Here is a 72,089-nt window from a genome sequence, read left to right as displayed (position 1 = left end):
ATGGAATATTTCCAGCACTGATTCAAAATGGAGAAGCGGTGTTGGTTCCATCACTAATTGAGATATTCAAGGCTATAGACTGTTTCAGAAATTATAAATACACTAACGATTAACTGCCATTTCAATTTGTAAAAGTTAAAAAATGGGACTCTGTAATCTAGATGATTAATATTTGAAGTTGCACAAAGTGGTAAAAAAAATGTAGCATAGTAGAAAAGAAAAAAAAAAATCGCAGATAAAATATTTAATTTCCAAACACAATAAAAATTGCTGTATCGATAATAAAAGATATTTCTCGATTGGTAAGAGTAATTTTTACTGGAATATTTGATCAAGATCCACCATTACGGACCTACTCAATACAAAGTTTTTTGTTTCAAATTTCCCAACAGCACCAATAGCAACAAACGTTAAGCAAAAGAATGTCTTAATTACTGCTTACTGCATTCGTTTTAATGGTATGACAAGCTTTGGCATCTGAAGGATCGAATGAGCTTAAAAAATTAGTTTGTTTAGATTAAATGCGTTCAGGAAAGCTATGAAACTGTGGGGTAGTTTTTATGTTCCGTAGAAAAACTTAAAAAATAAGAAACTTGATCTCCGAAAAAAATGTTGTGGAAATGCCTTTATCGATTTTTCCCAAATTTTGATCAAGGCTTTCCTTAGTTGTCTAAGTTGAGAAAGCGAATGTGATAAAAAATTTAGATAATTTTTATAATTTCTGAAACAGTCTATAGTTTAAGATTGAATTACGTTCCATAAAAATGGAGACTTGTAAAAGATATCTTTATAACAAAAAAGGGGAAGCGAGACAAGACGCATCCCAAAGCATACAGGCCAATTAGTCTTTCTTCAGTTTTGTTGAAGACTATGGAAAAGGTTTTGAAGGATTTTATCAATTCTTCTTACATAAAAGAGCATCCCCTATCTGACTTCCAGTTTGCTTATCAATCTGGTAAGTCAACGATTACGGCACCTCATCCGCTAGTAACAAAGGTGGAAAAAACGTTTTCAGCGAAAGAAACAGCTCTATGCGCCTTTTTAGACATAGAAGGAGCATTTGATAATGCTTCCTATTTATCTATGAAGCGTGCCATGGAGAACAAAAACTTCGACCAATGTACAGAGCCGTAGCGTGGTTCCACGGCGCCCTTGGCAAGCATCCTGATTTGCGCCCCATAGTAATGTCTATTGTTTTCAGTTTTATAAAATTTCTTCAAAAGTTGTTTTGTTCTGATATTTTGGTGACATTTTTTGAGAAAAAATATTTTTTTCTCGAGAATTTCATATTTGTTTCGAATTTCCATTAAAAACTGTTTTGAAAGCATTGTATTTAATTTGTTGTTTTTTCAACGTTATATTTTTTGAGATATTTAGACATTCATCTGTTTATTTCTACCAAACTGTTTCACATGTTTTATTAGGAATTCATTCAGTTTTTTATATCACTTTTCAGCACAACTTCAATAGCTTTTTAAACAGCATACTTCCTAAAGTTTATTACTATCCTGGAGTCCTCTAAGAAGCCTCACATGATCCATTCTTATATTTCCGTGAAAAGTTCTTTCAGTTTTGTGCGTACCACAGGTGCTTTATGAAATTTCAAGATATTAAATCGAAATATTTCATAAGTAGATCTGTAGTAGTTAATTGCAAAAGCAATTGAGATTGGTAGGGGCTGTTTTTGGAATTAGTTGCTCTAATAACAAAATCTATCTTATCAACCTTAACCTTCATCAACTTATGTTGATTCGGGGGTACGGACTATGGAAAGAACGCTTGGAATAGCCAATAAATTATTTAAAAAACATAACTAAGACAAACAACTTGTAGCCATACAGCTAGATTTTCACAGGAACCATATTTATTGATGAGATCAAGTTTTAAAATGCAATGCTCAAGATTTTTGAAATGGTTGATTTGGTTGAAAATATATTTGGAAAATAACTTGAGGGAAAAACTATTGTAAACATTCAAAAGAAAGTCTGAACAAATCTGTATATGGAAAAATGCTACAACAGCAAAAACATGATAACTATGGGGTGTGAAAATATGTGTGTTTCTGAGATACAGTGCATTAGTTTGAATCTTGTTAAAAACACCATACCATTCCTTCCAGCCTTTGGCCAATTTGGCGCCCCTCTGAGGCTGGCGCCATTGGCGGGGGCCAACCTGGCCAACCCCACGCTACGGCTCTGCCAATGTATCATACATTGGATTTACAGTATGCGGCAGGAAAAAATGCGAAAGTGTTTTTCAACTTCAAACCTCATTTTCGTCCATTTGACATTAACCAGTCTATGTTTCAACGTTCCATGATCTATAATAGGCTGGTTTTCTGAAAAGTTAATGAAAAAATTTCCCATTTTGGTCACTAACCTTTACAGGGCGGCGCCTGAAAATGAAGACAACCAGAATTTTCAAACCGCAGAAAATCGCATAGGTCGCTAAATTTCGCATCTGATAAAACACAATTTTTGATTTTCTCTACAATATCATCAAATATATGTACTTATTTCATCTGCTATGTGAAACTACATGGCTCTGGATCGGTGTGGTCTGGTTGTTCATCGAATTTGAGCTAATTTTGTTACTGTTATAGTCATTTTGTTTAATGACCATTGGGCGTGCAGTTTATTTATATCCGCTTACATTATCACATGTTAAACATCAAATGTGTTCATTTTTATTTTTCAGTGCTAGAATATAGACATTGACTGATACACTGTCATGAAAAAATAGTTATATATATCCCATATTTAGCGTGTAATAGTGCCTTGAACTTTTCGCATTTTTTCCTGCCGCACCCTGTATACTGTGCTTGCAAAAAGAGAAATCACCTCTGAGCTAGGAAGTTCTTCTATAACAGTAAGGGCAACGAAAGGTTGCCCTCAAGGAGGAGTCCTCTCACCGCTAATGTGGTCCTTAGTTGTAGACGATCTTCTAAGAAGCTTGAAGGAAAAAAGTTTCGAAGTTGTGGGCTTTGCAGACGATATAGTCATAATAGTGAGAGGAAAGTATGACGAAACTGTTTCGGAGAGAATGCAAAGGGCCCTAAACTATACACATTCATGGTGTATTAAGGAGGGCCTTAGCATCAACCTGTCAAAAGTCGTAATTGTCTCTTTCACTAGGAGAAGGAAGATGAACCTAAAAGCTTTTCGGCTTGGAGGGATACAAATTCATCTTAGTGATCGAGTCAAATACTTAGGTTTGATACTGGATGCTAAACTGAACTGGAATGCTCAAATTGAGTCCGTGATCGGCAAGGCAACAAGTGCGTTCTGGTTATGCTCCAAAACTATTGGCAGGAAGTGGGGCTTGAAACCAAAAATGATAATGTGGATTTATACTGCCATAATCCGCCCAAAAGTGACGTATGCTTTGTTTGTCTGGTGGCCAAAAACAAAAGAGAATACCAAGCAATCAAAGCTTGCGAAAATTCAACGTCTTGCGTCCATTGCTGTTACAGGAGCAATGCGAAGCACTCCATCAAAAGCTTTAGATGCAATTCTCAATCTGCTACCTTTGCACGAGTACGTGCAATTAGAAGCAGAAAAGGAATTGCTGAGACTTGAACGAGTTGAAAAGTTTATGCCAGGTGATCTTGTAGGTCACCTGAGCATTTCACAATACTTCCAAAATAGTGATGGAATAACGACCGTTTGGATGGTAATTAGCAATTACAGGCGCGTTTTCGGTCATCGGGTTACTTATAAAACAACGGTTTTAATTATAGCCGACGTTTTGAGCGTTTATTCACTCATCTTCAGGGCAAACTACAATTTACATACAAAGTTTGAGTAGTCAAGTCATTTGTTACATAAAACATAAAATTACTCACATTAAAGGTTGTTTTTAGGTCAAGTGGGTTTGAACATGGACAATTTGAACGGTTGACAACATTACACTGAAATTATAATCACACAGATAAATTTCGGACCTAATGACTTGATTCATTTTTAATTAACAAAACTTTGAACGGAGCACAAACTTACACAGCTTTCACCAAGGCACATCTAAACAGGTTTGAATCAAAATGTCTGTGAGTGGAGACGTCAAAACGAAACGATGGAACAGAAAAGACATTAACAGAAACAGAGCATCACAGCGTGCTTTGACGATGTTCTGCTATCTCTCTCCGTGCGTTATTGAGTGCAGAAGACCCGAGTAAACAACACTCAGATTGCTTGTGTCGGTTCTATAGTTAACCGTTTTGTTGTCACAAAAAATGTGACATATTTCAAGGATCTGAAGTGAGTTCAAACGATTGTCCTGGTCAAGAATTTTTGTTCCAGGTAAATCGAATTGGTGCTCGCACTCAATCACGTGGACCATCAGCGCCGTCTTTTTGAATTCTTCCTCCCTCTCCGTCGCTCTATTCGGGTCGGAAGATTTCAAATCTGTGTATCGGTTCATGAGAAAACGATGCCCAGAGAGACGGTTTTTCAACTGCTGCGTCGTCAGCCCAATGTATGCACAGTCGCAGTCGGAGCAAGGAATGCGATAAATACCCTTTCTTTTCTCCAGCTGCGGCGTTGCATCTTTAAGTTTCGAAAACAACAGTCTGTTGGCTTTGACGCATTTGAAGCTCAATTGAACATTGGGAAAATTTCTGCTTATAGCTTTTGCGAGAGCCGGTGTGAGCATTTCTACATGGTGGAGAGACCGATATACTTTAGGTTCGGGATTTGTATTGCTGTTGTTCTCTTCTGTGTTGGTGTTCTTGTTGATATATCGGTTTATCAACCGATTTATCAATGAACTTGGATAGTTGTTGTTAAGCAAATAATCCCGAACCAATTCCTTCTTCTCATTTTCTGATCTGCACGTCCACAACTTGAACACTCTCCCAATAAAGCCTGTGGCCGTGTTCAGTTTCTGTGTGAGAGGGTGAAATGAAAAATAATTTAAAATGCGTCCCGATGCCACAGGTTTTTTGTACCAATCGGTAACGATTTTCTGCTGCGCTGTGCGTATAAGCAACATGTCCAGGTACGGCAGCTGATTATTATTTTCCATCTCACACGTAAATTGAATGTGAGTTGAACCCGTTGAGTGCATTTCTCACATATTCAATCTTGTCGATTGGGAGAGCGGTGACCAAATCGTCGACGTACTTCTTTGAAAATGGAATGGGAATGTCGATCCCCCCAAGCACATGATCTAGTAATATTTCCATCACTAAATCCGCAAGAGCCGGTGACAACGGATTGCCCATTGCCGTTCCCGACTTTTGACGGTAGAAGTTGCCACGGTGGACGAAATAACTGGAGGATAGATTGAACTTTATAAGCTCTATAAACATTTCTACATTCTTTATCGTTGTGTTTTTCTCGATCAAACTCCAATTATTTCGCACCGCTTCTATCACAACGTCCCGTGGAATACACGTAAACAGGCTTACCACATCGAACGAGACCAACACGTAGCCTTGAGGCAGGGTTATATTGTTTATGAATGTGCAAAATTCGTACGAACTTTGCACATTGTATTTGTTGTGGTCGATCGAGCGATGTAGTATGTCTGCAAGATATTTGGACAGATCATATGTCGGGCAATTAATGCACGATAGTATGGGTCTCAAGGGATTGTCCGGTTTGTGTATTTTCGGGAGCCCATAGATTTTTGGACAGGTCGCGTGGTAGGAGACCAACCTGGTTTGTTGGTCGATCATTTTCTGATCGAAGAGCTTATTCACCAGCTTGTTGTTTTGTGTTTGTATTTTGTTAGTCCAATCCGTAAAATCCAAAAATCCGTCCAATCCAAAATAGGCCAGTAATGAAAATGATTAAAGACTGGATGAAACCTGTTGAGAACCATGATGTTCCTTATAAGTTGCACGAAACAACTCGTGCAGATTGGGAAGTCGGAGGTCCCACTGTTCGTCAAGGGTCAATCAAATTCTATACAGATGGCTCAAAAGTTGGAACAAAAACGGGAGCAGGAATCTACGACCCTGGAATACAAATTTCAGTGCCCATGGGACACTATCCTACGGTGTTTCAAGCAAAGATTCTTGCTATTTTGAAATGCGCAAATATCTGCCTTGAGAGAAAATACAGATATGCAAATATTTGTATTTTCTCAGATAGTCAAGCTGCACTAAAAGCATTGTGCGCTTACAAATGTACTTCAAAGCTTGTCTGGGAATGCATTCTTTCACTGCGCAGGCTGTGCCAAGGGAATTCAGTAAACTTATACTGGGTTCCAGGTCACAATGAAATAGCAGACGAGCTTGCTAAAAGTGGTTTCAATTTACAGTTTGCTGGCCCATAACCATTCTGCGGTATATCAAACTGTACAATAAAAATGGACCTGAAATGCTGGGCTGAGCAGAGGGTGATATCCAATTGAATGGATGTCAAAAATTGCAATCAGTCAAACCCAAAAGCTTTTAGAGCTCAACAAGAGAGCTCTATGTACATACACTGGTCTAGTAACTGGACACTGCCCGAGCAGGCATTACTTGAAAAATATTGGCCAGATTCAGAGTGATATCCTTGGAACATCTGCTTTGCAGTTGTGGTGCTTTTATACACGCGCAGGAAAAGATTTCTAAATAGTGCTTGCAACCCAGTGAGATCTGGTCTGCAGAACCTGGGAAGGTCTTGGAGTTAATCAATTCCATTGCACCTGACTGGGAAACGACGCGTCGTGGCAGTAGCTGATTACTTGACACATGGTAATTAGCTGGCTAGATGCGAATATCAAAACGAGACATGCCACAAAAGTTCATTTTATTGGACGCAGTGGCTTAATTTCCCCAACAGGGGAGGAAAAAAAATCTGAAGAGAAACTCCTTGAGAGATATTTAATAATTAAAAAAAAAATAAAAATAAAAGCTTCTCCGAAAGGCAACCAAGTGGAATCGTACAAGATTGCCTGGACGGATCCCAACATTTTTGAAGTTATCTCAGAAGATATTTACTCATTGGAGGAATTCCATGAGATTACGTAAAGGAATCCCAACAGCAAATCCTTGATCAATCCCATCAAAAAAACTTCTGAACGAATTAATCCCATGAGCAATACCAAAACAATTTCTGGAATAGCTTTGAAATCTTTGGAATTATTTTCTAGAGGATTGCCTGGACAAATCTGGACAACGGATTCCAAACCTAGAATGAGTCCTTCAATTAATAAGGGTTGATATACTGGAAGAACAGATTAAAATTGAAGAGAGGCAGGAGAACGAAGATCCAGAAAGAAAGAAAAATGAAGAGTTATTGTGAACCGCGCAACTTGTTAGTCAGTATGAAATCAGGTTAAGATTACCAGGATCTCACTATCTATGATACCATGTATAATCTTTCTATAAATTTCAAACCATTTTTACTGTCTTAATGTTACTAAGAGTTTTTATTGTTACTATTTAGTGACATGCTAAACAATAAAAAATACAAAAAAAAAACATAAATAAATTATACCCGGATAATCGAATCACGAATAATCGAGCCCCTGGATAATCGAGTCCGACCTGTAATCATTTTTGGTGTAGAATCATGCCTTGAGTTCGAAAACATGAAGGAAAAAAAAATCCAGTAGAGCGGAAATTTTTTCGACTTTCCATACAAGGTTGATGATTTGAAATCGATTTTTGTTCTATTTTCAAGCAAAGTCGCTCACTTCATTCATCTCATTCTCCGTAATCAATGCTCCGATTCAACTGAATTTTACTGTAACTCGGTTACATATGATATATCAAATGTACGTTCAGAAATTATTCTTATAAATATTTTTTTTAACAAAATATACTTTTCTAAATTTTCTCTAAATCTAAATTTTTTTCTAAAATTTAAGGTAATTGCTAGGGTAATCGTCCCTTAAACTAGCCAATATCTTGAATTTCTTCAATCTGATGCAGCACCTGCATTCCGAAGATCGAAAGGTATATTTATATATATAACTAGCAGCCCCGGCAAACGTCGTCCTGCCTGCCTACTCTGTTTTTTGACATCTGGTTCCACGAAGAAATGCCCCTCAAAATGGAATTTCAGATTTTCCCGTTTTTCTTGCCTTCCCGGTCACTTTTTCCAATTATTTTTTCGTACGAACACGTCGGAGGCCTGGCGGAATGCAACAGTGAAAGAATCATGTCGATCTGGTGACCCGTTCCCGAGCCTTTTCGTGACATACAAACACCATTCCATTTTTATTTATATAGATAATTGAACAAAACGCAAGGTATTTGAATTTCATGTTTAAAAAAATTGTAGAACTCAATATTGAACTACCCAAGTAACATTTTTCAGTCAAAAAGATTAGAAGAGGTTCTTAGAACCATCATAAAACCAAAATTAGGTTTTATGGCGGTTTTCAAAACTTATAGGTCATAAAAATGTTACTAGGGTAAAACTCAAAAGCTGTTCTACTTAAAATATTTTGAAGCACGGTTTCGAATTCAGCACTTAATTGTACTTAAAAAACTTCGGTCGTTGACAGAAGTTCACGACTTTCGTTATATTTTGTAAACTAGTGCAATAGGTTCTTTTACTTGGCAATAGATCGCGAAACATTTTCCCGTAAAAGGTTTTGTTTTCAATAACCTCAAAACATACGTTGACTAAGACAAACATAAATATATAGAACTGAATGTTATTCTATTTATAATGTCTAGGCGTATGCAGCAAATAGGGAATTTCATACGATTTCCGTGTGCAAAGATGTCGCACGCTTTCCCCAAGCATTGCGCCCTAATCAACGCTTTAAGTACGCGGTTAGGTATAATTGCACCGTAAACGATGCATTGTGACAAACAATTGCTCACCGATTATCTGCCGTAGTGTAATTTAAGAATTTCCTCCGATTGATATCTCGGCAACCTAAGGGAAATCTTACGAGTGCTTCTCCCCCTATATAAGCTTCCAGAGGAACATCTCATGGGATTAGTTGTCTATAGCAAATACCTCAAAATGAACAAACTTTTTCTGGTGGCCGTAGTGGCTGCGGTTGCCATCGGTACCAGCCAGGCGTTCGTCCCGGTTTTCCATCGCTTCCGTCGTAGTCCTTCGGTTCGATGTTGCAACGATGGTTTCGAGGATTCCATCAACCACGAGAAGGTGGTCGCTGTGAGACGTACATGCGCCGAAGAGTTGGGGCTGAACGAGATGTCCGGTAGGTTTTGGTGTTGATCTGTGTTCGATGTTTTGTGATTTCAAAGAATTTTAAATTCCGTACAGAAGAGGAGCTAGTGAAGAACCGTGAAAATCTAGTTTGCTTGGTGGAGTGCATCGCCAAGAAGCATGAACTGGCAGACGAAACCGGTGACCTATTGCACGAAGATCTGGCCAAGGCAGTGAAAGATCACTTCAGTGTTGCCGAGTGGAAGGTTCCGCTGTTGGATGACTTCATAAAGCAATGCTTCGACCATGCCGAGGAGGAACACGAGAAGCACCCCACCGAGGAGGGCAAATGCAACCCGGAGGGATTCGAATTTTCCTACTGCCTGTGGAGACACTTTACGCTGGCCTGTCCGGAGGAGCTGCAAGACGATTCCGAACGGTGCGAAGCGATTCGTGGAAAGCTAAAAAGCGACGAAGATGTGGGCTTTTGGAATAACGACCTCGATGAAACCAAGTGATGCGATATGATGGGGGGAGAGCTTTTTAGCGGTTGAGCTGCTCTGGATGTGCTTTTGTAACGGACCATAACGCTGATGTACTTTATAGCTAGACGGCATTATAAAATGTGATTGATTGCTGCTTTATCAATATAGATACATTTTGATCAACAAGTGTTTTAGACCAGGAGTTATTTATGAAAAGAAAATATTTAATTGGGAGGTAGAAGATTTTCGTATGCCTAGAAATGAAGTGCTACGTATGAAATCAAACATATAAATTGGAAACCTTGATTAATCCACCTAGTGGTGATAGCGCCTTTCTCGTCGAATATGTACTGATGATGTCGACCTAAGCCAAAGTGTTCCTGAATCCTGAGAATACTTTATTGAGAAAAGCAATAATTTTATCAAAGCCATTATCGAATAGAAAAACTTATTGATGACGCATATTCCGACGTTATGGTCAACGTATAGGCAGAGCTTAAAAATATCAGAGCTCTCAGTTGACTGCTTGACCACCTTCACTGTCATTGGAGGCCAATCAATATGTAGACGATGATTACAAGCTAAGATATATCCTTTTTCACAACCACAGATCACTTTGGGTTCGTCGACAAAGTTTTTTCTGTACACTTCAGGCTATATTTTATTATCGCTGATTACAAGATCCATGTAAAATTGAACAAAAAAAATGCAAGCAAGTGAAATTTCCCAAACTAAATCCCAATAAAATTTCAACCACATTACAGAGCGCGAGGGCGCAACCAGTCACGTCAGAATTTTGTGTAGTAACTTTAGACGCAAAAGGGGATTGAAAAAAAATGTTCAGGGTTGTTGCGATTAAATTTTAATTTTCCCATACAACGTTGACTGTAAGGATGAGTAGGAATCTGAAATGGTGTGATTTGATGAGTTCTGAGATCACTTTAGTTTTGTCATGATGAAGAGAACAGTTACACATATCTATCGCTTGCTATGATTTTGCTCACTTTCGTAGTTCCGGCAAAGCACCCAAAGTTGGTTCTGTAATACTGCTGGTAGTCTCTAATGTGGTTTGAGCCTATTTTCTTGCTAACCGGTAATCAGGTTATCAAAAAAGCCGCGATTTGACGTGTTGCATGCATTAGTTTGATTAACTTTTGTATATGGCCACTTCCGGCGGGACAGCCGGAACCACAAACACTACCGGTAGTAACTTATGTATTCTGTGCCTATTTTCTTACTAACCGTTCATCAGGTAATCGAAAAGGCCGTGATTTGATGCACCGAATGCATGAGTTTGGTTCAATTTTACATTTTACCACTTACGGCGAGACATCTGGAACCAGGACAGTACCAATTGTCCTAACTAGTTTCCTCTAACTGTTCTTTCGATTTCCTAGAAAGCCACGAATTGATGTGTCACATGCATGGGTTTGGATCATTTTTACATTTTACCAATTCCAGCAAGACACCCGGAACCGGTTCTGGAACACTACCGGTAGTCTCTAATGTGATCTAAGACTATTTTCTTGCTGATCGTTCTTCAGGTTATCGAAAAAGCCGGTATTTAATGAGCCGCACGCATGTGTTTAGTTTCCTTCCCCATTCGTCCACTTCCGGCGGGACACCCGGAATCAGTTCTGGAACACTACTGGTTTTCCCTAATGTGGTCTGAGATTTTTTTTTTGTTAACCGTTCATCAGATTACCTAAAAAGCTGCGATTTGATGTGTCACATACATGGGTTTGGTTCGCTTTTACATTTGACCACTTCCGGCGGGACAGTTGCAACCGATCCCGGAACACTACCGGTAGTTTCTAATGTAGTCTGGTTCTACTTTCTTGCTAATCGTTCATCGGGTTTTCGAAAAAGCCGCAATTTGATGTGTTGCATGCATTACTTTGGTTCACTTATGTATTTGGCCACTTCCGGCGGGACACTCGGAATCGGTTCCGGAACACCACCGGTTCAGATATGGTCTAAGACTCTTTTCCTGCTTACCGTTCATCAGGTTATCAGAAAAGCCGCAATTTGGTGTGTCGCATGCATGGGTTTGGTTCACTTTTGTATTTGGCCAATTCCGGCGCGACACTCGGAACCGGTTCCGGAACACTACCTGTAGTTTCTAATGTGGTGTGAGCCTATTTTCTTGTTAACCGTAAATCGAGAAAGCCGCGATTTGATGTGTTGCGTGCATAGGTTTGCTCCACTTTAATATTTGGCCACTTCCGGCGGGACACCCGGAACCGGTTCTGGAATACTACCGGTTCAGATATGGTCTGAGACTATTTTCCTGCATACCGTTAATCAGGTTATCGAAAAAGCCGCTATTTGATGTGTCGCATGCATGGATTTGGTTCACTTTTTCATTTGGCCACTTCCGGCGGGACACCCGGAACCGGTTCTGGAACACTACCGGTTCAGATATGGTCTGAGAGTATTTTCCTGCATACCGTTCATCAGGTTATGGAAAATGCCGCGGTTTTATGTGTCGCATGCATAGGGTTGTAGCATTGTCATATCTGGCACCTTCTTGGGGTACCGGTCCGGAACACCTAAATGGCCATAACTCCGGAACGGCTGGACCGTTCCGAACCATTTTCAATAGGAAACAATGGGACCAGATTCCGCGTCGAATGAACCGTCGGTCATTAAAATCGGTTGAGGTTTACTGCCAAAAAATGATGTGAGTTTTTTGTACACACACATACACACATACACACATACATACACACACACATACATACACACTGACATCACCTCAATTCGTTGAGCTGAGTTGATTGGTATATGTGACTCGACCCTCCGGGCCTTCTATCAAAAAGTCATTTTTGGAGTGAACATATAGCCTTTCCAGTACACTTAGTGTACGAGAAAGGCAAAAATATCATCATATCTACTACAGGGGATAGACAAAATGATCGGAACAACCAAAATTTTCACTTTTCAGAAATTTTTCAAGTGGCTGGAACTTTTCGAAAAGTGCATAAAATATTCTCAAGTTTTCACTGTAAGTAGATCATCTAGTTGTGTACCAGTGGTCAAAATTTGGGAAAAAATAGATCTATTCTGCACAAAGTTATGAAGAGTCTAGAGAAAGGTATAATTAGCCAGTAGATAACATTGAGCTGTTATATCTCCAAATTCAATGAACCGAATGCAACAACATTTTGATCATTTATGACTTTTATAATGACCTATGAAAAAGTTTTGACTTAACCCTCGAGCAGTCGCGTCTCGTCTTTGACTACCTGCAGCGATGCCGCGCTCACGCTGTGTACCATTTGTATGCATTTTGCATGGTGCGTGTAATCTCTCAAAATATTTTTTTCACAAAATTTGTTCTGCTACTTTCTCATGGAATCCACCTAAGACTCTTGCTAGGATCCTTTAAAATTAATTCTGGGGTTCTGAATCATTCGAAAGCTTGCTAAATTAAATTTGAACCCTAGAATTTCAAATATTAAAATGCAATAGAAGTTGCTGCAAATCTTATAAGAACTATGTGGAAAATTCCATCTCAAAAAATTTCGGCAGAAATATACAAAATTATTCCAGAATTCTCCAAAGAATACCGTTGAAAATTTCTCAAAAATTTTCGACAGTGATAAACAAAAATTTTTCAAAGAAACTTTTCGATTCTCCATTCTACAGTGGTTTGGAGTTTATCCAGAATTTAGGAGAAGATTTTCTTCTGGATTTTTGGTGAAATTTCTTGTTCAATTGGGCTCTTTCAGGGTGTCCAGATCCAGGCTACATAATCTGAATCTTCACTCAAAAAATTATCGAAATCCATAATTTCGTAATTTTTAATGCCCTGGAACTATTTGAATAGCATTCAAAGCTTTCTGTTTGGTGCGAGCTGCCATTCTATGCATTGAACTATCCAGGGAAATTTAAACTGTTTTGTTTATTTGACTATCGAACAAAAGTAGCAATATTTTAACCATTGGAGGAAGTTTAAAGTTTAAACTTTAAATATCTCAAGAAGCTTTTTGCTCAGATTTCCAACTGAAGTCTTTCCAAAAGGAACTACAATGGAGGCCTGGGGCCATGGCCCACCTTATTAGGTTTATTCCAGTTTTATGAAAGTAAGCTTGTTGTGCTGTATTAGTCCTATGGCGTTCCATCTTATAACTTCTGCTATAAAAATTAACATTCGATTGTTTGTAAGAAACCTTAAATTAGTTATAACTACCATTATACATCTTTCTAATAAACCGAAACTAAACATTTACTCGAGCAAAAGAGAAATGTAGAGCTGTATCGTGAAATATGCCGCCCGGGCCGAAATAAATAATGCCTAGTGTTGTTGATAAACCATGCATTATATTTATGATATTTTGCACAACTTAAGATTGAAATCGAAATGGGGGAATGCACCTTGGTCCATAAACCAGATTTACGAGGAAAGATGCATGCAGCGTCATAGAAGCACTTTTAGAGCTTCCAAAAACGCACAATTTCGATATGTTTTATAACAATATTACTTCTTTTGAATGCTGGAAAAAGATATTTTTTATCTTTGCCCCAACCCGTAATATCGGCTTTTGAATAAACTATGATTTTTGAAGAAAAACATTCATAACTTTAGAACCAAAAGAGATAACGATCGTCTCAACGCACGAAACGACGCGTTTTCAAATTCTCTACAAGTGTTTCTTGGGTGACTTTGATGAGAACTGAAACTGAAAAAGTTTAAGCCAGAAAACCGGTTTTTCTTGAATCACCCTAAGCTAATTCAGAAAAATTTCTCTAGATCGGTCAATTTTAAAACTACAAAAAAACTGTCTTCAGCAAACTTGCTCAAAATAAATAGATCTACAACTTTTCCAAAGTATGTATATATGTATGTATATAAAAATCAGAAATGTATGTTGTTTTGTTTTTGAGAAATGATTTTTTGAATATAGAGAGTCATATATTTTAGTACTAGCTACTCTAAAATTGCTTGAAATTGCAAATTCTCATAAAACTATGCATAGTATTGCTTTTTACCGTGATTCCTGGTGGTTTTGGTATCCATAATATTATAAGGAATCAAAATATAATCAAATTTAAAAAAGTGTCTTGTATGGGAAAATTTTACCTTTTATTTTCAAAAAATCATATCTCAAAAACTAAAAAACATACATCTCTGATTTTTTGATATGTTACGCCAAATTTCCTGAATTTTCTGATAAAAATATAAAACCAGGGTACTTCTTTGGTCCCGAGACCATGAAAACGTGAAAAAAAAACTAATATATTTGCATATTTTATAGTACTCTTTACATTTTAGTCCCTTAACGTATTTTTTCTGAAAACTACAATTCAATAGCTTTCAAACAAAAAAAAAGAAGTTTAAAATCGGTCAAATGGTTCAAAAGTTACGATTTTTTGAAAATTTTTAGTTTTGAAAAACCTTAATTTTTTGGACCACCCTATATGAAAATTGGTCACCCTAATGACGAAATAAAAAAATACGGGTCTAATTATTTCCGAAGAACTACAAGCCCACCAAGTTTCACGACAATCGGAGGTGCACTATATCGTTTTTCCATGGAATAGCTTCTTCTTCTTCTTCTTCTCTTGGCGTAACGTCCTCCTGGGACAAAGCCTGCTTCTCAGCTTAGTGTTCTATGAGCACTTCCACAGTTATAAACTGAGAGCTTCCTCTGCCAATGACCATTTTGCATGCGTATATCGTGTGGCAGGCACGAAGATACTCTATGCCCAAGGAAGTCAAGGAAATTTCCTTTACGAAAAGATCCTGGACCGACCGGGAATCGAACCCGTCACCCTCAGCATGGTCATGCTGAATACCCGTGCGTTTACCGCCTCGGCTATATGGAATAGCTATTCTTGCAAATAAGAAAGTTTGGTTTCCAATTTCCAATTCCAATTGGAAAGGAGGCCTTATTATTAGGAACAACTTTGTAGAAGCACATATTTGTCTAAAAATCATTTAAAGGCGCTGAATGCATCTTTCCTCGTAAATCTGGTTCGTGGACCACTGTGGAATGGTACTAGAAAAACTTGCAATTGGAAGGCACGAAATGTTGCTAATTGACAAATTGAGAGATGAAATCTGTGGATTTGTCGCGTTCTGGTGGGATTCGAACCCATGACTCCGTATTCGCTAGATCGGCGCTTTAACCAACTAAGCCACAGAACAAGTAATGATTCTGCGGAATTGAAAGCCAAACTGACTCCGAAACCGCACCGTGAACACTCCTATTTCACAAACTCATCTCTCTTTCGGCTTAGGTGCCAATCCACAACACACTCCCGTTTGTGTCCACTAACTACAAGTGAGAGCGAATTTTTTTTATGCACTCCGGGAATGGTACCCCATCCATCTTATGCATAACGCTTCCATTTTCATCTAAGCAGCCATTTTATTCAGTAGGGGTACTCACTAAACAGACTAAATTGCTGCGTAAGCCATGATTTCTGCTTATTTGAAATGTTTCATGATGTTGCTTGCATATGAAATAATCAAAGATTGCCTTGGTGATCGCGACGTTTAATCAGTTTGTACAGTTTAAGCTGTTAAGTGAATCCCCCAAGTATTTTTTTTCATGATAACCGCAGAAAAGATGAAAGAATCGTACACACTTGGGTTTATTTTCCAAAGTCAACTGTGCAAATTTTAGCGAGACACTGCTAACAAGAGGGAAGGTTGCTTGACAATAAGGCGTGTTACACTGATTATTGGCATTAATAAGCTGACCATCAGCTGACTAACGAGCCTTGATAAAACAAAGAGGAGAAACGTCAAAATTGGAACAGTCGATTTAGTGTCATCCCCATAGTTCCAATCGAGCAGGAGACCTGTCAAAACGACAAGGATTCGCCACTTTGGTATACTCGAGACACTTTACAGCTGACTAGTCGGCATTCGAAAACCGAGATTCGGCATTCTAAATAAAGTGTGTAGTGAAGGCATTTTTTGGAGCGTTGCTGTGCAGTTGGCCAAGCTTCCAGGTAATTAGGTTGGCAAAATGGTACAAACGCAGAGGCCTCTCTCCTGCCCCTAGAATGCTACTTCGTATCAAGGATGGGTATATTCGCCTCACTCCATTCATATTCATATTCATATTGCTGAAGCGAATCGAGAAAGATGCAGAAAACACGCAACCCCATTACCAGTGGGAAGCGATGCGCAAGTTGCTTGACATGGACATTCGTTGCCGTTCGTCGCAGTTAGGATTAGAGATAGGAAAACTGATTCAATTTTGAGAGCGAATCGCTCCCGATTCACTCTCAAAAAAGAGTCGACTCTTTTGATCGATTAAATAACTCATTTCCGGAATTTGATGAAAAAAATCGTTTTTCGAGCCGAGTGCTTTCTTATATGTCCAGTTTTTGAGAAAATCTGCTCTCTTGGTACGAACGTCGACGTCGAATTAACAATCTTAGCATGACGTGATAAAATGCAAGATAACACAGATTTTCGTTCCTGTCACTAAAGAATCGAATCACAGGTGCGAGTCAGCAACACAATAAACTAACAAAAAAATGAACTAATGGCAAAGATAGCGGTGTTCTGCGTCTAATTATTATGAAAGTGCGTAATCAGCCAACTCTTTTCGGCAGATTGTTGGACTTGTTATGAACTTCACTGAATAGTAACTCTTTTGAAAAGAATCATGGCTCACTCACTCGGTTTCGCGAGTCGATTCTTTGAGTCGATTCGCGAGTGAGTTGCCCATGTCTAGTTAGGATCGCAAGCGAATGCATGAATGACGAATGGTGAAGAATGCTGGTGAGCGATCAAAGCGGCTATTATCATAACTAGAAGAAAATTTCTGCACCTACCTTTCCTTCGATTTTTCGTCTCTTTTGCTATGAACATGAAAATTACTGAAAAAAACCCTAATTAATCCACCTAGCGGTGATGGCGCCTTTCTCGTGCCTGCGAAACCCCATTTCAATAAAACTCAAGCGAAATGTTGATGTGTATCGCACTTTCATACAATTAACAGAAATCCATTTCATGATATTAGAAATCATATCGTTTATCTGGCTTTTAATGTTTGAGCCTCAAACTCTTTAGAAAAAGACGCTATCTTGAATTTGAAGCCGCCATTTAGGATTTAAGATTGCCATCTTGGATGTTCTGGTTGCTATTTTTGGCGTCCAGGCATCTTCCCTACGAAAAATATACTTCATTAAACAGCCGCCATCTTGAATTTGGAGCCGCCCTCTTGGATTTTGGACCAACATCTTGGATATTCTAGTCGCAATTTATGTAATCCAGACAACATCCCCATACCAAATATATCAATAATGCATTGTTTCAGGCCCTAAAACTCAATTAAACAGCCACGATTTTGAATTCGAGGCCGCCATCTTAAATTTTAGATCGCCATCTTGGATATCCTGTTCGTCATTTTGGACTCTGGAAGTCTTTCTTATACCAAATATACCAATATTGCATGGTTTTATAGCCTAAAACTTAATTAAACAGCCGTTAGAGCCTAAACTCCAACAATCAGCCGCCATCTTGAAACTGAAGCCGCCATCTTTGATATCAGATCGCCATCTTGTACATTCTGGTCGCCATTTTTTGACTCCGGACAACTTCCCTATACCAAATATACCCATATTGCATAGTTTTAGAGCCTTAAACTTCTTTAAACAGACGCCATCTTGAATTTGAAGCCAGCATCTTGGATTTTACACCGCCATCTTGGATATTATAGTCACCATTTTAAGAGTCCAGACATCTTTCCCATATCAAATATTCCCATATAGCATGCTTTAAGAGCCTAAATCTCTATTAAACAGCCGCCGTCTTGAACATTTGGTTGCCATCTTGAATTTTTGACCGACATCGTGAAGCTTCTGGTCTCCAGTGTTGATTTCCGCACAAAACTCGTCAACCATGCTAAAGGATACAAAAATCGCCGCAGGGCTAGTTCAGTTTTATATACGGCCAGTTCTACCGGTGCTGGTCCGGATCACTGAAATGGCCATAACTCCGGAACGCCTTGGCCAATCTGGACCATTTTTGATAGCAAACAAGCTATAATCCGAAAAATCGGCCAATGGGAAGTGCCTTAAAAGTGAGTGAACTTATTTCGTTATATACATACATACATACATACATACATACATACATACACACATACAGAGATAATCTCAAATCGTTGAACTGAGTTGAATGGTATATGCGACTTGATCCTCTGAGCCTTTTTTCGAAAAATCGTTTTTCGAGTGAACATATAGTTTTTTAGTACACTAAGTGTACGAGAAAGGCAAAACACTACTTTCGAGCTTTTTTGCTTTAGTTATCTAACTAAACCAATGGATTCCAATATCTTTTTTGGTAGCAAAATTAAAAATCTTTCAAATGCGATAAGTCAAAAACATGAAAAGTTGCGTAAAACATTTTTTTCACCGGTCTGAACCTGTTTGCTTGCTAACGCTCATAAGGTTATCAAAAAATCTTCACTTTGCTGTGTCGCATACATAGGATCAGTTCAATTTTATATTTAGCCGCATTCGGAGGGACACCCGGAACTGGTTACGGCACTACCGGCTGCCCCTAATGTGGTCCTAACCTATTTCTTTGATAATCAGTCATCAGGTTATAAAAAAAGCCGTAATTTGTTGTATCGCATGCATGGGTTTGGTACTCATTTATATTTGGCCACTTCCGGCAGAACATCCGGAACCGGTTCCGGAACACTACCGGTTCAGATATGGTCTGATACTGTTTACCTGCTTACCGTTCATCAGGTTATCGAAAATGCCGCTGTTTGAAGTGTCGCATGTATGGGTTTGGTTCACTTTGGCATTTCCGGCGAGACACCCGGAACTGGTTCCGAAATACAACCGGCTGTCTCTAATGTGTTCTCAACCTATTTCTTTGATAACCAGTCATCAGGTTATCACAAAAGCCGTTATTTGTTGTTCGCACGCGTTGGTTTGGTACTCTTTTATATTTGGCCACATCCGTCGGGACCCCCGGAACCGGTTCCAGAACACTATTGGTACAGATGTGGTCTGATACTGTTTTCCTGCTAACCGTTCATAAGGTTATCGAAAATGCCGCTGTTTAATGTGTCGCATGCATCGGTTTGGTACACTTTTATATTTGGCCACTTCCGGTGGGACACCCGGAACCGGTTCCGGAACACTATCGGTTCAGATTGGTCTGATACTGTTTTCCTGCTTACCGTTCATCAGATTATCGAAAAAGCCGCTGTTTGATGTGTCGCATGCATGAGTTATGTTCAATTTGATATTTGGCCACTTCCGGCGGGACACCCAGAACCGGTTCCGGAACACTACCAGTTCAGATATGGTCTGAGACTGTTTTCCTGCTTACCGTTCATCAGATAATCGTAAATGCCGTGGTTTGATGGGTCGCATGCACGGTTTGGTGCATTTTTATGTCTGGCCCCTTCCAGAGGTACCGATCCGGAACACCTAAATGGCCATAGCTCCGCAACGGCTGGACCGATCCGAACCATTTTCAATAGGAAACAATGGGACCAGATTCCGCGTCGAATGAGCCGTTGATCGTTAAATTCGGTTGATATTTACTATCTAAAAGTGAGGTGACCTTTTTTTGTACACATACACACACACATACATACACACACACACACATACACACACACAGACATCATCTCAACTCGTCGAGCTGAGTCGATCGGTATATGAAACTTGCCCCTCTGGGGGCTCTATCAAAATTTCATTTTTGGAGTGAACATATAGCCTTTCGGTACACCTTGGTGTACGAGAAAGGCAAAAATATACATAGCCAATGGTGACAAAAACTATTGAAAAGTTCAACCATCATCAACAAAAGTTCCATTTACATTCGTAGCGAGTCTGAGGAGAGATCTCCATGTATCAATTTGTCCTACACGCGTAATTTGATATGTTAATCTTCGCCCAATGATGGTTTATGAGACAAAACTATGAGGAAATTTACATTTTTTGCCTTTCTCGTACACTAAGTGTACTGGAAAGGCTATATGTTCACTCCAAAAATGACTTTTTGATAGAAGGCCCGGAGGGTCAAACCACATATACCAATCGACTCAGCTCGACGAATTGAGGTGATGTCTGTGTGTGTGTGTGTGTGTGTGTGTGTGTGTGTGTGTGTGTCTGTATGTGTGTGTACAAAAAAACTCACATCACTTTTTGGAAGTAAACCTCATCCGATTTCAATGACCGACGGTTCATTTGACGCGGAATCTGGTCCCATTGTTTCCTATTGAAAATGGTTCGGATCGGTTAAGCCGTTCCGAAGATATGGCCATTTAGATGTTCCGGAACGGTACCCCAGGAAGGGACCAGATATGAAAATGCATCAAACCTATGCATGCGACACATCAAACCACGGCATTTTCGATAACCTGATGAGCGGTAAGCAGAAAAATAGTCTAAGACCATATCTGAACCGGTAGTGTTCCGGAACCGGTTCCGGGTGTCCCGCCGGAAGTGGCAAATATCAAAGTGAACCAAACCCATGCATAAACACATTAAACCACGGCATTTTCGATAACCTGATGAGCGGTAAGCAGAAATATAGTCTCAGACCATATCTGAACCGGTAGTGTTCCCGAACCGGTTCTGGGCGTCCCGCTGGAAGTGGCCAAATATACAATTGAACCAAACCCATGCAAGCGACACATCAAACCACGGCATTTTCGATGACCTGATGGACAATGAGCAGGAAAACCATCTCAGACCATATCTGAACCGGTAGTGTTCCGGAACCGGTTCTAGGCTTCCCGCTGGAAGTGGCCAAATATACAATTGAACCAAACCCATGCATGCGGCACATCAAACCACGTCATTTTCGATGACCTGATGGATAATCAGCAGGAAAATCATCTCAAACCATATCTGAACCGGTAGTGTTCCGGAACCGGTTCTAGTCGTCCCGCTGGAAGTGGCCAAATATACAAGTGAACCAAACCCATGCATGCGGCACATCAAACCACGGCATTTCCGATAACCTGATGAGCGGTAAGCAGGAAAATAGTCTCAGATCATATCTGAACCGGTAGTGTTCCGGAACCGGTTTAAGGCGTCCCGCTGGAAGTGGCCAAATATACAATTGAACCAAACCTATACATGCGATTCATCACACCACGGCATTTTCGATGACCTGATGGACAATGAGCAGGAAATGACCATATCTGAACCGGTAGTGTTCCGGAACCCGTTCCGGGATTCCCGCCGAAGTTGTTAAATCTGAAAGAGAAACAAATCCGTACATGCGTCACATCAAATAGCGGCTTTTTAGATTACCTAATGAACGGCCAGCAAGTATTTCGGAATCGGTTTTAAGTGGCCGGAAGAGGCCAAATGTAAAAGTAAACCAAATCCAGGCATGTGACCCATCAAATCGTGGCTTTTGCGATAACCTGATGAACAGTTAGCTAGAAAATAGCCTTACGTCACACTAAAGACAACTTGTAGTGTTCCGGAATTGGTTCCGAGAGTCCCGTCGAAATTGTCGAACCCTGCATGTGACACCTTCAATTTGCAGCGTTTTTGGTTAACCGATGAGCAGTTAACAAGACAATAATGTTAGACCATATTTGGTTCAGCCGCTAGTTACCCGGAATCAGATCCGGGTAGTAAAATTAAAATTTAACTAAACCCATGGATGCGGTACATCAAATCACGACCAGTCTTGTAAAGCCTGTATCCGCAATAATCGGGACACAGAAATACAGCTATAAATCTGTAATAGATATACAAAAAAAATGCTCAAATTTGGCCTAATAATATCCTAAGATGTGTTCATTACACCTACAAAATTTCATGTGAATCGGTGATGTACTTTTTGTTGTAGCAATGAAAGAGTAAAATGTGCGCCATTGAATTTTGTACAGCTCCTAGTTTTGCTTGTCAGCGCTGAAACTTTTGAATTTTGCAAAGAAAATGGTTGAAATTTTAAACACAAGCCTCTCAATGAATTCATTGCATACGCAAAATTTCAAAAGAATCGATGCACTATTAACAATTTTATAGTCGAAACATTTATTGGGACTGAACGCGATTTTAGCTCCTCAGACAGCAATTAGTCAGCACCCCTTATTGTTTCGATTGTACTGTTGAAAGTACTATACCAATAATCATCAAATTTTGCAGACATAGTATACATATAATCAACCACCTTCTGTGAAAATTTCATGAAAATTGGCAGAGAAATTTGGAAGTTATGAATAGGCAAACATCGCACATGAAAAACATGAAAAACACGAAAAATTTTCACTAACACTCACCCTTATCGACACAAGTAGCTTTCAAACCAATCGATAAAAGTTGATGAAATTTTGCAAGAAAGTGTCTCTATAAGTATCATAACTGCTAACGAAATTTCATAATTATCATCACAGAACTTTGAAATGTAGCCTAAAAGAACCATCTACTATGCGAATTAAAAATGGTCATGATTGTACAAAATGCTTAAAACCACGTCTGTTTGTTTTTCATCCACAGTTAAAAGTAATGCAGTAAAGCATCGATTTTTATGAAATTTGGCACAAATAATAAACATACACCAAAGAGTTCTGAGTCAATTATTTGGCCAATTTTGCCGATTCATTACAGATCTACAGCCGTACTTCTGTGTCCCGATTATTGCGGATACAGGCTTTAAACATTCGACACTTTTTTTTATTATTTATTATTATTTATTTATAATAATTCATCTGACAAGTAGTCTACATGAATGTGGTTAAATTGTAAAAACAAAACAAATACATTAAAACTAAACAGCTATACATTGAAATTATAAAATAGAACAGCAAACATTAGACATTTCTTCTTATTCTATTACCAAACGTATTGGAAGATTCGCCGAACTCAAAAAGAGATTCCATTGATGAAAATACTCGGATTACCGCTGTCAAGGGTTCATTGTAGCCATACGCCGTGCGATGATAACTTAGCTGCAAGAGGCTGTTATTCCGAAGTGACCGGTGCGGGACACGAAAGTTTAGCTGCGATAGCAATACCGGGCAATCCACCTCACCATTGAGTAGCTTTGCGACAAATGTTGCTTGTTGAATTTTTCTTCTTTGCTCCAATGTCTCCAAGTCGAGCAACAAACACCTGTTTGGATATGGAGGCAAATTCACTGGGTCGCGCCATGGTAGATTCCGCAATGCCAGCCTGACAAATCTCTTCTGTACACTTTCGAGGCGAAGGATCCAGGTCATCTCATATGGACACCAGACGATAGAAGCGTTTTCTAAAATCGGCCGAACTAGCGAGCAATACAGTGCTTTTAAACAGTGAGGATCCTTGAAGTCACGAGCAATCTTGGAGATAAATCCGAGCTGTCGGTTCGCTTTGGATATAACCGATGAATAGTGGAGACGGAAATCCAGCTTCGGGTCCAGAAGCACACCAAGATCATTCACTTGATCAACTCTACGGAGCAGAGTGCCATCTATGCGGTAGTTGAAAACTATTGGGTCCTTATTACGATGAAATGTCATCACAACACATTTCGGAATACTGACGATCAGTTTATTCCGACGGCACCAACTAACGAATAAATCCAGTAGATTTTGGAGTTGATGACAATCCTCCACCGTGCGTACAACAAGGTAAAGTTTCAAATCGTCCGCATATACGAGTTTGACTTTGGCTCCCAGAAGTGCCGCAACATCATTGAAAAATAGCGTAAAGAGTAATGGACCCAAATTACTGCCTTGAGGCACACCGGACAAACTAGTGAATGGTTCAGACACATAAGAATCCAGTTGCACACGAAGTGTTCTATCAGTCAGGTAAGAATGCAGCCATGATGTCAGCGTTGCTGATGCTCCCAACCTCGCAAGCTTAGATATCAGTATTCGATGGTCAATCTTGTCGAAGGCAGCTTTCAGGTCTGTGTTTACTACCTTCATTTCGTTGCCGTAGACAGGTGTCAGTCGGCTTTGTTACATTCGTGTGCTATCGTTACCTCTTACCTACACACAACACGAGCAGTAGAACGAAGATCAATAAACATAAGTAAGGGTCAAATCAATGTCATCTGACACGATGACGTGTCTATTTCTAGCTTTACGCATAGATTTTCAGCTAATTCCGATTATGAATGTTAATATTAGTTTATTATTGCATGTTGCATTGAATACGACACACAGATGGGCAACATAGCACTTATTATGAAAAAAGACAGGAATAACAAAAGCCGAACCGTCTCCCGAAGCCGCTATCGTGGTGAAGTGCATTCGTTTGACATTTTTGTTTCGAACAGTAGTTTGATTGCTTGTGTTGTGATCTCTTACAAGACTGATCACGACTTATCGACAACCTGATGGAAAAATAGGGTCAGACCACATTAGATTCCCGGTAGTGTTGCGGGTTCAGCTGTGGCCTCGAAAGTGGTAAGAAGTAAAAGTGAAGCAAACCCATTCATGCGATATATCAAATCGCGGTGATTAGGTAAAGGTGAATAAATAGCAATAAAATATTCTCAGAGCATAATTGGGACAACCGGTAGTGTCATGGTCCATGACTCATGGAATCAGATCCGGCTATCCCACCGGAAATTACCAATTATAAAAATGAACCAAACCCATACATACGACACAATAGATCGCAGATTTTTTGATAATCTAATGAACGGTTAGCAAGAAAATAGCCTTAGATCATATTAGAGACTAGCTGTTGTGTAGCAGAACCAACGTTCATGTGAAAAATTAAATCGTGGCTTTGTTTAATGGCCTGATAAACATTAGGTATGAACAACAGTGACGAATAGGTCTAAGTTCTCATATATGAGAACAAAATATAGACAAAACTAGAGCGATCTCATCAAATCGTACCATTTCAGATTCCTAAGGTGTAAATTTATAGCAAGAAGGGTCAACGTTGAATAGAAAAATAAGAATTAGATCGCGTCAACAGAAGATGGTGGCTGTTTTAAGGAATTTTGAGCTCTAAAACTGTAAAATAAGTGTATTTGGTATGGGAAATATGTTCGGAGTCCACCAGAGTATCCAAGATAGCGATCGAAAGTCCAAGATAATGGCCCAGTATTCAAGTTAGTGCCTATTTTATAGGATTTTATATTCTTGCGTTATGGGCATATTTTGTATGAAAATATGTCCAGAATTCAAAATTTGTTATCAGAAAACCCAAGCTGTGCGCTGTTTCACAAGGTCTGCAATATGACTATAGTTTGAATTGGGAAGAATGCCGGTCTTCGTCCAAAACTGGTAACCAGAAAATCATAAACGACATGCCAAAATTCAATACGGCGACTATTTTATGTAATTTTAGGTGCAGAGTCCAAAAATGAATACCAGAACATCCAAGATGGTGTCTCAATGTTCAAGATGGCGGTTAGTTTAGTTGGGGTAGATATCCGGAGTCATAAAATGATGACCGGAAAATCTAAAATGACGTTTCAAAATTTTGCGGTTTCATGACACTTGTTTGGTTTGAGTTATGGATCGTTGTCTTAGATTTTCTGAATATTGGATGTTATGCTAATATAAAATGTATCCATATTGAGTAGATTTAGCAAGCAGTTTTCATTTTGTATTTATGTCAATGTCATCAACATGTCGCTCGAGTTTTGTTGAAAGGATATTTTAAAGCACGAGAAAGGCACCATCACCGCTAGGTGGATTAATTAGGGTTTTTTGGAAATATATCGCTCATACATTTTGCATAGAATGTAGGCTTTACACAGTTGAAGATATGGATTGCATGAGACAGCTAGTTTTATATTTATTTCCCACAAACAAATTGCAATGCATTTCCCTGTCAAATATAAAAAAAATCGGCTGTCCTCAAACAAAAAAAAACAATGTACAATAATCACTTATTGGTATGATAATTACACCGTGGCCAACAAGTTCTCATACAAAATACAAATTTAGAAAATTTAATTTTATTTCACATCTATTATTCATATTTTCAAAATGAATGCATGTATTGAAGGGCCACATAATACTGATTCAATAAAGCATACGATTTAGAATAACGTGATTTTTTATTTGTTTTTAGAGGCCTAGTAGTACATTTCCGTTTTCTGAAATCCGTTTGCTCCGGCACGCAAGAAAAAGTTCGAAAAGTTTTTAATTCTACGGTAGCTAAATAAAGTTCATTAGGTTAAATTTTGAGTTCTTATCCCAAGTATTGTACAAAATGGATATACTAAGGTTAAATGTAAGCAATTTTAGTGATGATATGGTAAGAAATTTCCTAGTAAGCTCAACTTGGGCTAATTTCCTTGAAAATGGCCGTTATATTAAAAGTAAACATCATAAAACGTAAATTTTGAACAAAATTTACCACAATAGGGACACAAGCATGTTTTGGAAGTGAGAATAATGTGAATCAACCAGATAATATGCAGCCATGCTTCTTTAACACAACAAATTTTATTAAAACAGGTAAATGGACTGTTTTATTTAATTTACGTTTTATTTTGTATAAAATAAAACGGCTTCGTACTTTACCAATATAGAGTCTCATATTTTTTCTCTTCTGGTCAAAGTTGCTACTAGCAATGGTGAGGACAGGAACCTAATTTGTTTCAACTTAAAACCTTTACTCGTTAAAATGAGACGAAATACCAATGAATTGGTGTGCGTGCCATTTGAAATGGCCTTACGACACATAAGCGATCAACAGAAAAGGATAAATGACAATTAATTCCAAAACATATGCTGTATTTGATCAGTGTTAGTTGGCCTTTCAATAAATAAATTTACTTTTAAAATATTAATTTCAGATGTGAAATGAATTCAATTTGTTTTTGTATGAGAACTAATTGGACACGGTGTAGTGTGCAGTCGGACTCTCGACGGGTCGGTTCTCGGCCGACTTATAGCGGTAAGGGTGACCGTAGCACCTTACAAATGTCAATTTCTTGATTGAGAGACGGTGCCCGAAGCTCCCGACAATTAAAAATAATGTCCTCTCCCGCTTTAACATGCATGTGCACAACAGTGTATGTGTTGAATGTTCGTATAATTCCATCCGAAGGAGGTTTGGATTGTGAAAAGAAGATAAACCATGTACGACTGTGGAATTGACTTTAGTTCTTGGTCTACTGGCGACGGTGATAGTCGAGTGACTCCGTAGCTTGCAGGAATAGAAGCGCCCGTCTAGCGAATTGGGAGTCGTGAGTTTGAGTCTCACCGGAGTACGTGGGGGTTTTTTTTTTTAATAATTCAAATCTCAATTTGTTCATCGGGCACATGTTCCGTTGTGCACATGGATGTCAAAGCATTTTAAACAATGCAATTTCTCACATGGCTTGGTCAGCCAATGGAAAATCAAGAAGTTGACATTTATATTGTCATATTTCAGTAATAATTGCCAGATATATAACTAAACTGTCAAGCCTCATTTTCTCAAAAAAACCTTACGTATCTAAAGTTTGAAGTCCATACATTTTTCTTAACACTGCCGGTTACACTGTAAATGTTGCTACCAGTCCATTCAATACTTGCTTATCACCATACATATTTTTCCCGATGCCTTTTACATTTTCCCGTGTTTTCCCGGATTTTCCCCGGTGATTTTATAATCCCGGGTTTTTCCCAGATTGATGGACTGGACACCCTGCAATTAATGAAATAAACATTTGACCTTTGTTGTTTGTTGTTCTTTGTTGTTTTGGAAACAGTCTAGCAGTTCAGTCAAATGTCTTTTGGTGAAACTGTCGTTTCGTTTTTTTTTGTTAATCGGTCAACTGTTTTTCGGCAAAACTGATGCCATTCGATCATTAGACCGTTTATGCAAAAATACTTTAAAAAGCAAAGTTGGCTAGACATGAATGGCACTGGATTTTTCGGAAAGAGTTTCTAAGAAAGTTCATATACTGCAAAAGTTTTAAAATACAGTGTCTGGCTGAAAGCCATTTCAATGAAGATAAAAAAGAATACATGAAGAAAACACTAGCAAGCATAAAAGGATTAAATGCCTGGAAGATTTTTCAAATCTGGGCAGTTCAGAAACATTGGAATACAAGACTTGGGAATTCATATGTAAAATCTGTGACCGTTCAAACGTCACAATGAAATATTTGGTGGCAAGGCCAGTTGAAGGTTGAGAAGAGAAATAAAAATATTGTTATTTATGTTCGTGTTGTCAAACCCTAAATGTCTAAATGTCACAATATTCGTCTGTCTCCGCTTTTATTAGTGTTTGAGTGACGTCTATTTTGTCATTTAGTAGCCCCACGGTTGATGTCTTTCTGAAATATATTTTTTGTTTTGTGTTTATTCCGACAGTAGTTTATTTATTTTTCTATATATTTACTTATTCATTTATTTATTCATATATTAATTTATTTTCTTATTTATTTATTTTTGAGTTAGTTTATTTATATATTTATTTACAAAATTTAATAATATATGCGGAACAAGTATATAGGGAGTTTTCATTTGTTAAGGCTCAGCATGCAGCCAATTTGTCGGAGTAAATGTTTAAAGTAGTATGGGGCATCAACCATTCTAGTGTGTAAGTTTTGTTCTGCCTGTGTTCCCGAACCGTCAAACTTCGTCCATCATCGTGTCTGCTATCATCTTCATCGTCGTCATGGAAGTATGATCGTCAGCTATGAGTTATGATGGGGTATGTTCGGGGTTTATGTGCTGGCTATAAATAGTTGCCGCGGAATAGAGCCAGGCTCTAGTATTTTTAACGTTCCGGAGGAGTGACGAAATAGTGTCGGTCCGCGAGGTAGTCCGTCACCATACTACCGCGGTTGTTCCATGTAGTTTGGAGTACGCTTGCAATAAAAGCCAAAACCCTATAAAAAAACTACAATTAAAAAAGGTGTTACTTAAAACCCACAGTTAAGTGCCATTAAATATTTAACACCTAAAATGTGCTAAAATGTGAGTACGGATCAACGGGAATTTCACCACGGACCACCAATTGTAACCACGTTAGTTTTTCCGTTGATTTTTAACGTACGCCCAGTGATCAAGCGAGCCAGTGGTGAACAATTAACTGCAGTTGTGAATAGGACAATGTGTGACCGGCCGTACATAATAGTATAGAACTGTGAACAATGGCATGTCGTTGAATCTGTGGTTGTCCGGCCCTCTCTTGGTGCAGGCTCGCTTGATTGGCCACCTTTTGAAAACTCGCGCGCTTGGTACCACTCCCCGGAACTGGAACATGGCCCTACGTTTAAACCGGCCTTACCGACACGTGAGCAAGTTCTTGTACCGTTTAAATGAACTGTGAACCCCTGAAACCCCTAGAAGAAGAAAGTGAAGAAAGCTAGAAGGAGAGAGAAGAGGAGAAGAAAGAGAAAGAAGAAAGAAGAAGACGATCCCACGTGCCCGCCAATGGAAGTTTCCTGCGTCGTCGTGTAAGCATGCCAACGGAGTCAACGATCGGCCGCAACGGTGAGCGCTAATCATGTAAAAATAAAAGTTAATCCCAATAATTTCAATTCAGTTTTTCCCTATTTTCTTGAATAAAAATATCTGTGTATGGCCCTCTTAACCTCAACTGTCATAGTGTCAAATTATTTTACATGTGAAGAATCTTGTTCCGCCATTTTGAATTGTATTTGTCCGCCTTGCCACCAAATATACACGGGAAGATTTTCCGGGAGAACCACCGTAAACGACCCTGAGAAAAGTAGGTTGACAACCACTGCTCCATTGATTTTATATGGGACAGGGGTTCCCAACCTACTTTCAGTAAGTATTAAATCCCAAAACATTTTCACTGTTTTGATGCTATCATTGATTACATTACCTTAATCATGAATAAAAAGAAAGAAAAAAACATGCAGATATTTAATACACTGTGGGTTAAGGTGGCCCACTCTTATATGAAAAACAAAAATTTCGAAAAATGCCAAGTCTTACCTCCTAAATCAGTTGTTTTCGACTCCCAGAAGCTACGTTCAAAATTTGAGCAAAATCGGTTGAGCCTAAGGGGGCGCTCAAAACGCTTGAAGTTTTTATGGGAAAACTTGGCCAAATGTATGCAGAAATTTAAAGTTTTCGTATTTTGCCGCTAGGTGGCGCTGTAAGCGTTCAATAATCAAACCCTTTGGTATTAGTGTAGGTGACTATATGCCAAACAACTTTGTCGAAGACCGCAAAGTGCTCCAACGTCTGTGAAGAAAGTTATGCCCTAGGTAAAGTGAGGATAAACTTTTTTGTTGTTTTTCCAATACATGTAAAGAAATAATATCAATAATGAAATCTCAATACTTTGCCTCACTTTGCCTAGGGTATAACTTTTTTCACAGCCGTCGGATCACTTCGCGGTCTTCGACAAAGTTCTTTGGCATATAGTCACCTACAATAATGCCAAAGGGTTTATTTATTGAACGCTTACAGCGCCACCTAGCGGCAAAATTCGAAAACTTTAAATTTCTGCATACATTTGGCCAAGTTTTCCCATACAAACTTCAAGCGTTTTGAGCACCCCCTTAGGCTCAACCAATTTTGCTCAAATTTTGAACATAGCTTCTGGGAGTCCAAAACAACTGGTTTAGGAGGTAAGACTTGGCATTTTTCGAAATTTTTGTTTTTCATATACAGTGTATCAAACAATTGTCCGTACAGCAATTTTTTGGTAAAAAAAAATATTTCATTCAAATGATCATAACTTTTTTATACATCAATCAAATACGCTGAAATTTTGATTAATCATGAATCATATATTGAAGCTCCATTGGTAAAATTTTGAGCGAGATCGAATAAGTTTTCTGAAAGTTATAGAACTTTAAGAAAAACTTATAAGATTTTTGAACACATTTTCAAAACATTATATCTCAGTATGTACTCGATGAAACTTTTTCAATTTTTTTTGTGATACAGCTGATACCTAAGGCTTTCATATGCAGTTTCGTTTTAGGTTTTATCTCTCTCTCTTCTTGGCGTAACGTCCTCACTGGGACAAAGCCTGCTTCTCAGCTTAGTGTTCTATGAGCACTTCCACAGTTATTAACTGAGAGCTTCCTCTGCCAATGACCATTTTGCATGTGTATATCGTGTGGCAGGCACGAAGATACTCTATGCCCAAGGAAGTCAAGGAAATTTCCTTTACGAAAAGATCCTGGACCGACCGGGAATCGAACCCGTCACCCTCAGCATGGTCATGCTGAATACCCGTGCGTTTACCGCCTCGGCTATATGGGCCCGTTAGGTTTTATATTCACTACAAAAAATATGAAAAATCTGTATATGTTCAGAGTGTCATTTGGAAATTTATCATATTTTGATCAATAAAAGTGCCAAGTGTTTTCAACTTTTTGAAACTCTCCTAATGTAATATTTTTATACAGGACCTACTAAACTACATGTGAAGAGTAGGTCCTATGTAATTTTTGTTCAGTCAATGCACTTTTATTGGTGGAAAACGTTTGGCAGATTATATGTGCAAAATATGGTAAATTTTTAAAAATCGTCAACTACATAAGCACATTTTTCATATTTTTTGTAGTGAATATAAAACCTCAAAAGTAGCTGCATATGGATGCCTTAGGTATCAGCCGTAACACAAAAAAAATTGAAATAGTTTCATCGAGTATATACTGAGATATAATTTTTTGAAAATGTGTTCAAAAATCTTATAAGTTTTTCTAAAAGTTCTATAACTTTCAGAAAACTTATTCGATCTCGCTCAAAATTTTACCAATGTAGCTTTAATATATGATTCATGATTGGTCAAAATTTCAGCGCTTTTGATTGACGTATAAAAAAGTTATAAACATTTGAATGAAAAATTATTTTGACCAAAAAATTGCTGTACGGACAATTGTTTGATACACTGTAAGTGCGGGCCACCCTACTGTGGGTTTGTTTTGAAACTTTTGTAAGCATATAGAAAGCATTTGCGGAGAAAAATATGGTAATTATGAATCATAACTGGAAATGCAAACGACACAGTTTGATTTATCATAAATTTCTAATACATACCTAATATAAACTCATAACTCATGATTTTTGTTCGCAATTTTTAATTTTTGCTTTGCTCTGCTATGTATGATTTTGATTGATTTGATGTTTTTGATGAGCTAGATTCTAGAAAAACAAAACTATCTTTTAGTAAATATTTAGGAGCTTCGGATAATTTAAAAACATTCACGACTTGTTACGATGATTTTTACTGATCATAAATATGTATATAGTCAACATTAAAGTACACACATATTGAAGTACGTATAAAGATTGTGCGTATTTGAAATCACGCCTTTGTTCATATATTACTCTTTTGGTTGATTTTGGTCCAGTACCTGTTGCCGAATACTCTCGTATGATGGTTGTGACTGTGGAAAAGTATATGGATGGAATGTGTTACTATTATGGTCATGGGCCTGTAGCATTCAAAATACTCATCACGTGCACATTTATCGGAAATTGCGCTATAGATTAGAACTACGTTAAGCAGGATCAGATTAAGTATAATCGTGTAGGTAGTGGCATAGATAGAGGGCAGCGAACAAATCCGAAACGGGTTAGTCATGGCAAACCAAACAAACGTTAGCAAGTGCAAACCAAATTTTACCCAATTCTACAAACAGACGAGCTACAATCGAAACAATCCAACGTCACGAGAGCTGAACAGACAAGTGGTAAGGGGTTTCTTAAGGGAGAAATTATATAAATTAAACTAGTTCAACAAATGAAATCGGGGTTTTTAGTGACGAACCTCCCAGTGCCCATCGTCCCAGGCCGGGAACAGCCGCTTGAAGCTGCGTGGCTCTTCGCCTTGTTTCAGAATTACGATTGGCACGGTGTCCTCGTTACGCTCCGATGGATCCGTTCGGATATACTGCTTAGCCATATCGATCGATTTAGCACGTTCTTCCTCGGTTGCACCGTTTCCGATCCAGACGTAGATCTCGTCACCTCCGTCCAGTACCATCACGTCATCCACGTTGAGATCCTGTGGAGTGGGTTGATTGATGTTACAGTCTACTAATACAAAGAAATAGGATTGAATGCTACTTACTTCCTGTTCGAAATGTGGAACTTCCTCGACGCGAAGCCGTTTGTTGAACAGAATTCTGCAGTGGAACAGACGCGGAGTCAGGAACGGAGCTCCGGTTGGATCCAGTTCACGGTCGTAGTCACCCTCTCCGCCAAGTGCTGCCCAGAATTCAGCGGGCTCGGAGCCTTCATCGATAATCTGTGGGCTCGCATCAGGTGAGATCATTGCTACAATGTTAGCGGCCATGTCCTTCTCTAAATCGGAAGCTCCGACACCATGCCAGACGTAGGTGGCCGAAGGTGTTTCCAGGATGAATACATCGTCGGAAGCCAGGGAGCTAGCCGTCTCCGGTAGCTGTTCAGCTCGTACGTCATCCGAGCAAGTGCCACGGATTCGGAACAGGCGAGTTCCATCAACATCGTAAGTGTCATGATCGTGGATGTTTTTGAAACCGGAAGCGTGACCACCGCTGAAGATGATCAATTTACCCTTGAAGATCTTCAAGAAATGACGCGGCTCGTTTCCTTGAGTCACCCGAACCTGAACGGCCTTACCGTTCAACTCGTCATCCAAACGAACGGCATGCATAGCAGCAGTAGCCTTTTCATCAATTGATGATTGCTTACCTTGCCAGTAGTAGATAATGAACCCATGACCACCCCGTTTGTTTTGGTATTCGTACTTGATCACGTACGAATCACCTCCGAAGAACATTCCATAAGTGTGCGGTTCTACAGGAACCAGGTCAAAGTTTTCCACTCGCCAAACTTCCGCTTCACCTTGGCCATTGTCCGGCATGAACCCAAGGGCTCGACCGCCATTCTTCTTGAACATGTGCAGAATCTCCGGGTCGAATTCCCGCTCTTCGCCGCCGTCCACGGAACTGTCCTCGTCCATAGCGGCCTTGATCAGGTGGCTGTGGTTGATTCCCTTGTCTTGCCAGCTGGCAAAGTACTGCTTGAAGTCAGTCGTTTCTCCGTTCTCTATGACGCGGTGAACCTGCGTGTGCATCGGGTAACCCTTGGTCGTGATGAACTCCTGCGCCTTGATCATGGATTGCGACCGTTCCTGGGATGTGGCACCCTTGCCAACCCAAACGAAGATTCCCGATGCTCCCGTGTCCAGAATGAAGCAGTCCTGCTGAAAAGTGGCAGTTAAATATATGGGTATTGTTTTTGTAACTGTGTGCCGTTACCAACTCGCATAAGGAGAGTTCGATCAAATGTATGGCTGTAACATTCAGTTTTCAGAATTTTTCAATCTTATTTTAATATGAGAAGCGGACACACTTCAGTGGAACCGCTATGGTAGTTACATTAGGAACTTTAAGTAGTTAACTGGAGGAAGTTCTGGAAACATTAGGGGAGACTGGGGAGACTTGATCCCTTTTTCTTAATTTACCTGAAACTTTAAGAAGAAACACAAAACTAGATCCGATTTCCGTACAAAATGGCAGGTAAACATCTATTGCAAGTTAATACACAACAGAAGGTCTTTAAATTATTGTTAAAGTTTTCAAAACTGTGTTTTTATGGAGGCATGTCTTATGATGTATTTTTCAAAAATGGGTGATACTTGATTCCCCTTTGATCACATGGTTTATTTAAAGGGAAAATAATTCCAGAATCTTCCTATTCATTTTCTTTTCGAGCTTTCTTTTTTTTTTGGATGAATATGGAGTGTTTGAAATTGTAAGATTTCCTTAAATTTTTAAGGATATGCCGTGTTTTCAAAATGGGGAGACTTGACCCCCCTTTTCTTGGTTTGTGCTTAAGTTATAATTTTCTGACACATTTTATCGTTGAATAGACTACAATTCCAAGTAAATAGAGGCTTCCGAATAGATTTTTTTTTTCACATGTGTTATGTGTGTGTCATCCTCGAGGGATCAAGTCTCCCCATGTCACTGTTGTGTATACTAAGCTGAATTAATTAAAATATGTTAACAACAACCTCATTTGGATAAATAAGTTTGAAAGTACTTTATTCAAACTATGTGCTGTGAAATTTTGACACGATTTGGTTCAATTTTCACAAAGTTATTGAGATTTTTCGGAATCGCCTTGTTACCGCAACCACTGTGAGATGCGGCAGTTAGCCCAGTGTGTGAAGCAACCGGCTCATCCCTACGCACCGACACACTATATGCAGATTGATTGTGGATAGAACTGCTACAATGGTACACACGCATTGTATCATATACGTGTGCCTCTTCAGTATAGTTAATGCAGTTGGTCAAATGAATACGTAGTAAGTGCTCGCTATAATAAATTACTCTGTAGTATAGAGTGCAATTAGATTTGTAGCGCAGTGTAATAGTGTAATAGTTACACAGAAATGTAAGTGAATTGAATCCTTTTCTATGTAAGTTAAATAATTACGAAATATATTTGCAGCTTTGAAGCTGCCCAGTTTGGCAACTACCAGGACTGTGTTTTCCTCTAACTTGCGCCAACATTCTTCAAAGATTTCTGTTCCTGAGTTGGACAGAATTCTTCCAGTAGTAGTGGAACACCATCTGATCGGATGTCTCAAAACCTACTTCGTTAGGGAGCAACACAGTATGATCTGCAGTAGAGATCAGATTGAAGTTGTTTGATTCATAGTCTGAATCGTTTTGCATCTTCTTCGAGCGACCTTTGTTGGCCGAACGCATTGTCTTCACACATCATAACGCAGTGGTTCAGACGCACTGTGAATATGGCCTCTGAAGAAGAAAACAGTATCCGATACAGAAAAGCATCTGTTCGGATGAAACTCGAGTTAGAGTGGTTAGAAATACAAGCACATTTCCGAATAAAGGCGATTGAAGCGGAGAAAGAATTCTTCAGGAATAAGTTTGATTTGCTGAAGCGGATGGCTTATGCAAGAAGTCTATCGGATCACCGGAGAGTAGACTGTGATCACGAAGTAAGTGATTCCAAATTTGGTGCCCCGTGCAGTGGATCAATTAGTCCGTCAACCGCAGTTTCCATCGATGACAACTTTTCACCTACAGCATCAGCAGCAGAGTCGACCAGCACAGTGGTTCTGAATAGTGAGGTTTGCTCCAATGTGCAAAACAGCTCATTATTGGCCTGCGATACTGGGAGGAAGTGTGCATCAATGGACAACGGAAATGAACGTCATAGGAAGGTCAGAAAGACATGGGCGAGCAGCCGTGTAAAAATAGTCGTTTGTAGATTTATCAAGGCTGTTGGAAGTTCGGAACATGTATCAGGAGTCGAAATACGGCGCTTCAGTCTATGCGATTGTTCACGGGGTGGAGGATGTTACCGCAACCACTGTGAGATGCGGCAGTTAGCCCAGTGTGTGAAGCAACCGGCTCATCCCTACGCACCGACACACTATATGCAGATTGATTGTGGATAGAACTGCTACAATGGTACACACGCATTGTATCATATACGTGTGCCTCTTCAGTATAGTTAATGCAGTTGGTCAAATGAGTACGTAGTAAGTGCTCGCTATAATAAACTACTCTGTAGTATAGAGTGCAATTAGATTTGTAGCGCAGTGTAATAGTGTAATAGTTACACAGAAATGTAAGTGAATTGAATCCTTTTCTATGTAAGTTAAATAATTACGAAATATATTTGCAGCTTTGAAGCTGCCCAGTTTGGCAACTACCAGGACTGTGTTTTCCTCTAACTTGCGCCAACACGCCTAAAAGATTTCTGAAGGACTGAAAACAAACCTTCAGCCGTTAAAAAATAATGCAATGCACAATCGAAATCACTTGTAGCCAAAACATAGTCGTTTGTCCAGGAATAGTTTTGGAAAAAATATGCTAGAAGAAAAATGTTTTTGATTCCGAGTAAATATGGAGGGAACAAGTCTCCCCAGGGATCAAGTCTCCTCAGTCTCCCCTACTGAAGAAATCATTCTATGAATGACTCCAAAGTAAGACCTGATTGCATTTCTAGCTAAAAGAATCATTGAGAAATGCTGAACTTTTAACATTTCCAATTTTTGCCAAAATAAAGGATGGCGTACTGCGATTCTAGGACGGCATCCCCAAGAATACATTCAGATATTCGTCCAGAGTTTCTTCCACAAATTATCTAAAGGATTCTTTCAGAAATTCTTCCTGAGATTCTTGCAAAAATCTTCCAGATATTCGTTCAGTACCTCCACCAGAGGTATCTCCACGAATTTCTTCACAGATTCATCTAAGAATTTTTCAATAGATCCCACAGTTATTAATCTAAGCATTCCTTTAACTTTTTTCCCAAAAATCTTTCAATAATCTTGTTTAGGAATTCTGTCATTCTTAAAAATTCCTTCAGAGATTCCAGATTCCACCACAGAGTTCTTGAAAAGTTCTTCCAAATATTTCTCCAGGAATTCTTCTGAAGATTCTTCTAGAATTAGTTGCAGAGATTCAATCAGGAATTATTAAAGGAATAAGGAATTCTTCTAGGAAATCTCTCCGAAAATAACCCCAGGAATTCACCTACAGAATTCTTCATAGATTCCGGGAATTTAGGATTCCAAGACTCTTCTAGGAAATGATTCTTACTGGCGTTTTCCCTGAGTTCTATGAGACATGCTTCCAAGAATAGTTCCAATCGCATTTCTTTTTAAAATTCCTAGAGTTTGCTATAAGGAATGCTTCAGTAATCTTCCAAGGAATTAGTTAAGAGATTCATGTACTCGTCCAAGAGTTCCGCTAGAGATTTCTCCAATTACTTCAGGAACTCGATATTTTAGAGGATTTTGACGAGTTCTGAATAGAAATTATGATTTCAATCAAAGAATTTCCTGTGAACTCTGTAAAAGATTTTTGACGAGAGTTTCAGATTAAATTGAAGTCGTTGAAATTGATGATGATTTTGCAAGAACCAAAAGTCCTAGGAAAAGATGTGAGTTGTTTTTGGATTCTGGGTCTGTAGAAGCACTAATTGCAAAAGCGGTGTTGTAAAGCTGAGCGGTTTCTAATCTGGGGTCACGGGTAGTGCTAATTTCTCAAGAATCTAAAGTGCAATGAGAAAATGAAAATGGTTTTCAGATTCTGCGTCTCAAGAAGATATCATTACAATATAGTGGCGTTGCAAAACTCAGTGGTTCTCAAGCTGTTACTGGCCACGGTAGTTTCTCAAAAGCTGAAAGTCCTAAGAGTTCTTAAGAATCACTTCTTGTGATAAAGGGGTAAACAGAGTCCTTCTCAATCTATTTAGACCCCCTGAGAACCCCTGCAACCACCTAAGATCTCCTTAATCCTCCTGATATCCCTAAGACGAAAGTCCTAAGAGTTCTTAAGAATCACTTCTTGTGATAAAGGGGTAAACAGAGTCCTTCTCAATCTATTTAGACCCCCTGAGAACCCCTGCAACCACCTAAGATCTCCTTAATCCTCCTGATATCCCTAAGACTCCTAAGAGCCTTTGCAACCCATCTTGAAACCCTCTGAGACTCCCTGGAATCCCTCTTGAAACTCCTTGAAAAGTCCCGGGGATCCCCTGGAACTTTCTGAGAACCCCTAAAACACTCCTCTCCAGGGATTTCCCTGGGACTACATGGAACTCTTCCAGGAGCCACTTCAGAACCCTCCTGCTGCTACCTGATAACTTCCGATAAACTCTTCAAACGTTCCTGAGCCTCCTGGAAACTCCTGAGATTCCTTGAAACCTCTTTTGAAACCCCCTTAGGTCACCTCAAATGGCACTGGGACCCCCTGTTACTCTTCCTGAGAACTTCTGAAGCGTCCCAGAGGCCTTATAAGACCTCCTGAAACACTAATGAGGACCCATGAAACCTGAAATCCTCTGAGAATTTCTGAAACTCTCTGAGACCACCTGAAACTGCCTGATTATTCCTGAAATGCCCCTGAAACGCCGCTAGATCCCCTGAAACTTTCTGTATTTCCTATGGTACCCCCTGGCACCTCCTGAGAATCACTGAAGCTCCCCTGAGCACTCCTGGGAACTCTGAGACCTTCTGGAACTATCCCTGGACCCGGTTTATAAGCCCCTGTAATCCTCTGAGAACCCCAGAAACTCCCGAGAAATTTCCTAAATGCTCCTGAATCCACTGGAGCCCCTGTTAAACCTTTGAAATGCTCCTTAGACCGCCTGAAATACCCCTGAGACCCCCTGGAACCCTCTGAGCACTCCCTAAATGATGCTAAGACGCCCTGAAACGCCCATGAGGCCTCTTGGAACCCCCTGAGAACCCCTGGAACCATCTGAGATCTGTTGAAAGTTCCGATTAATAATTTCATTTTGTTCTTACTACACTTTCGGTACTTGAGAAATTTGCGTGACCCGTGACACAACTAACATTGTAATCAGGGTTCCGTGTGGCGTGAATCGAAAAAAAAACACTTCCATTTCATCCTCAAATTTATGTTTTTTTAGAATTTCGGAAACCACTGATCTTTTAAATGCATCTGTAGAAAAATACCTCCGGGTTGGTCCATTTAAAAGCTACATAAAAACTGTCTTCAGTAAATTTATGGATCTATTTCGCCGAAGAATGTATATTTGTCGGATTTACAACGAGAAAAATGCTTTTCTATTTTCGAAAAGTGAGGACGGATGCTTGAATCTTAAGCATAAACAATTCTTACGCAACTAAGGAAACTTCGGGTAATTTTCTAAATTAATTAAAAAAACAGGCGAAACTGCATGGAGAATTAAACATGTTAGAGTGTTTAGCGGAATTTCTAATAGAAAATGTTGAATAAATTTTCGCGGAAATCTATGCTGAATTCTTCATGGAATTTCAGACACAATATCAGAATTTCTAGAATATCTTTGGCTGAAATTCAGGACAAATTTTAGTCGTATTATTGCAGGGCATGATTGCAATGCTATTTGATTTCTTTAAAGATATAAAAGGATTTCTTAAAAAAAAAATTCTGCAATTACTTCAATAAATTAATTATAAAATCTTAATAACACAAGCATATTTTCAACAGATATTTGGTACGAAACTTTTCAAAACAATCCATCTTAACTCTTTCTTGAATTCTTCTAAAAAATGTTTTAACAGTTTTAGGGTTCGATTGAAATAGGTCGTTATTTTGATATATGCAAAGCCAAACCCTCAAATTCTCAAAAATATATTCAAAAAATTACGACAGAAACAAACAAGAACATTGTTGCATTTTTTCCAAGAACTCCGTGGAGAATTCTACAAAATATTTTCAATAAGTTTTGGCAGGAATATTCGTGTATTCAGCCGAAACGATTTGGCTCTCCATGTGAGAGGGTTTTAGAGAACTTCTGGATTTCAGCAGAAGATTTCTTCCTGGATTTCCGGTAAAGTATATTATGTAATTTCACATGATTCACTAATTAAAATTAAAAAAAAAAACAGTACATAACTAGTTTTGAAGGAAAAATAACAAGCTGAACAGATAGCTGCAGTATTTATAAATAAACCCAGAACATAACACACATTTCGTCATTAGATCAGAATTGGAAGTTATTACAATAAAAATCCAAGAAAATTTTGTCTTGCCCTATTGTTTTTTGCCTAATATTCTTTCGGTGAAGTTTACTTTATTTCACATTTTCATGAAGCCCCTTAGATGTGGGAGTCCGGGGCCAGGGTCCCACTTGCCCCTCCTAAATCTGGCCCTGCCTGTTCGCAACTTAGTCCGGGGATCACATATTTTTTTGTAGTGAATAAATTAACCCTTCCCTTACAAGATTGCGTATTAAATTTACTTGTGTTAGTGCTCCCCAATCAAAGTTTGAAAATATTTCATCTTCTATTCTTTGACATATAGAGTATTAATAGAGATGAACCAGCCAAGGGCTGAAAGTCTCTATAATAAAGATAAATCAATCTATCAATCAGAGTATTGACATTTTGTTCAATAAACGGACAAGTTTTACCATAAGTTCCATAACATTTGGAAAACTTCTTCGATCTCGCTTAAAATTTAACCAACGGAGCATTAGTATATCAGCCAATCCATGAAAAAGAAATAGACTCAAAAATAAAAGTGCACCGATATTGCTCAAATTCTTACAAAAAACGACATTTCTCATATGATTGTGACGGTTCGAAAATAAAAATATTTTCAAACCGTCATAACTTTTGAACCAATCAATTCAGATGTTCAATCTTTTTTCACGAATGAAAAGACTGTTAGTCCTAGATTTAAGAAAAATACATCGTGAAACAAAATTAGTCAACTTTAATATGCAAAAAATGGTCAAAATTTCAGTTTTTTATGATTTTTACAATGTTGGACCACAACGACTATTTTTAATTTTTTTAGCGAAAGTTCATCTATTTTTACATAACTTATCAAAAAATTGGAAATGCCCTTCAAGTGATTTTTGAGCTGCATTTTTTTATTCAAAAATTTTGAGCTAATATACGTATGGCAGGTATGAAATGACCATGCGTCTCCATCACTTTAAAAATGCCGTTTGTTTTATTTTTTGTTTTTTTTTATTCAAAATCACGATTGAAGGATGAATGTTTGAAGGTACTCTTGGATAAATCCCAGAAGCAACCTCTGATCAATCTTGGATAATATTGGAGGAATCCCAGAAGGAACTTCAAAGGGTTTCGTAAAGGAACTCCTGAGGAAATCTTCGAAGGAGCTTCTGGAGGAATCCAAGAAAGACTCTGAAAAACTCCTTTAGGAATCTCAGATGGAGCTCTTTGAAAAATCACAGAAAATAGTTTTGCAGCATTACCAGAAAGAACTGCTGGAAGGATTCTTAAAACAAGGAAATCCTTAGGAACTTCTTGACGAATCCAAATAGAAACTTCTTGTCGATTCCCAGATTTAATTCCTGGAGGAACACCAGAAGAAACTGCTGGAGTAATTTCAGCAGGAACTCTTGGGGGTCCCTCGAACTCTTAGATAAATCTCTGAAGGCACTTTTGGAGGAATTCCAGAAGGAGCTCCTGAATGATTCTTACAAAAAACTCTAGGAGGAATCTGAGAAGAAACTTCCGTAGTAAAATGAGAAGGAACTTCTGAAACTGAAACTCACTCAGTAGCCCATGGCTGTTTATGTATAAAAATAAAAATAAACGGCATTTTTAAGTGATGGAGACGCAAAGTCATTTCGCATATGAGCACAAAACATGAAATTTTCAACAAAAAAAGCAGCTCAAAAACCACTTGAACAACATTTCCTTTTTTTGTTATGTTATGTAAAAATAGTTATAAAAAAATAGTAAACATAGTAAAAAAAAATATAAAAAAAGTTTGGTCGTTGGGGCCCATCATTGTGAAAATCATAAAAATACTGATATTTTGACCATTTTTGCATATTAAAGTACGGTTCTAATTATTTTCGGTAACGATCATTCCTACCAAATTTGAGTAATATCGGAGAACTTTTATTTTCGAGTTTATTCTTTTTTTTTCATGGAAGGGCTGATATTAATTGGTCAAATTGGCTGATATGATTGGTCAAAATTTCAGCGTTTTTGATTGACATACATAAAAGTTCTGCACATTTGAAAAATGATTTTGACGGAAAAAATGCTGTACGGACAATTATTTCATACACTGTAATTTCAATTTTCCAAAAACAGTGCCCATCATTTTTTTTTAATTTTTCGTTGAAAACTGACTTCCAGCCTCAAAATTTTCCAAGCCGAGGGTGATAAAATGCAACTATTTTTTTTCGAATCCCAATTTTTTATCGATTTAAAAAAAAGTAGAACGAAAAAAAAATATTTTTGATATCAGAAATAGATTATGAGTACAATTTCTGATAAATTGTTTTTCATAATTCCTATATCGAGTCGTACTAAAGTTATGAGGGATCAAAAAGAAAAAAAAATGTACGGGGTGTTGTAAAATGTTAATCAATTATTTTTCGCATATGTGAATTTTCAAATCGTTTTCAAAGTTCTTTTTTTTTTCATTTCTTAATTTTTTTGAATTGTTCGTTTCTTGAGAACGTTTCGATGTAGGAAAATTATGTTTTTTTTTCATTGGAATTTGTATGTAGAATCTATTTTTGGTAAGTATATAAAATTGTTACAAAGGGTAGGTAATTCCCGCTGAGACCGACCCACTATTTACACCTTGTCTTCAAAAATGTTTATGGTGCCGATTTTCTGAAAGTCCTTGCTAAAAAGTTAGCAAAATGCATTTTTTATTCAAATTGATGGACCCCCCGTTAGTTAGAGGCACAACATTTTTTGCAGACCCCTCGGTTTTGGTCAAATTGTGGCTCATTTAAACCGTTATAACTCGAAAGTTTCTCTAAAAACCACCTCAAAACGAATTGTTGTTGAAAAGAGTAAAGATAGAACTTCTATTTATAATAATAGAAAATTGGGTCAGCCATATCGATTTTGGCCGCCATCTTGGATTTTTATACCAAAACATTTTTTTCACCATGATGGCCACCACCGATTTTACATCAATTGAAAGCTGAGACATTTACACATAACATATCAAAAAACTAGAAATGTCTTTTTCTTCTTTCAATTGATGCAAAAATTTTGAAAATCGGTGGTTGCCATCATGGTGAAAAAAATGTTTTGGTATAAAAATCCAAGATGGCTGCCAAAATCAATATGGCCGACCCAACTTTTCATTATTGTGAATAGTAGCTCTAGCTTTCCTCTTTTCAACAACAATTCGTTTTGAGGTCGTTTTTGGAGAAACTTTCGAGTTACATATCGGCACCAACATTTCAAAAGGGCGTAACTGCTTTTGCAACCAATGCCTTCTCACAGAGCTGTGGGTCGTATTTCATTCATCTCACGCAATTCACATCCATTAATCGATAGAGGAGGACTTTATCTTTCTATTTGTGCTAGTGGATTGCTCGAGAGGGATGGGATACGCTCCACAGCTTTGTGAGAAGGCATTGGTTGTAAATGCAATTACGCCCTTTTGAAATGTTGGTGCCGATATGACGGTTTAAATGAGCCACAATTTGACCAACAAATTGTCTGCGAAAATTGTTGTGGCTCTAACTAACAGGGGTCCATCAATTTGAATAACCAAATGCATTTTGCTAACTTTTTTTAGCGAGGACTTTCAGAAAATCGGCACCTTAAACATTTTTGAAGACAAGGTGTAAATAGTGGGTTGGTCTCACCGAGAGTTACCCACAAAATTGTTTTTTGCTTGTTTAAAAAAAAAAAGAAATTTTATAAAAATAGTTAGAAGCATTTGCCCATTTTAGGTGGAAAACAGCTTTTTGTTGAATAAAAATATAAAAATCAAAGGGTTAGGCTTTTGGAAAATTGAAATCATGTTACATCCAACATACCTAGATCCCCGAGAAGTATTACTTTTGGTGTATTTTTTTTTCTTCTTCTGAAAGTCCTTTAAATATTCTGAAACGCCATCGAAGATATCATTTCAATCTAATAAACCATTTTGGAGTTATGTATTTATCAAATCAAACTATACCTTAAGCGCTGGTATTAACACGAATCACATTTTTCAAAGTCTAAACATTTTTTAATTGTTTTTTTTTTTTCATTTTGAATTTGCTGAAACTTAGAAACGGTTGAATGTAGGAAAAAATACGCACATTTTTTCATTGGATACTATTTTGGTATCAAAAACTGCTTCCTTTTGCTTTTTCGAAAACCGATGAATAATTAAAAAAAATAAAAAATAGAAACAAGAATAAATAGATAGAGTTATTTGATCATCATAGGCAAACTTAGAGGCTGGAAATCAGCTTTTCACAGAAAAATAATTAAAAAAAATCAAAGGGTAAGGATTTTAGAATATTGGTATAATAAGACACCAAACGTAGATGATTTTTTGGGCTGGAAATGCTCATCATTTACTAAGAATCCTGAGAATGAAATAATTGAATTATTTCCACAATAGGGGGATTCACTTAACAGCGTAAACTGATTAAACTGTTTAAACGTCGCGATCACCAAGAATTTCATTCGCAAAATCATGAAACATTTCAAATAAGCAGAAAATCATGGCTTACGCAGCAATTTTATCTGTTTAGTGAGTACCCCTAATGATTTTTCATAAGGGCCTAACTGATTTGATCGATTTCTCTTCGTTGACACTCTCTTTCGCTAATAACTTGATCAAAACAAACAAAATCATTATTCTTTTTGTTTCTATAGCAACATGTAGTCGTCTTCTTGGCATTTTAACCAAAAAATCTTTGGAAAACTCAATACACATTCTGTGATAACACAAAAAGAGGATCGATGAAGAGAACTCGAAAATGTCAGTTAGGCCCAAATGAAAAATCAGTGTCGATTTTAGGTCCCGTGCTTTTGAGGGGCACAGATGGAAACAGTTCTGAACGAATCGATGAAGGAATCCTAGTATGGAACATGTGAAAATGGTCTTGAACATTTTGTTTTAAATAAGTCCTGAATCAGCTCCAAATAGTTGGTGAAAGAATTTCCAATGTTTTTGTTGTTGAAAAAATCCTGAAGGAATGCCGAAAGTATTTTCTTAAGAATTGTCGAAGAAATTTCTCAGAAATTGCATGAAAAAATTCCTGTTAAATTCCCCAAAGAATTTCCAAAAGACTTGCCGAAAGAATTTCTAAATAAATTGCCAAAGGAATGCCAATTAACATTTATGTATGCGTCGGGCTTTCTCCCTCCAGAGCGTTACATAACTAGTGGATGGAACCCAAAAATATATAGGGAAACACAGTTACAGCCAATAAGTATAACAAACCCTTAGCTTAGAGGCATGTTGATAACAGAAGTGTAAAATAATTCGATCTTACGTCGGAATCAAGCATGCTCTGCTTGAGGGGCCGCTCCCCTACGGGAGTGATACTCAGACTGCCATCAGCATCGGAAACCTTGTACAAGGTAACGGTTTTGCTATCGGTTTGCTCGTACGTGTCATCACACTCCGACTGCTCGGGAACTTCATCGCTGGATCCCTCGCCAAGAACATCGAAGAACTCCTGTTGATCAGCTGCGCTAGCAAACTCATCTAAAAGCGATGAAATAAATTACTGTTTACACAAGCTTCCTCACCAACAGTAAATAACCTACCCAGAATGTGCACATTAGCGCGACCCGCATGATCTTGGTCGCGAATTTGCGAGGCGGCGCTAATGGCCTTGATCTTCTCCACCCGCTTGGCACTGGGTCCGACGTACACGTAGATGTCGTACCCTCCGTCCAAAATGTAACAATCACCCTTGTTCATCGAGGCGAGCCCCAGCGCTACCTGCCGTACGCGCACATTTTTCGAACCCTTGACCTGGAAGAGACGCTTCTCGCCGGCGGCGTTCGTTTCGACCTCGTTGAAACCGCTCTTTACGCCACCCGCAGCATAGCGAACGCCACCGGGGAAGTAGCTGAGGAATAGACTCGACTCGTGATCCTGCACTTCGCGGTGCTGCACCGGTGCTCCATTGTGCCGATCGTCCAGCTGAACACTTAGGATGGCGGCCGATCCAGCTTCGTCCTGGCTGGTCTCCAGGCCGAGCCAGAAGTGGATGTCCCAGGAGAGGATGCCACTCTTGGACTGTTTGGTCTGGAATAGAAGTCGATTTGGTAGAGCTGTTTCCTAACGTTTGTCGACCTTTTCAAAGCTTTTAGATCAATGTGAAAAACTGTAACTACATATATTACATATTTATAACATCAATCTAAAAACTGAAAAGAATAGCCCATAAAACAGAAAAGTTCCTATTCGCCTACATTCAAGACAATGTACGAATCACCGGTGTGGAATTTCCCATAGGAGGTTTTCGCCACTGGAACGGGTTCGAAGTTCTGGAACGAGAAGATCGGACAGAGATCGGTTGGTTAGTGACGCGTAACGACTATATATGATTGTTGTTGTCGCAGTTTCGTTAGACATAATAAAAGATACAGTCAACTTCAATCTATTTACGATTGCAGGGTTTTCACAAGCCTGCACTGAATTGAAGGCGGGAATAAACCAAAAGTGAATGGTCTCGTCGGTTTAATCATTCATTGCGGTTGGTCCAGGAGGGGAAGCTCGCTCACATCGTGGAAGACTTGAGCCCGCTGCGCACGGTTGTAATCATTTGAGCGTGAAGGCTTTTGTTAGCCTTTTGATGAGTGGGCCTCGTTTGTGATTTCAAGGTTGTACTCGTAGATTTAATTAGGATTCAGTTGAATATAGGAGTACGCTTTTGGGTATAATGACCTATTATGACTACACTTGACAAAGCTTTGCGTAGAATTACGAAATAAACAAAAACAGGCTATCCCAGCCAATTGTCTAGCAGTGCACTCCAGTGTATACCGTTTTCAGTTAGTATCTTATCTTGCCATCAATGTTCAGATGGCTACTAATGTGTTAGATAGCAAAACGTTGTGCCTCGAGCTACATGCCTTTCTAGTGATAAACATATCAGTGCTGAAAGCTTATTGCTGATTGTGAGTGGGTTCCAAATCCATTAGGGCTGAGAAAGCTGTTCAATGACCAAATTTAGTATTATGACGTTATGTTTATATTTCCTCGAGTTTCAAACTTGTTTGATAACAAAAAACCTTAAAGGATATATTGTTTAGAATTGTTAATAATTTTTTAGCTTTCTTCTCATTATTTACTTTCATTTAAATTTTATATCTTAGTTTTTTTGCTGAGCTCAAAATGAGCTCCACTGTCAGAAGGAAATACAGCATATAGAGTAATGCGGGGCAAAAGTTCGCACGGGGCAAAAGTTCGCAGTGGGTATTTTTCTGAGCACAAGTTAAGAACCCAAACAAATCTGTATGGGTTTGACACATAATCAGGTCAGTTACTCGTCAATAAAAATTGGATTGATTTCGTTATGGTTTGGCAGAGTTATGCAAAAAAATGTGTTTCGAGGTGTTTTGATATAATTTTTGGACCTTTTGGAATAAGAATTTGTAGTAACAAGAAGAAGAAAAATCTCATAACCTCTTGACGTCGGAGAATCGTTATACCATAGTAGTTCGAGAGGTGCACTCGAATAAACAATAAACTATTAGTGCTTCTAACAGAAAGGGAAATTGTTAAAACTTCGACAATGGGGAAAAAGTTCGCACTAGATTTCTGAATCTAGTACATAATAGTTATTTATGCAACAAGTTGCAAAATGATGATTTTTTCAGCACGAGTCGTACATTTATCCAACGAGGCTTGCCGAGTTGGATAAATACGACGAGTGCTGAAAAAATCGAGTTTTGCAACGAGTTGCATACAAAGTTTTTTGTAATTACGAAAAACACCCATTTAGTGCGATCTTTTCTAGCTATACAAACATGTATCAGTAGGAACCACGTGCGCGCGCTCATGCTTGTCGGCGTAGTTTTTTGTTTGATCAGGTAGGCTCTGGTGTAGTAAGCGTCACCAACAATCGAGCTCCCGTTGTCAAACAGTTGTGTGCCGGCAAAAGCAAAAGCAGATTCAGCAGCTGCCTCTACACTTGATTTGTAGTTCGAATCCGAATTGAAATCGTCTTGATTCAGATTCAAGCTGCTCAATAGATGTAGAGGCAGAGGCTGAATCTACGGAAGGAATTATGGTAAGTAAAAAGTGCGTACGAGCAAAAGTGTCGAAAAGTGCTACTTTTCAGCACTCTTAAGAGTGCCGAAAAGTACTACTTTTCGGCACACTTGCATTAGAGGTGAAAAGTAGGCCGTTTCAGCATACTTCAGCCAACTGAAATGTTCAATTTTTCACAACGTAATTACAAAAATATAATTACAGAATCTTTGAAGCAATGGAGATTTCGTATAGAAACTACTATATATGTATAATATGTGTAGTATGCACCTCGAAATCGTTCCGGCAGAGGGTTTGAACTTAGTTTTGTGAGAAGTTCCATTGTAAGGCAAACATTATGTTAACCCATTTAAATCAAGAAATGAAAAATGGCTAAAAACATTTTTAAACATTTTCTTCGTCATCCTCGTCGTGTCTTTTCGTATGTTTCTGAAGTTTTTATGTTCATCTTTCATAGTTTAGTTTGTGAATTGACAGCTATAACTCATCACCATACTGACGGGGATAAGATTCGATTACGGTCTTGTTCAACAGTTTTGCTGCATATTTGTTTTTTTTTCATGTGTTTTGTGCAACATGTATCTCTATGATTACCCCACAATGTATTTTGACAACTTTCAGTAACGCTGGAAAGGACAGCTCTTAGTTGATAGTTGTGGAAGTCTTAATAAAACACATTCTATACAAAAGCTGAACACCAGGTCGTATTACAGTTGGGCCGTAATGCTAAGAACAGAAGGAAACAGATTTCATGGCTAGAGTGAAAAGACGAACATGAATTAACATGAAATAAATGAACATCACACCAATAAACTACCCTGTACAAGGTGCGAACTTTTGCCCCGCATAATGCGAACTTTTGCCCCCACTATGGGGCAAAAGTTCGCATTGGAGTAGAGTAAAGTGGGGTAAAAGTTCGAGTGGGGCAAGAGTTTCTTTTGCAGTTTTTGAGCTCAACTCAAATTATTTCTTTCGGGTGTCAAGGTTCTTCAAACCTTTTTTAAAAAAGAGTCTTTCACTCCAAAAATTATGAAAATTGATCAATATTTCGAAAAGTTATGACAAAATGTTGATTTTTGATCAAAAAATTGTAACATGCGCTGGTCCTTCCAACGCATGGAATGGAATTGTGATGAAATCGAATTCGATATTTTGTTTTGGGGCGTAACTAGGTATATTTTGAAGATGCTTTAGCATGTATAACTTTTTGCAAAAGAGATTTGGAAATCATATTTTACACATAGGGGGGCAAAAGTTCGAATTGTGGGGCAAAAGTTCGAATCATGTGGCAACTTTAGGTATAAACCTAATATTCTGCAAAATGTACATATTATCTCTAAGAGTGATGGAATTAGTGAGAAAATTCGATTAAAGTTGAAAAAAAAATGTTGTTTTATCTGAATTTGGCGGAAAACTACTAATTTTTGGTGTAGTAAATTTAACCCTGATTTGGGTAAAATCCAGATCTGATTTTAAATTGTATTCCAGTTCTAACATCAAATATTAAGTGGTTTCAGGTATTCCTATTACCAAAGTGTCAAAATAGTTTGCTACGGTTAGCGAAATTCCACAAACACTAGATTCGAACTTTTGCCCCAATGGTGGGGCAAGAGTTCGAATAAAACACACACATACAAAAAGTGTTGTAACTCAAAATTGAAAAGACATTTTGCGTAACTTTGTTCAGAAAAATTTTAGCTCATGGATGGTAGAATCACCACACGGTATTTATTTATTTTTATCTGCTTCGATTTTTTGAAATAGGTTGAATTTTCAACTAGGGTCGAACTTTTGCCTCACCTTACTCTACTTGTATTAAAAATTGTATTACTAAAACTACAAAAGTAACGCGAAAAAATCTAGTACTACGATTTGAAGACAACATGATAGGGACCCCTTTAACTATAGATAGTAGAGTAAACATAGATCCGTGATGATTAATCCGTTGTATCCAAACGAACTGTCAAAATCTGTATCCAAACGAGCATGACGTCATGATTCCAACAGCACCAATGGAGCGCATGACGTCATATTCAACCGTCGCACTCTTGAAAAATACTATTCACACACTTGAAACATTTCACTCAGCGATGTCCGCGGATCTATGTTTACTCTACTATCTATACCTTTAACGAAGAAAAATGATATTGTTTTCTTTTCGTTTATTAGTTATTTTGTGAAGTCTGTTAGGTGCGAACTTTTGCCCCGCATTACTCTAATAACTTTTAACCAGTGTTGTACTCGTTTGTCATCGTGAATTCAACTAGAAATGAAAATTACATGTGGTTTTTATTATTTGGCGTCTGATGACTAAAGCATCAGAATATTTGCGCAGTAGAAATCAGTGTATTCTAGATTTATATCAGAGTTTGAGCTTCCAGAAACAAACTCAGAGTTTTTTTTTTCGAAAAAAAATAAACTGTTAGGGTGATCGTTCCTTTCGTCGCGGTAATGGCAATTTAGCACTTTTTCAACTAAAATGTCACCAAAAGGCATTTTTAATAGTCAGTGTATTAGACTTCAATTAGGAGCGGACCTGGTGTGATTATTAAAGCACGTGACTATCTCGCCGAGGACCTGGGATCGAATCCCACTCCCGACAAACTCGCAAAATGTGAGTTCTTCCTTCGGAAGGGAAGTAAAGCGTGGGTCCCGAGATGAACTAGCCTAGGGCTAAAAATCTCGTTAATACAGATAAAAAAACGCTTCAATTATGAGATTGCACAATTTTTGTGCTTAAGATTGGTCCAAAAACCTATTAAATATATTTTCCTTAATATTTTTGCTGCTGTGTTCCTATTGCTGCGGTAGTGTTCATATCCTCCAAAATCCCAATGGGATACCGCAACATTAGGAAAAAAATAATTTTACTTCCATGTGCCTGTTGTTGGTGGTGCAATCGATTTATTATCGAAAACAGGGAGAAACGATTGATTTTATATTTTTCCAAGCAAATTTGTATGGAAAACTACCAACTAACGTTATGAAACCCTTCATTAGGTGATATGATCATTTTTTTTTAATTGAGGCTATTGTCACAATGATGAGTACACTTATCCTAACTGTAGCCCTGTACTTCCCATGGTTGCTCTAGAGCACCATCAATTTTCTACGAACTCGAGACAAACGGATTTAGATGAATATGATGCATTTTTTTTAGAATATGGTTGTAACCTCATAAGAATATCCCAACTATTATTCACTCATTTATTTAGTATTACATCAAATTCAAGACAAAAATTCAATTCAAGACCGTTCTCCATCCTCGGTCGCGCCCAATGCTCGCCAAGTCACACTTCACCTGATCCACCCATCGCGTTTTCTACGCTCCACGCCTACTTGTACCAATCGGTCGGTCACCATCCGGTCACCGATCGGTCGCGAACACCAACTTTGCAGGTTTGTAGTCCGGCATTCTTACAACATTCCCTGCCCATCGTGAGCAGCCAGCTCGTGATTCATCATTCCCGTCACATACAATTCTCCTGCACAGCGCCGAAAATCGTCCTTAGCACGCGTCGCCCCAAAACTCCAAGTGCTTGCAGGTCCTCCTCGAGCATGATCCATGTCTCGTTTCCGTTGAGGACCACGAGTCTTATCAGCGTCTTGTACATGGTGCACTTGGTGCTTGGGTGAATCTTTTTAGACCGCAGCATCTTCTGGAGCCCATAGTAGGCATGACTTCCACTGATGATGTGCCTTCGTATTTCACGGCTAGCATTGTTGTTAGCCGTCAGTAAGGATCCAAGGTAGACGAATTCCTCCACCACCTCGAAGGCATCCGTGTCTGTTGTCACTTCACTACCCAGACGGACCCGGTCGTGCTCGGTTCCGCCTACCATCATGTAATTTGTTTTGGACGCATTCACCAACAGTCCGACCTTCAGACGGGTGTACAGTTTTGCCATCATTCCAAATGTTCTGGCGATAATGTCCATGTCGTCGGCAAAGCAAACAAATTGACCGGATTTTGTGAAACTCGTTCCCCGGCTGTTGAGCCCAGCTCGTCGCGTCACACGGCGCAGTATCATAACGTCCGAGGCCATAATGTCCCAGGACTTTATGGCGCATTTTTCCGTGGCATAACGTCCGAATATGCAGATACGCCACGAAGTCCAAGGTAAGAAGGCACATGGGATTTTATGACGCATCCAAACTTTTGGACGTTATGTCGCAAAAAACGCGACATAACGACCGGGACAGTATGGCCTCGTACGTTGTGATCCGGCCCCGCGTCACACCTTTCAGAGCGATGTTGAAGAGTAGGCATGAGAGTCCGTCACCTTGTCCCTGGCGAGATTCGAATGACCTAGATAGTTCACCCGAAACCCTCACGCAGTTTTGCACACCGTCCATCGTTGCTTTAATCAGTCTAGTCAGCTTCCCAGGAAAGCCGTTTTCGTCCATGATTCTCCATAGCTCTGCGCGGTCGATACTGCCGTATGCCGCTTTGAAGTCGATGAACAGGTGATGCGTTGGGACCTGGTATTCACGGCATTTCTGGAGGATTTACCGTACGGTGAAGATCTGTTCTGTTGTCGACCGGCCGTCGATGAAGCCGGCTTGATAACTTCCCACGAACTCATTCGTTTTAGGTGACAGACGAAGGAAGATGATCTGGGATAGCACTTTGTAGGCAGCATTCAAATAGTGATCGTCCTGAAGTTCTCACATTCCAAATGATCGCCTTTCTTTTCTTGTGAATGGGGCAGATTACCCCTTCCTTCCACTCCTTCGGTAGCTGTTCGGTTTCCCAGATCCTGACTATCAGCTGGTGCAGACATGTGGCCAACTTTTCTGGGCCCATCTTAATGAGTTCAACTGCGATATCATCCTTACCAGCTGCTTTGTTGGTTTTGAGCTGATGAATGGCATCCTTGACTTCCCTCAGCGTGATAGTTGGTTCATTTCCGTCCTCCGCTGCACTAGCGTCGTCGTTTCTTCCGTTGCCGTACTCTCTCGTGCCTACGTTCTCTACGTCATTTAGGTGCTGATCGAAGAGCTGCTTCCACCTTTCGATCACCTTTCGATCACCTCAGGTCCGTCCGTCAAAAGGCCTCCGTCTTTTCCCCTGCATATTTCGGCTCGCGGCGCAAAGCCGTTGCGGGATGCGTTGAGCTTCTGATAGAGCTTCCGTGTTTCTTGGGAACGGCACTGCAGTTCCATTTCTTCGCACTCCGCTTCTTCCAAGCGGTGCTTTTTCTTTCGAAAGAGACGGGTCTGCTGTTTCCGCTTCTGTTTGTAACGTTCAACGTTCTATCGGGTCCCTCATTCCAGCATTACCGCCCTCGCTGCGTTCTTCTCCTCCAAAACCGTTCTGCACTCTTCGTCGAACCATTCGTTCCGTCGATTCCGTTCCACGTATCCGATGGTGCTCTCGGCTGCGTCGTTGAGGGCTGCTTTCACTGTACTCCAGTAGTCCTCTAGAGGAGCCTCATCGAGCTCGCCCTCGTCTGGCAACGCGGCCTCAAGATTCTGCGCGTATGCTGAGGCGACATCAGGTTATTTCAGTCACTCTAGGTTGTACCGTGGCGGTCGCCGGTACCGTACATTGTTGATGACGGAGAGTTTTGGGCGCAGTTTGACCATCACCAGATAGTGGTCGGAGTCAATGTTGGCGCCACGATAGGTTCTGACTTCGATGATGTCGGAGAAGTGCCATCCGTCAATCAGAATGTGGTAGATTGGAGATTCCGTCTGATGTGGTGATCTCCAGGTGAAAGACACGTCTGGATAGTTATTGACCGACCCGGCTGACCAGTTGATCAAAAACAGTTGAAACGCTGGTTCGAGCACTTTGGAAACCTTTTTCAAGTATCAGCCGCGCCATCAACACTTCAACAAGGGTTCGACGCATTACCCGTGTCAACACCGAAGCTCCATCAGTGCAGGAGATAGAAACAGCCATCCGTAGCATGAATTCGAATTGGGCCCCAGGGGTCGATCGCATATCAGCTGAGATGCTCAAAGCTGACCCCGTAGTATCCGCACAACTACTGCATCATATGGGAAACCGCGACATTTCCGGCCGACTGGATTCAAGGCGTCTTAGTAAAGGTACCAAAAAGGGTGACCTGACTGTATGCGAAAATTGGCGGGGGCATCATGTAACTGTGTACCGTCCTCAAAGTCCTTTGCAAAGAGTTCCTTAACCGGATACAGGAGAAGATTGATGCAACTCTCCGATGGCAACAAGCAGGATTCAGTGACGGACGATTCTCTGTGGGCCATATTGTCACGCTCCGTATTAGTCTGGAGCAAATCAATGAATTCCAAGAGTCTCTCTACCTGGTGTTCATCGATTACGAAAAAGCTTTCGACCATCTCAATCACGGAAACATGTAGGAAGCCCTCAGGCGCAAAGGTCTCCCTCAGAAAATCATCGGCCTCCTTGAAGCACAGTTGTCCGACACCATCCGGGTCGTTGCTGTAGTGAGGCAAGGATGTATACTATCACCGCTACAGTTCCTCATCGTAATCGACGAGATTTTGATTGATCGTGAATCCAATCGTGGGTTGCTGTGGCAGCCCATTAACATGAAGCACCTAAATGGCTGATGATGATACTTTCCTAGCTCAACGGTTCTCTGATATGCAGAGTAAGCTCAATGATCTTGCTGATCGCTCCTCGGCGACAGGTCTCACCATCAACGTCAACAAGATCAAACCGTTGGATGTAAACACGGTCAACCCTTCCAGCTTTCCGGTAGCTGGGCAAGCAGTGGAGAATGTTGAAAACTTTCAATATCTCATAGCGATAGGCTCATGGCGGCGCAGCCTAAATAAATAATCAAGCAAGTCGACAGAAATTTGACTAATATCTTGGTAGCCAAATAGCGTCGATGATGGTGGCATCAAGATCGACATAGGTCCATGAATCAAGAAAGCAAGGGCTGCGTGCATGCGATGCGACCATGCCTATGCGGGTCCATCCTAAAAATGGGAGGCCGCTGCCTACGGGCTAGGCGGCGGATGCAATGAGCACGATCTGAGGAAGAGCGAAACAAAAGGCGGGTGGTGTTTGCCGTTGCAAAAACCGCGCTGAAGACTGAAATAAGAGCAAGCAAAAAAGCCTGCTTTGAGGATCTTTGTCAGAGTGCCAATGCGAATCCGTGGGGTGATGCTTACAGGTCCAGCCAACACACGATCGCATATGATGTTGAATATGATGCAAAAGTGGAGGCGAATGCGTACACTTAACACGCGGATAAATGATAGCATGTACGCATATGGCATCCACATTTGCATCTAATTCTGCATCATATGCGACTTCGTGTTAGCTGGGGGATTGTGATGGCCAAGACGAGAGGTGTAATGACTCCTACAGAGCAATCTCCAGAGATGTTGGAGGGGATCATCGAGGGCCTTTTTCCGCGTCATGATCCTAGACCTTGGCCTCCTTTCGTAGGATTGCCGGGGGCTGGGGCTGACGATGAGGAGAGGGTCACAGTTGTGGAACTTGCGGGGATAGCAAAGTCCCTTAGCGTAGGTAAGGCCCCAGGTCCAAACGGAGTTCCGCACCTGGCCTTAAAAGAAGATATTGCAAAGGCTCCCGAGATGTTCGGGTCTGTTATGCAGAAATCCCTAGATGAGGGAGTTTTCCATGAAGTTTGGAAGAGGCAGAACCTGGTTCTATTACCAAAGGCGGGGAAACCACCCGGAGACCAATAAGCTTGATCGATACGGCGGGGAAGGTGCTAGAAAAGATCATCCTCAATAGAATGTTGAGGCACACAGAGGGTGTAACTGGTCTCTCGAGTAGCCAGTACGGCCTCTGGAAGCAGAGGTCGACCGTTACAAAAACCGCCGGGAAAGCACTCGAGCGTAAGAGAAGAGGGATTCGCTACTGTGCAGTAGTGACCCTGGATGTAAGCAACGCGTTTAACAGCGCCAGTTGGCTGTCATTGCCGATGCGCTCCTGCGTCTGAGGATACCTGGGTACCTGTACAAGATTCTCAAGTTACTTCCAGAATCGAGTGCTTTCACATAACCTCAGAAGTCCCGCAAGGTTCCATCCTGGGTCCGGTGTTAGGGAATGTCATGTACGACAAGGTGTTGAGGTTAGAGTTCCCGGTGGGAGTGGGTATTGTCGGCTTTGCTGACGACATTACGCTCGAAGTTTATGATCGAAGAAGTGGAGTTGACTACCACCCACTCGATCGGGGTTGTGGAGGCGTGGATGAGGTCCAGGAAACTGGAGTTGGCTCTCCACAAAACTGAGGTGATGGTTGTGAACAACCGAAGCTCGGAGCAGCAAGCGGTGATCAGTGAAGGCGATTGCACTATCACGTCGAAGCGCTTCGTCAAACACTCGGCCGTGATAATCGACGATAAGCTCACCTTCGGTAGCCACGTTAATTACGCCTGTGAAAGAGCCTCCACAACTATAGTGGCACTGTCCCGGATGATGTACAATAGCTCTGCTGTGTACGCCAGTAAGCGCAAGCTTCTGGCTAGTGTTGCTACGTCCATACTTAGGTATGGCGGCTCGGCGTGGGGCACCGCGCTAAGTACTGAATGCTACCGACGGAAGCTGGAAATTACTTACAGGCTGATGTGCCTGAGGGTTGCGAGCGCGTACCGTACCGTGCCACAAGATGAGCTCGGCGTCATCACTGGTATGGTGCCTATCGCAATCCTTATCAGGGAGGACATGGAGTGCTTCGAAATGCGCGGCACAATAGGCATACGAAGGACTACCAGGATGGCCTCCATGGTCAATTGCCAGCGCGCGTTCCACCGAAGTAAGGTGAACCTATAGGTTGATTCCGAGGGTAGATACATAGTTGAATTATTAGGCGCCATGGGGAAGTAGCATTCCACCTGGCTGACACAGGTCCTTTCAGACCATGGTTGCTTCCGACAGTATCTACACCGTTTCGAGCATGCGGGTTCTTCCAAACGCCCTGTTTGTGCTGGTTTAGAGGAAACGGCCGAGCACGTTTTATTCGTGTGCCCGCGTTTTTTGCATAATGCGTGACCGCATGCTTGCCACATGCGGAGAGGCCAAAACTCCGGAAAATCTTGTCTTGTGTAGGGATGATTTTGGCTGGAATGCCGTTTCACCGGCTAAGTCGGCTTCGTAGATCATACCGGTGCCGTGGAGAGAGAGTCCTGGTAGCGTCCTGGTGGCTACCGCGGTTGGAAAGGGGTTCCCGGTAAGGGCCGGGGCAGGTGGAGACCCTACTGTCAGCAACCTTCTGGTGCAGCTGATAGGGCCTGAAGGGTACCGATACCCTTGCCTTCAGCAGGTCAGATCTGGTTGCACGTAGGCATCAGTTCTTGATGTCTTCAAAAAAGTTGGGCGCGTGCGTTGGGTTGACCCTGCCCGCCTTCCGAAAACAATGGGTGAGGACCACTCGGGAAACTAGCTAAGCGCCAGCATGCTACCGATCGAGGAGGGAGTAGTCCTGGCTTTTACTTCTGTTGTAGATGACGGCCACACTACCACACTACCCAGACCATTCTGTTCGAGTGTCTGTTGAACAGATTTTTCCCCTATAGTTTAGAAAAAAGGGCTGCTTTTGAAAGTGCAAGAAATGTATAGAAATACAGTAAGATTAGTCAACGCACAAAACTCCGAAATTTCCAACTCAAACGTGAAATCTGTGCTCCAGAAACCTGGTGTGTATCAGTGGAGAACACTCAATGGCTGCAGGCCTTCATCAGTAGTCGCATTACGAGTCCCATGTGGCCAAGTTTTGCAAACATTTGAAATATTATCAAAATGTGTTATATCCACTTAATCAGCTTATCAGTTTAAAACCTTTTTTTACAGAAATTTGGCTTATAAATGTTACTATCAGAAAAATATGTTATTGCGCATGAATTTTTTGAAAAATTTCCATAAACAATAATTTTACTAATGTATATAAATCTTAAACGGTCAATATAAACGTTATATTTCAAAAACTGAAAAAGTCTAGAGGTTCATAGAAAAATATAAAAATATATTATATGTACATAAATGAAATCTGAAAAAAATACGAAAAATTATTTTTTGTGAAATTTTATGAAAATAACCACGCACGACACCTGTGCATATTATTTTAGAAAATCATTCTCTTTAATGAAATACTTCTAAATCTTATTCTTTAATTTCTAGATTGATACACAGCTTGAACACTCTTTTTCAACCCTCCTTGGATATTTGCTTAGGCACACAACGCTAGCGTAGTACATGCTCAGCGTGCCTGTCTGGGTCATATTGACCCCAACATCTTAGCCATGAAGAGGGGCGAAATCAACCAAAATTTCTAATAAATTAGTCATCTGTATCAGTTATTGCTCAATAAAATTTGTTTTTGATTTTTATATTCAATATATTTTTAACTAGTATACAAACTAAAGTAAAATTTTTGAGAAATATCGCAGTAACTTGACGAAGAAATTCTGCATACAGGATCGTAGGAACATTGCACCCAATATTGATTCCCAATGGCTTCCTTATTACATGTATCATCTTTCGTCTAATTGCTATTGTTATCAATCCTATCACTGAACATTTGGTACCGTATACTATCGATCCGGGAGGCAGTGCGCACATGATTTCTGTTGAGTAATACAGAGATAATATTGAACGCCAATATCAGGGCAATAAATTCACTACCTTCATATCAATGATGAGATAATAGCACGATAGGCTTCCCATAGCGACTTTTGTTTTTTTTTTCTATTACTAATTGACTGAATTGATAATTTTGAAAAAGAATAAAAATAAAAATAACTGTTAATGTTCGCATGTCGCCAATATGTTAATCGATGGCTAGACCATCCCCCTCGGAGAATTACCCCTGCTGCGGCGCGCCGTTATTGGCTATAAACAGCACGCCAACCTTGGAAACTGCCTGTACTAGAGAAATCGATTTTCCCGGCTCCCAAAAAATGTGCACAGATAGTGTTTACATGCCACGCGTCAACTCGTTCGTACATCTGCTCTGTTTGCAGGAAAACCCCCGTAAAAGATTTATATTACTCACCTCATCGCAGAAAATAAAACTGATTTTTTCCCAGTAAACTGGTTTAAATTGAAAACTGTTTAGCGGGCACACATGTTACGCAGTTAGCGTCTCGGACCATCGGAGCCAACCGTTTCGCGACTCTATTACTCACCTCGATTCTCCACACCTCCAGACCCTTGCTGGTGCCGGCATTCTCGAACGCTGGATGCATCACGGTCTTCCGATGTTTTTTATGACACGTTGCTAATGACTAGAACCCGACGCAGCAGGACAGAAATGATTTTTCAAATTATCTACCACTGGTAGAACCGTAGCGACAAAAAGCAGTTATATTTTTTTTTTCACTGGAATCCACTTTTTACGACTTGAACCCCACCGTTCGAACCGAGAGCCGAGTTGCGATTCTACCGAATACTGAATTGGTACTGAATGAAGCGAGTCTACTAATCCAACATTTGTATGCTGACTGCTAGCAGTATAGTGCCAAGCTCTAGATACTACAGAATGATGAACCAGTTCGGTGCCGGTGTGGGGGTTTCTCCCATATCATCATGATGGGAGATCGTAAACAGAGAGAAGATGGTTAGTTCGGTAGGTTGTTTCCTCTGGAATCAGTCAGCGTGACGGCTCACGACTACGCGAGAATTTGCTCTCTGTTTTGATTGGGATCATGCCGGCAACTTTGGTATATAAGGCTAGCTTTATGAACAATCACTTAAATGAGAAAAAAGCTTGATAAAGTTGTTTTATTGAAAATTAAAACAAAAATGCGGGAGAAATATTTAGGAAAGGTAAGGTAATTAGTACGAATAGACAATGTCGAAATATATAAATGCAGTGTCATACGTGGGACTATGGATCGTAAAGCCTGTATCCGCAATATTCGGGACACAGAAACACAGCTGTAACTCTGCAATAGATACATTAAAATTGTTCAAATTTTGTCTAATAACATCTTAAGATGTGTACATTTCACCTACAAAATTTCATGTGAATCGGTGCAGTACTTTTTGTTGTAGCAACGAAAGAGTAAAATGTGCGCCATTAAATTTTGTACAGCCCCAAGTTTTGCTTGTCAGCGCTGTAACTTTTGAATTTGACAAAGGAAATGGCTGAAATTTTGAACACAAACCTCTCAATCTACATTTGTGGCATGGGCAAAATTTCAAAAAAATCGATGCACTATCAACAATTTTATAGTCGAAACATGTTTTGGGACTGGACGTGATTTTAGCCTCTTAGACAGAAATTAGTCAGCACCCTTTATTGTTTTGATTGTACTATTGAAAGTACTATACCAATAATCATCATATTTTGCAGGCATAATATACACAACATATACTAGCTTCTGTGAAAATTTCATGAAAATTGGTAGAGAAAATAAAAAGTTATGAATAGGCAAAAATCGCACATGAAAAACACGAAAAATTTTCACTAACACTCACCCCTATCAACACCAGTAGCTTTCAAACCAAGTGGTCAAAGTTGATGAAATTTTGCATGAAAGTGTCTCTATAAGTATCATAACTGCTAACGAAATTTCATAATTATCATCATGGAACTTTGAACTGTAGCGTAAAAGAACCATCTACTATGCGAATGAAAATTGGTCATGATTGTACAAAATGCTTAAAACCACGTCTGTTTGTTTTTTATCCACAGTTAAAAGTAATGCATCGATTTTTATGAAATTTGGCACAAATAATAAACATACACCAAAGAGTTCTCAGTCAATTATTTGGCCAATTTTACCGATTCATTACAGAGCTACTGACGTACTTCTGTGTCCCGATTATTGCGGATACAGGCTTTATTTGCTTTGTTCTGACTTATGTGAACCCCTTAGATTCCTTAAACGCCCCTGCTGAGGCCTAATCAAAAATCTACAGCAACTTCCTTGAACACCCCTGAGACTCCTGATTCCTCCGGAGACCCACTAAGACTATTTGAAACCCCCTGAAATTTCTCTGAATCCTCATGAGACTCCCTGAGACCTTCCTGAAAACGTTTGAAGTCCCTTGAGCTCTTTGGAACCCCCGAATCCTTCTGAGACGCTCTGAAATGCCCATGAAATACTCCGAATCCTTCTTAGATTTCCTGAAACGCTTTTCAGATCCTTTGAAGCTGTCTGGAATTCTCCTCTCTTCCTAATAATTCCCTGATAGTCCTTGAAACAATCCTGAACCGTGGCGAACTCACCTAGTCGACTGAAATTTCCATCAAATTTTTTTCTTAAAATAATGGTATTCAAATACTCAAAAAATCAGAAAAAAATATTTAGAAGTCCAATAAGTTACCTTACAGACGTTTATGACCTTTAGATTCCTTACACACTTATGAACCTGTACTTCGATGTCGGATATCTGTGCTGGTGGTATATCAATTTTAAGATTTCTGAATTCTATCCATGATTCTTCCTTGAATTTCTTTCGAGAATCCTTGGAGACTTTGTTAGATTTCTACCGCAATTCTTCCTTCAAATTCATTCGCAATCTCTCACTCCTTGAATTTATCACTAGGGGTTGCTAGAGTGTTACGCAAAGGATGCGTAGCCTTAAATTCGAACCTACCGTTATTGACAGACTAATAAAAATATGTAAGTACACCCCTACAGTGACACTATAATGCAGTAGTCTAGTAGCGACAGATTCAGTAGCTAGCGAGGAGGTGGTTTCAGCACAAGAGCAGATTGTGCTCTTCCATCACCGAATTTGTAAGTAAGCTATTTGTATTGAAAGATATCATTTAATAAAAATGACTGCAGCTTTATCTTGTGCACCAATTTCTGCTGAAAGAGTCGGCGATATCCAGCACCTCCCACAACATAGAGTATTTTGCTGGTTTTCTCAAGTTTTCCATCAGGATGTTTATATGCATTTGGTCAGGGTTTTTACGGTGTTCTTTCTGAATCTCAGAGACTTGTTCCTGGGATTTCTACTAGAGATTCTCCCAGGGTATTCTGCAAGAGTTTTTCATGCGGTCTCTGCTGAGACCTCGGTATTTCTTCTAGAGGTTCCGATATGCTTCCAGAGTTTCTCGCTGGATTACTCCCGGAGATTCTTCCAAAATTTATGTTAAGTTCCTTCAGAAATTTCTCTTTCCGCGATTGCTTTTCATCCATTTATCCAGAAAGTTTTCCGACATTTTTATTGTATTTCCTCCCAGGATTTCTCTTGAAGGTTTTCGTGTATCTTTTTAAATTTTCTTTATATTTCATTCTGGAATGCTCCCAGAACTTTTTTTCCTATATGTCCCAGTTTTACTCAGGATTTCTTCTGAAGTTCCTCTCGAGACTTCTCGAGACATTCAGAAGAAAAACTCCTGAAAAATTTCCGACAAGAACTTCAGGAGTAACGATTAAAGTAATCCCAGTAGGAGTATCTAGAATTTCGGGAAAATTTCTGGTAGTGATTCCGCAAACAGCTTTTGGAATAATAACGAGAAAATGTGCAAATATAATCTTAGGTTGAAAGAAATATGATAAAGAAAATACGAGAAAAAGCCAGGAAAACGCTCCTGCAGAAATGCCAGATAGCAATCTAGAAAAAAAAGAAAATCCAGGGTATATTCCGAAAACAAACTCAAAAAGACATCCCGGAAGGAACTCCTGCAGAAAATTCTTGAAAAACTCTTTGAGAAATCTTTGGAGGAGATTCATTAGAAATCCTAAGAATGACTCCTGTAGAAACACAGAATTTCTGGAAAAATCCTTGTTGCAGAGTTACTAGGTAAATGAATTTTAGCTTCCAGATTCATCCACGTCCACATGGAATTTCACATGTCGCAAATACCTGCTAGATCTATTAATACATTTTCGTGGGAATTCTACTATGATTTTTCCTGAGTTCTCCACAAAAATCTACTTCTGAGAAGATCTACAAGAAGTAAAGTTTGCTATTTAAGTATTCCCTGAGTATTCAAGGTTTTTCCCTGTAAAATAAAATTCCCTGAGGCTTCCCGGTGTTACAGATTTTTTCCAGATAGTACCTACCCTGATTATGGATCCTCCCAAAATCCTTTTAAGAAAGAGCATATTTTAAACCCTCTAAACCATTCACGCCTCAGCATGGGTCGCATGACACCTTGAATTAGGGCTTCCTGTTTGGTAGACGTTAACCCCCGGGACATGTTCTCCGCAGTGCTATTCTAAGTCAGCAGATACATAGTAGTAGTTGGATAACGTGAAGCGAATGTTTCACATCTAGATGAAATAGAGACGAACCAGCCAAGGGCTGAAAGTCTCTTTAATAAAGACAAATCAATCAATCAATCAATCTAGATGAAATGGTATCATTTTTGTAAGCCTGGGAGCCTCAGAGTGCAGAGTGCACTTGGTTATCTAGGTCACTCTCCTTCCGAACTTTCTCGACGAAATTTCACCAGGAATTCCTCCTAGGATTCATTTAGCAATTCATCAGGGGATTCCTTCGGGAATTCCTGCAAGGGTTCTTCCCTGAATTCCTTCAAAGTTTCCTCCAGGAATTCCTCCAGGGTTTCCGCTTTGAGTTTTTCATGGAGCTCCTTCAGGAATTTCTCAACTTATTCTGCTAAAGATTTCTCCATATTTTTTTGTCTATATTAAAGAGACTTTCAGGCAGACGCTGGTTTGCCTCTCCTTACCTCCATAAATTATTCCCGTAACAGCTCCAAGAAATCCTCTAAAGATTTTTCCAAGGATTCATCCAGAATCTTAATCATCTGAACTTAATGAATTCCCCCACGAAATCCTCCAGGAATTCTTCCAGGGATTTTCTCAGGAATTTCTCCAGGGATTCCTTCATGAATCCCTCCAGAAATTTCTCCAGGAATTATTATAGGAATTTCTTTAAAAAATGTTCCGGGAAATATTACAGGAATTCCTACAAAAAATATTTATAGATTCCTCCATGAATTCCTAGAGGAATACTCCAGGAATTACTTCAGAAGTTCCTCGATGAATTGCTACAGGAATTCCTCCAAGAATTATTCCAGGAAATCCTCCAGGAATTACTCTAGGCAATCCTACAGGAATTCAAGGAGATTCTTCATGGAATTCCTGGAGCAATTCCTAGAGAGATCTTGAAAAAAGTCTTGGAGGTATTCTTGAAGAAATTTTTGGATGGGGATTCTGGCGGATGTCTTGGAGGAATTCGTGGAGTAATTCTTGGAAGATTCCCCGAAGGAATTCTTGGAGGAATTCCTGGGGCGATTCTTGAAGGTATTTCTGGAAGAATTTCTGAAGATATTTATTGAAAAATCCTTGGAAGTATTCCTAGTGGAGTTTGTAAACGAATCGCTGGCTAAATTCCTGGAAGAACTTCTTGGATGAATTTTTGACAGAAGTATTGGAGCAGGTCCTGGAGAAATTCTTATAAGAGATCCTGTACGAATACTTGAAAAAATTTCTGGATATATTCCTGGATGGGTTCTTGGAGTAATTTCTAGTAGAAGTCTTGGAAGAATATGTGGAGAAATTCTTGGAAAACTCCTTGAGGAATTTTTCACGAATTTTTTGGAGGCATTCTTGGAGAAATTATTGGAGGGATTTTTGTACAAATTCTTAACAAAATTTTTGCAGTAATTCCTGGCGAAATTCTTCGAGAGACTCTGGGATGAATTCTCGGAAGAAGTCTCGGAGTAGATAGTGCAGAAATCTATAAAGGAGTTCTCGGAGAAATCCCTACAGTTGTTCCAGGACAATTTTCTTGAAGAATATCTGAAAGTTTCCTGAAGAATCTTGGAAGAATTCATGAAGCAATTTCTGGAGGACTTTTTGGATGCATTCTTGAAGAAATTTCTTGAAAAAAAAAATCCGTGGAGGTATTTGTGGCGAAATGTCAGAAGGGATTCTTGGAGTAATTCTTGACAGAAGTCTTGGTGAGACTCCTGGTGAAATTCTTAGGAATATTTCTGTAGGAATTTTTAGAGGAATGTGGGCTTCGTTGCCGAGCGGTTAACGGCGCCAGTCGTTTAGGTGTCTCGTAAGCCTCGTAGTGTGGATTCGATTCCCGCTCCAGTCGGGGAAAATTTTTCGTCAAACGGAAAAATTCTCCACTGGGCCACTGGGTGTAATATGTGTTGTCCGTGGTCAAATGTTAGTAATGTTCAGTCTGTAGAGGCCACAAGGTCGAAGACGGTGTTATTGTCTTTTTTTTAAAGATAGTTTTGGAGGCTAAGTTCAAATTTGTACCAATGATGCATATAATAGGTTGACAAACTGTCAAAATTTGTGATTTTTTGATGCACTCTATAAAAAGTTACAACATGTTGAACTTTTTTGTGAGAGAATTTTTTTATCTGTATTAACGAGATTTTCAGCCCTAGGCTAGTTCATCGAGAAAAAAAAGTTTTTTTTACTTATTCGTTTATTTGGAAGGCTCGGGCGCCACATGGGCATAACTGAGCCGAAATCTTTTGTTTTTACAATAATGGTTTTACATTTTACAATTTATTACTACCTTAAAACTATGTTAGTTTGGGATGCCGAAGTACTCGCGGCTGTTTCGAGGTTAAGGATTGAAAAAAATAAAATTGGGAAGAAGGGATTTATGGGTTTAAAACTAAATTATTTGCTAACTTATACTAAAACATTGATGGGACAATTGTCCATATCTATATCCGTAATGGAACCAAAAAGAAAGGATTTTATCGGTAGACAACGACAAGAAGAGGACAAACGGAAGGGGGTGACGACAGACAGAGGCGAACAACAAAACCAAAAGGCGGACAACGAACAAAAAAAAAGTTGCTTATCCCAAAAATTATGCCATCCCCTGTATAATTGCAGTCTAATTTTTACCCTGTGATGGTTTCTGTTTGCTTCTGCTATTTTGGAGAAAGGAGTCGGGAGGGGGATGAGAATTTGACGTTCTGGTCGCTAAAGTCATAGTATCATGATTACATTACTGTTACTCTTATGATTATTACTAGTTTTGCGTAGGTAAATTTTGCTCTTTATTCAAAGAGTTTTAATGCATGGATATATTTTTCCTCGTACATAAGGGGCCATCGTATATCGACGGTCGGGTTTTACATTCAACTTAGCAGAGAACTCTAGTGGCACCATCTATGACTGCAACAACCGGCATCAAATTCATTCACAAAGTATGGGTGTAACCTGAAACCCGCTGTAGTGGAAGTGCAACAACATCTGCCCCAACGCTTCTCCAGCATTAAGCTGCGTAACCAACATTTGAATGTTCGATCGAAGCCCGTGCGTGAATGGCGTTAATGCTGTATCTGATACCAGCCAACGCGGTTAGGTATGATGTCATTCCATTGACTTTCGGTAAGAACGAATGAAGCTTCGCATAACCCTACATTTTAACAATGATCGGTGGTGGTTGTTGTAGCCGAATGATGCGTTGAACTTGGCGTTGAAGTCTTATCAGCTGCCTACCTCACCTGGTAGCGCTCTTTCAGCAACGTAACCGAAACGACGTCGCCGAAAAGTGGTTGCAATTGCGATTGCGATGACTGTCTCGTCGACGTTGTTTATCTATCTACAGTTTACACATAGATCTATTGGGCGAGATATCTTGACCGGTAGTGAGTCACCTGGTAATTAAAATACTCTCATCTATATTGTTTAGTATTGCAAACTGGAGGAACTAGACAAACTGGACTAGACAAACAGATAATACTGTGTGCCTTGTTCTTTCACTTCAATTTTTTGAATGTTTTATCGAACATTGTACTGCCGTGTGAAATAATCTTCCATTTATTTATTGACCTTACATTTTTTTTTGACGCTGGCTGTTTCGGTTTCTTTAGATTTTTATTCAGGAGTTCCTTCTTAAATTCCCATGAATTTCTTTTGTGATTTCTCCAGAAGATTTTTCTGAGGCTCCGCAAGAAGTTCGGGTGTCCTCTGTTATGCATTCTGGTGTTCCTTCAGTGATGTTTCCCCGAATTCCCTTCGTTTTTATTTTTTCAGAAATACCACAAATAGTTATTTTTGGGATTTGTACTTGACTTTCTTCTGGTATTCTCCGTGGATTACCTCTTTTAAAATTTATCGATTAGTTATCTCCGGGATTTTGGAACTGGAACGATGGCCCTCCGGCGAGACAGGAGTGTTGGCGTAGGCCCAATAAGCCTCCAGTAAAAATCCCCATTGCGAATAACATAGGAGAAAATACGACTCGAAACAATCGACAAAGACCCACGCGACGAAATAAGGACTACGATTGGAAACTTGCAACTTGGAATTGCAAGTCAGTAGGTTTCGCAGAATGTGACAGGATAATCTACGACGAACTACATCCCCGCAACTTCGACATGGACTGGACAGAAAATGTGGAAAAGCGGGCATCGGGCGGCTATCTTCTACCAAAGCTGTGGCACCACCAATGAACTGGGAACAGGATTTATAGTGTTGGGCAAGATGCGACAACGTGTGATCGGGTGGCAGCCGATCAACGCAAGGATGTGCATGTTGAGAGTTAAAGGCCGTTTCTTCAACTACAGCATCATCAACGTCCACTGCCCACACGAAAGGAGACCTGATGACGAGAAAGAAGCGTTCTACGCGCAGTTAGAGCAAACATACGATGGTTGCTCGCCGCGTGACGTGAAAATCGTTGTCGGTGACATGAACGTGCAGGTAGGAAGGGAGGAAATGTACAGACCGGTAATCAGGCGAACAGCCTGCATGCCGTATCGAATGATAACGGCCAGCGATGCGTAAACTTTTCAGCCTCCCGTGGTATGGTAGTGCGAAGCACCTTCTTCCCCCGCAAAGATATCTACAAAGCCACCTGGAGATCACCGGACCACCAAACAAAAAACCAAATCGACCACGTTTTAATCAACGGTAAATTCTTCTCGGATATAACCAATGTCAGCACATACCGCAGTGCGAATATAGATTCGGATCACTACTTAGTCGCTGTATGCATGCGCTCAAAACTTTCGACGGTTATTACCACGCGTCGAAGTCGAACGCCGCGGCTCAACTTCGAGCAGCTGCGTAACGTAGAAGTGGCTCAGGATTACGTGCAGCAGCTAGCAGTGGCCTTACCAACGCAACGGAAGAGCAGCTTGGCGCAGCTACACTTGAAGATGGCTGGAGGGACATCCGATCCACCATAGGTAGTACCTCGGCTGCAGCACTAGGCTTCGCGACTCCGAATCACAGTCACGACTGGTACGGCGGCGAATGTGAACAGTCGAAAAACGAGAAGAATGCAGCATGGCGAGAATGCTGCAACACCGTACAAGAGCGAATGAGGCACGTTACAAACAGGCGCGGAACTGACAGAACTCAGTCTCCCGGATGAAGAAGTGACAGCAGGAAGAACGAGATCGCGAATCGATGGAAGAGCTGTACCGCTCTAAGGACACACGAAAGTTCTACGAGAAGCTGAACCGCTCGCGCAGAGGCTTTGTGTCACAAGGAATATTCTCACGAGCGAGTGTGAGGTGGTCGAGAGGTGGCTGCAGCATTACGATGAGCACCTCAATGGCAAAGTTGCAAGTACCGAAGGTGGCGTGGTAACAGATCTAGGAGTATGTGCACAGGACGAAAGACTTCCGGCCCCTGACCTCCAAGAGATTGAGGAGGAGGTTGGCCAGTTGAAAAACAACAAAGCCGCTGGAGCAGATCAACTACCAAGCGAGCTTCTAAAATACGGTGGAGAAGCACTGATGAGAGTACACTGGGTCATTACCAAGATTTGGGAGGAGGATGTATTAGCAGAGGAATGGATGGAAGGTATTGTGTGTCCCATCTACAAAAAGGGCGACAAGCTGGATTGCGGAAACTACCGTGCGATCACACTCCTGAGCGCTGCCTACAAGATACTCTCTCAAATTTTATGCCGCTGTCTATCACCGATTGTAAGAGAGTTCGTGGGGCAATATCAGGCTGGATTCATGGGTGAACGCGCTACAACGGACCAGATGTTCGCCATCCGCCAGGTGTTGCAGAAATGCCGCGAATACAACGTGCCCACACATCACTTGTTTATCAATTTCAAATCGGCGTATGATACAATTGATCGAGAACAATTATGGCAGGTTATGCACGAATACGGATTCCCGGATAAACTGACACGATTGATCAAGGCGACGATGGATCGAGTGATGTGGGTAGTTCGTGTATCAGGGACACTCTCGAGTCCCTTCGAATCTCGCAGAAGGTTACGGCAAGGTGATGGTCTTTCGTGCTTGCTGTTCACCATTGCTTTAGAGGGTGTTATTAGGAGAGCGGGGATAAACACGTGTGGAACGATATTGATATTATTGCTCGTAAATTAGAGACGATGGCGGAAACGTTCATCCGACTAAAGAGTGAAGCCAGGCGAATCGGATTAGTCATTAATGTGTCGAAGACAAAGTACATAATGGCAAAGGGCTCCAGGGAGGAATCCCCGCACCCGCAACCCCAAATTTATATCGACGGTGATGAAATCGAGGCGGTTGAAGAATTCGTGTACTTGGGCTCACTGGCTCACCGACAACGACACCAGCAGAGAAATTCAGAGGCGCATTGTGGCAGGAAATCGTGCTTACTTTGGACTCTGCAGAACTCTACGATCGAATAAAGTTCACCGTAACACAAAGTTAACTATCTACAAAACGCTGATTAGACCGGTCGTCCTCTATGGGCACGAAACATGGACCCTACGTGCAGAGGACCAACACGCCCTTGGAGTTTTCGAGCGGAAGGTGTTGCGTACCATCTACGGCGGAGTGCAGACAGAAGACGAGACTTGGAGAAGGCGAACGAACCACGAGCTGCATCAGCTGCTGAGAGAACCAACCATCGTCCATATCTCGAAAATCGGGAGGCTACGGTGGGCGGGTCACGTCATCAGGATGTCGGATAGCAACTCGACTAAAATGGTTCTCGAGAGTCATCCGACCAGTACAAGAAGACGTGATGCGCAGCGAGCTAGGTGGGTCGACCAAGTGGAGGACGATCTGTGAACCCTACGCAGAGTGCGGAACTGGAGACAAACAGCCATGGACCGAGTGGAATGGAGACGGCTACTATGTACAGCAGAGGCCACTCCGGCATTAGCCTGATCGATAAGGTAAGTAAGCCACTGCACCACCAAGCCCGTGAACTGAAGTAGAGGGACACAAACAGGATTTTTTTTCGAGACTCCATCAAATAGCAAGAGATAACTGTGGCCCTGGATATAATCGATTCATTCATTTTTTAAATTTTATCTGCTTTATTCACAGCACTTGAGTTGTAACAATTTCATATTTTTCTATCATGCAAAGGCAATGTGCACCACATTTCCCAAAAAAAATATATTAAAGTCTTACACCAGTCTGGATCCCGTGGATCCAGCCTCGCGCCAGGTCTGGAAGAAGTGCTTGAACGGCGCCGTTTCGGCATTCTGCACAATCCGTTCCACCGGTGTCCAAGCGGGGTACTTCTTGTTCTTGATGAACTCCTGAGCCTTCGCCAGGGATTGGGTCTTTTCCTGCTGCGTAGCGGTCTTTCCGATCCAGACGTACAGCCCGGATCCCGTGTCCAGAATGAATGCATCCTCAGGCTTCAGCATCTCCTGCTTCAGCGGCTTCTGCGTAATCTGCTCAACGGCCAGCTTTCCTCCCTTGGAGTCGGTGACCTTGTAGAGTTCCACTCGAGCGGCATCTGCCTTCTCGAACGCCGCATCTTCCTTGGCCGTCGACTGATCCGGCACGGTCGATGGTGACCCGGAGCCCAGCGACTTGAAGAAGCTCTCCTGATCCGTCAGCGAGGAGAATTCATCAACGATATGAACCGTAGCACGTCCATTGTGATCCCGATCGCGGATATCGTTTCCGACGTTGATGGCTTTCAGTTTCTCGACGCGGTTGGCTTTCGGTCCAACCCAGACGAAAACGTCCCGATCTGAATCCAGAATGAAGCAGTCGCCCTTGTTCATGGCGGATACGGCCAGTTCAACCTGTCGCAGACGGATGTTCTTGGCTCCCTTGACTTGGAAGAGTCGTTTCGGATGGGCTGCGTTGGTTTGAACGTGCTTGAATCCGGATGCGACTCCGCCTTCCAGGTAACGGACTCCTCCCTTGAAATAGCTTAGGAAAAGATCCGATTCGGACCCTTCGACTTCTCGGTGTTGGACGGGGACTCCTCCAAGGAGGTCATCCAGCTGTACGGTAAGAATGGCCGCAGATCCGGCCTCATCCTGAGTAGTCTTCAGGCCCAGCCAGAAGTGCGCATCGTGAGATTTTTTCTTGTTCTTGTCCTCGAGGGTCTACAGAAGAAAAAAACTAGATTAATTAGCGTCGCAACGTTCACCAGGAATCTACTCACATTCAGAACAAT

The 72,089-nt window shown here is 40.1% G+C and overlaps 3 protein-coding genes across 6 annotated transcripts in view; 1 reads left to right on the top strand and 2 right to left on the bottom strand.

The window, feature by feature from the left end:
- The first annotated feature begins 8,876 nt into the window (after positions 1 to 8,876).
- On the top strand, positions 8,877 to 10,545 carry LOC134291598 (uncharacterized). Its single transcript, XM_062859548.1, has 2 exons — positions 8,877 to 9,117; positions 9,183 to 10,545. Exons 1-2 carry the CDS (start codon positions 8,883 to 8,885, stop codon positions 9,581 to 9,583), a joined length of 636 nt encoding a protein of 211 aa, XP_062715532.1. The 5' UTR covers positions 8,877 to 8,882; the 3' UTR covers positions 9,584 to 10,545.
- A 22,066-nt stretch (positions 10,546 to 32,611) lies between these two features.
- On the bottom strand, positions 32,612 to 60,304 carry LOC109401592 (gelsolin). Of its 4 annotated transcripts, XM_019674169.3 has the most exons (8): positions 59,973 to 60,304; positions 47,057 to 47,131; positions 46,403 to 46,889; positions 46,126 to 46,340; positions 33,476 to 34,594; positions 33,173 to 33,409; positions 33,029 to 33,106; positions 32,612 to 32,789 (listed from the first exon to the last, which is right to left on the bottom strand). In XM_019674169.3, exons 1-7 carry the CDS (start codon positions 60,030 to 60,032, stop codon positions 33,050 to 33,052), a joined length of 2,250 nt encoding a protein of 749 aa, XP_019529714.3. In that variant the 5' UTR covers positions 60,033 to 60,304; the 3' UTR covers positions 32,612 to 32,789; positions 33,029 to 33,049. The 4 variants fall into 4 exon arrangements, with proteins under 4 accessions (XP_019529714.3, XP_019529713.3, XP_019529711.3 ...); XM_019674168.3 differs by having other exon boundaries at positions 32,612 to 33,106; XM_019674166.3 differs by lacking the exon at positions 33,029 to 33,106 and having other exon boundaries at positions 59,973 to 60,303.
- Positions 60,305 to 70,959: 10,655 nt separating this feature from the next.
- The window catches only part of LOC134284255 (gelsolin-like), an 11,219-nt gene continuing 10,089 nt past the window's right edge, over positions 70,960 to 72,089 (bottom strand). The window contains exons 2-3 of the mRNA XM_062842996.1: positions 72,078 to 72,089; positions 70,960 to 72,018 (exon numbers count right to left, since the gene is read on the bottom strand). The exon at positions 72,078 to 72,089 is cut by the window's right edge and continues 222 nt beyond it. Coding sequence (XP_062698980.1) covers positions 71,077 to 72,018; positions 72,078 to 72,089 — 954 coding nt within the window. The 3' untranslated portion in view covers positions 70,960 to 71,076. The remainder of the gene's footprint in view (positions 72,019 to 72,077) is intronic.

The sequence above is a fragment of the Aedes albopictus genome, chromosome 3, assembly GCF_035046485.1.
Source record: "Aedes albopictus strain Foshan chromosome 3, AalbF5, whole genome shotgun sequence".
Taxonomy (NCBI): Eukaryota; Metazoa; Arthropoda; class Insecta; order Diptera; family Culicidae; genus Aedes; species Aedes albopictus.
This window is presented reverse-complemented; position numbering and strand designations above follow the sequence as displayed.

Bases quoted from the DNA above. Each gene is read 5' to 3' on its own strand.
- LOC134291598 (XM_062859548.1), top strand. From the start codon at position 8,883: ATGGGATTAGTTGTCTATAGCAAATACCTCAAAATGAACAAACTTTTT. The intron at 9,118-9,182 runs GTAGGTTTTGGT...AATTCCGTACAG, and splicing joins GGGGCTGAACGAGATGTCCG to AAGAGGAGCTAGTGAAGAAC.
- LOC109401592 (XM_019674166.3), bottom strand. From the start codon at position 60,032: ATGCATCCAGCGTTCGAGAATGCCGGCACCAGCAAGGGTCTGGAGGTG. The intron at 46,341-46,402 runs GTAGGTTATTTA...CATCGCTTTTAG, and splicing joins CGCTAATGTGCACATTCTGG to ATGAGTTTGCTAGCGCAGCT. The intron at 32,790-33,172 runs GTTCGTCACTAA...ACTTTTCCACAG, and splicing joins GGGACGATGGGCACTGGGAG to TCACAACCATCATACGAGAG.